The sequence below is a fragment of the Ovis canadensis genome, chromosome 11 (assembly GCF_042477335.2).
Source record: "Ovis canadensis isolate MfBH-ARS-UI-01 breed Bighorn chromosome 11, ARS-UI_OviCan_v2, whole genome shotgun sequence".
Classification (NCBI taxonomy): domain Eukaryota; kingdom Metazoa; phylum Chordata; class Mammalia; order Artiodactyla; family Bovidae; genus Ovis; species Ovis canadensis.
In genome coordinates this window covers 13352422-13424510 of record NC_091255.1, presented here as the reverse complement: position 1 = coordinate 13424510, position 72089 = coordinate 13352422, and the positions used below count along the sequence as shown (strand labels likewise).

General features: G+C 39.6%; 1 long non-coding RNA gene across 1 annotated transcript; it reads left to right on the top strand.

Moving 5' to 3' along the window:
* The first annotated feature begins 36559 nt into the window (after nucleotides 1–36559).
* LOC138447126 (uncharacterized) lies at nucleotides 36560–66462 on the top strand. Its single transcript, XR_011259679.1, has 3 exons — nucleotides 36560–36731; nucleotides 63841–63992; nucleotides 64635–66462. It is a non-coding gene; the product is annotated as an uncharacterized lncRNA (long non-coding RNA).
* The last annotated feature ends 5627 nt before the right edge of the window (nucleotides 66463–72089 follow it).

Genomic DNA, 72089 nt, shown 5'->3' with positions numbered 1-72089 from the left:
TTGGCTTTGTCTGGTTTTGGTATCAGGGTGATAGTGGCCTCTTAGAATGAGTTTGGAAGTGTTCCTTCCTCTGCAATTTTATAAAAGAGTTTTCAAAGGATAGGCATTAGCTCTTCTCTAAGTGTTTGATAGAATTCTCCTGTGAAGCCATCTGGTCCTGGACTTTTGTTTTTTGGGAGATTTTTGATCACAGCTTCAATTTTAGTGCTTGTAATTGGGTTGTTCATGATTTCTGCTTCTTCCTGGTCCAGTCTTGTAAGATTGAACTTTTCTAAGAATCTCTTCATTTCTTCCACGTAATCCATTTTATTGTCATATAATTGTTCATAATAGTCTCTTATAATCCTTTGTATCTGCATTGTCTGTTGTAACCTCTCCTTTTTCATTTCTAATTTTTTGATTTGATTCTTCTTTCATTTTTTCTTGATGAGTCTGGCTAAAGGTTTGTCAATTTTGTTTATCTTCTCAAAGAACCAGCTTTTAGTTTGATTAATCTTTACTATTGTTTCTTTCATTTCTTTTCATTTATTTCTGCTCAGATCTTTATGATTTCTTTCCTTCTACTAAGTTTTTTTTTTCTTTTTCCAGTTGCTTTAGGTGTAAAGTAAGGTTGTCCATTTGATGTTTTTCTTGGTTTTTGAGGTAGGATTGTATTGCTATAAACTTCCCTCTCTGCTTTTACTGCCTCTCATAGGTTTTGTGTTGTCGTGTTTTCATTGTCATTTGTTTCTAGAATTTTTTTGATTTTCCTTTTGATTTCTTCAGTAACCTGTTGATTATTTAGAATCATGTTGTTTAATCTCCAGATGTCTGTGTTTCTTACAATTTTTTTCCTTGTAATTGATATCTAGTTTCATAGCGTTATGGTTGGAGAAGATGCTTGGAATTATTTCAGTTTCTTTAAATTTACTGTGATTTGTGACCCAAGATGTGGTCTATCCTGGACAATGTTCCATGTGCATTTGAGAAGAAGGTGTATTCTTCTGCATTTGGATGGAATGTCTTGAAGATATCAATGAGATCCATCTCATCTAATGTATCATTTAAGACTTGTGTTTCCTTATTTTACATTTTGATAATCTACCATCAGTGTGAATGGGGTGTTAAAATCTCCTACTATTATTGTGTTACTGTCAATTTCTCCCTTTATGTTTGTTGGTGTTTGTCTTATGTATTGAGGTACTCCTATGTTTGGTGCATAGATATTTACAATTGTTGTGACTTCCTCCTGGACTGATCCCTTGATCATTACGTAGTGTCCTTCTTTGTCTCTTGTAATCTTTATTTTAAGGTCTATTTTGTCTGATATGAGGATTGCTACTCCAGCTTTCTTTTGCTTCCCATTTTCATGGAATATATTTTTCCATCCTCTCACCTTCAGTCTATATGTGTCTTTAGGTCTGAAGTGGGTTTCTTGTAGATAGCATATATATGGGTCTTGTTTTCATATCCATTCAGCCAGTCTGTGTCTTTTGGTTGGAGCATTTAACCTATTTACATTTAAAGTAATTATTGATATATATGTTCCTATTGCCATTTTCTTAATTGTTTAGGGGTTGATTTTGTAAATCTTTTTTCTCCTCTTGTATTTCTTGACTATATAAGTCCCTTTAACATTTGTTGTAAAGCTGGTTTGGTGATACTGAATTCTCTCAACTTTTGCTTGTCTGAAAAGCTTTTTATTTCTCCATCAACTTAGTGAGATTCTTGCCAGGTACAGTAATCTTGGTTGTAGATTTTTCCCTTTCAGAACGTTAAATATATCCTGCCATTACCTTCTGGCCTGCAGAGTTTCTGCTGAAAGGTCAGCTGTTAAGGATATGGGTTTTCCCTTGTATGTTACTTGTTATTTCTCTCTTGCTATTTTTAATATTCCTTCTTTGTGTTTAGTCTTTGTTAGTTTGATTAGTGTGATTCTTGGCCTGTTTCTCCTTGGGAGAATCTTACTCTATATGGGACTCTTTGTGCCTCTTGGACTTGACTGGGGACTTGGACTTTCCACTGGGGAATAGTTCAACTACAATCTCTTCAAACGTTTTCTCATACTCTTTCTTTTTCTCTTCTTCTTCTGAGACCCCTATAATTTGAATGTTGGTGTGTTTGATATTGTCCCAGATGTCTCTGAGACTATCCTCATTTCTTTTCATTCTTTTTATTTTATTCTGCTCTTCAGAAGTTATTTCCACCATTTTATCTTCCAGCTCACTGATTCATTCTTCTGCTTCAGATATTCTGCTATTGATTCCTTTTAGAGTATTTTTAATTTCAATAATTGTGTTTTGTCTCTGTATGTCTAGTCTTTAATTCTTCTAGGTCTTTGTTAATTGATTCTTGCATTTTCTCAATTTTTTTTTCAAGGTTTTTGATCATCTTTTCTATCATTATTCTGAATTCTTTTGCAGGTAATTTTTCTGTTTCCTCCTCACTTATTTGGATTTCTGTGTTTTTAGTTTGTTCCTTCATTTGTGTAGTAGTTCTCTGCCTTTTCATTATTTTTTTAATTTATTGGGTTTGAGGTCTCCTTTTCCCAGGCTTCAAGACTGAATTCTTTCTTCCTTTTGGTTTCTGTCCTCTTAAGGTTGGTCCAGTGGTTTGTGTAACCTTCATATAGGCTGAGATTTTTGCTGAGTTTTTGTTTGTTTGGTTTTCCTCTGATGGGCAAGGTTGAGTGAGGTGGTAATCCTATCTTCTAATGACTGGGTTTGTATTTTTGTTTACTTTGTTGTTTAGATGAGGCATCCTACACAGGGTGCTACTGGTGGTTGGGTGATGCTGGGTCTTGTATTCAAGTGGTTTCCTTTGTGTGAGTTCTCACTATTTGATACTCCATAGGGTTAGTTCTCTGGTAGTCTAGGGTTTTGGAGTCAGTGCTCCCACTCCAAAGGCCCAGAGCTTGATTTCTGGTCAGGAACGAAGTTGCCACAAGTAGTTTGTTATGGCGTTAAGTGAGATTAAAATAAATAACCAAAAACTAGAAACCAAAGATGAGCCCCAGACAAATGGCAGTTAAAAAATCAGGCAAATCATAATTAAAATAATGGAATACACACACGTATATATACACTCATGAGCAAAGTCAAAACAGTCCAACAAAGATAAAGTACAGTGGATTGACCCAGTGAACAAAGGAACTCAGAAATCATATTTACCAGTTAAGAACAAAACTAACTAAAGCACAGACTGGAAAACAAAACTAAAGCAAGGTGCCAACTGGGGAATAAAACAATGAAAATGAAACTAACAAATATGTTGAGAGAAAAGGAAAGAAAGAAAAGAAAGAAAGAATATATATGCAAAGTTAAACAGAAGTAGATAAAGAAGATTTATATACATTAAAGATTAACTGCAATGGGAAAAGAACAGTAGGGAAAGCAAACAATGGAGTAAGTGTAGAAAAAACAATAATATGTTTAAAAAATTAAAATTAAAAAAGTAAAAATTAAAAAAAAAAAAGGAAAATTCCCCAGAATTGCCAAAGCCCAACGTAGAGGCAGAGGTTTATCAACAATAAAAAATGTGACTGAGAGAAAAAAAGAAAAAACTCAAAAGCTTAATTACATTTCATAGCGCCAATAAAATGGACAACTCCAACAGAGGAGGGAAAAGGGGAAAGAAAAGGAAAAAAAAGAATTTACAGAACAAGTCAAAACATAAGAATAATTAGTGTTTTTCTTGAGTCACTGCTCTCAGAGTCCTTTCCCTCTCTGGGAGTCACAGTCCACCTCACCTCCCTAGGATGCCCTCCAACACTGTGATGATCTCTGGACCTGCTGTGGGGGCAGCTCAGATTCTAAACTGGTCCTCCTCCTGTGTGTTCTTGCTTCAATGTCCACAGCTACCAGAATGAGAGCATTTTCTTTTGTGGGAGCTTTCAGTGACTTTTTATATATTCCATAGACACAGAGTCTGCTTAGTTGATCATATGGATTTAATCTGCAGCTTGTACAGCTGGTGGGAAGGTTTGGGGTCTTCTTCCTTAGTCACACTGCCCCTAGGCTTCAACTGCGGTTTTATTTCCACCTCTGCACCGGGGTCGTCCACTGGGGTTTGCTCCTGAGGCTGCCCTGGAGGACTTGGGTCTGCCCCTGCGAGGGCCAGATGTGGAGAAGGTGCAGCTGCTTGGGCTGCAGGGGTTCTGGCAGCACCAGGTACTCAGGGGGGTTGACGGCTAGGGCAGAAGGGAACATGGAGCTCTAGAAGGGTGTGGCAACCAATACTGGCCAATATGCTCCAGTATTCTTGCCTGGAGAACCCCCCCTGACAGAGAAGCCTGGCAGATCACAGTCTACAGGGTTGCAAAGAGCCACCGAAGAGACACCACCAAAGCGACTCTGTACGCAGGCACAATTTTTTTTTTTTGCCTGTGACAGCTCTGCCCCAGTGAGAGCTGAGTGTGAAGGTCATGCAGCTGCTTGGCTTGCTGGGACCCTGGTGGTGTCCAGTGTGCAGGGACATGGATTGCCTCTGCTGCAGGGGTTATGGCCCTACTTGAATCTTTTATCAAGCCTCTTGTAGCTGGCGATCAGAAGGCCTCTATGGCCAGTCTTCCTCTGTAGCTCTGCCCATTCAGGCTCTTAGAGAGCTTCCTTTCCTGGGGTCCTTCTCTGTTGTTTGAGGCATCAGGCACATAGAGGGACACCCCTGGGTGGGCTCCCACTCTGTGGACCGGTGTGTCATGCACTTAAAGGGGCACCCTGAGTGTGGTCCTACTCTGTAGTTCAGTGCATCAGGCATTTGATGGGCCAGTCTCTCTATTGTTCAGCTCCCATAGCTGGCGTGTGGGGAGAGAGTCTGTGGTGATGGCACCACCCCCTATGCATGACTCAGCAGTATCGCCTTGCTTCCACAGCTTCCTGGTTTCCTCCACAGGCATTTCCCATCACAGTCTCCTCCCTTACATCCCCTCGATCTGTCTCTCCGCAGTCAACAGCAGTCCTCACCCTGGGATTGCCTCACAGTTCCCAAACTCCAGCTCCGAGCCACTGCACCTTCCAGGGGATCTGTGTCCCTGTCCAGTGTATGTATGGCTGTGGCAAGGACTGTTCGATTCTCATTCCATTTAGACTGCCACAGATCAGTTGTTTCATTCTCAGCCTTAAATGTTCCTCCCCTGACTCAGACAATTGCCTTGATAAGCAGACCCCTGCTTCAGTTCCCCACCTGCCAAGAGCAGATCCAGTCCTCCTAACACTCCAGTTTCCCCCCCAGTTCCTTCATCCTACCGAGTTTTGCTTGGGTCTATGGAAAAGACTTTGATGCTGGGAGGGATTAGGGGCAGGAGGAGAAGGGGACGACAGAGGATGAGATGGCTGGATGGCATCACTGACTCGATGGACGTGAGTCTGAGTGAACTCCAGGAGTTGGTGATGGACAGGGAGGCCTGGTGTGCTGCGATTCATGGGGTCGCAAAGAGTCGGACATGACTGAGTGACTGAACTGAACTGAACTGATACACTCTTTCCCACTGTTCGGGGACTCCTGTCTGTTCTTAGCTGGTGTTCCTCATGCCCCTCTGTGTCTGAAGGTATATTCCTGATGTATCCATGGAGCGAGATGTACTCCACATTCACCTACTCCTCTGCCATCTTGTTTCAGTGATCAGATTTATAATCTGTTTTTACTTAATATTATGCTATCATTATTACTTTCTACAATGGTCTGTAGTGCTCACATTATCTTAATAACAGTATATTACATTATTTCACCAACTTAATGTACCATCACTTACATGACCATTTAGATATTTTTCAAATATTTGCTGTTACAGATATTAGGGCACTATCTTCATAGATTTAGCTTTTTGTTATTATTTTGTTCCGTTATTTCTTTAGGATCCATCTTCTATGCTGTGCTGTGCTAAGTCGCTTCAGTTGTATCCAACTCTTTGTGACGCTAGGGATTGTAACCCACCAAGCTCCTCTGTCCATGGTATTCTCCAGGCAAGAACGCTGGAGTGGGTTGCCGTGCCCTCCTCCAGGGGATTTTCCTGACCCAGGGATCAAACTCATGTCTCTTATATCTCTTGCATTGGTAGGTGCATTCTTTATCACTAGTGCCACATGGGAAGCCCCAGGATCCATCTTCTAGGAGACTCAAAAAATTATTGTACAGCCTTACACATAGGAATATACCAGGGTCAATAGAATATTCCCACTTTTTTATAGTATTTAAAACTTTTGAATAGTTTGAATTATTTATTAAACATTTTTTTCCAAGCAAAAAAAAAAAAAAACAAAAAAAGTTTAATTTCATTCAGTACAGTGTAGCCACAGAATTTTGTTTTTCAGAGTCCAGCACATCTTGGCATTAGTGAATGACATGCCTGCTGGAGCTTCGAGGTCTGTCACTGCTCAGGTCGTCACTTTGGACTGGCTGCTCTTGTCGTATCCAGGGGAGGGCTGACGTCCTGTTGAATAATTTAATAAGTATAGTTATCTCAAGATTGGCTTTACATTTTTATTAACAGTGAGGTTGAACATTTTCCATATATTTTTTTATTAGAATTTCCTTTTATGTGACTAAATTGCTTCTATCAGTTGCCCAGAGGCTTGAGATATATTTTTGTAATATATATTAACAACCTGCTGTAAACATTTTTTCAACTTTTGCTTTCCTTTTTAACTTGTTTTATTTTTTACTGTAAATGCCTTTTAATTTTAGATGGTCAAGCAAGTCTTCTATTCTCTTTATGGTTTTTTAGATTACTTCAAATAGAGGAAATAATCATTTCCCCAAGGATCTGACAGATAGTATTTTAACTTTTTTTTCTATTTTCCTACACTAAAAACCTGAGATTTAACTCTTAATCCTTGAATTTGTTTTGAAAAGTTGGTAATTATATACATCAAATTTGCAGATTTAATAAAACACTATGCCGACAGGTTTCTGTGCACAAATATGGAGAAAGAGAGATAAAGTTGATAAATAAGAATTTAGGAGAATAAAAAAAAAATCCAAGGACAGAGAATTATTGCAAACTGACCAATGTGTAACTATATCTTATTTCTTCACATAACCATATTGAAAAACTGATAAACATTTGAAAAAATTTTACCTGATAAAATTCTCATTTTTCTGTTTTATGCTTTTATGAATTTTGAAATTATATATTTCTTGGAAGTTTGCTGGAAATATTCTGCAGTATTACCCGAGTGTAGACTTTTTGTGAAAATTTAAAGATAGTTATGAAACTGTCTACATCTCCCTGACTGTTTTTGATATTATTATTTTTTGCTAGTATATTTTAACTTCATTTCATTTTTAAAATGTTTGACATACAGTTTTTCTTAGTACTTTCTTAGCATTTTAAAAAATCTTTAATGTAAGTGCAGTTATTTCTCTCTTTGTTCACATTTTAGTTTGTTTCTTCTCTGTCTCTTTTTCTGAATTAATTTTCCAGAGAATTAGTTAGTTTATCTCTTTAAAGTGTTGAATTTGTCTTTGGTGATGCTCTGTAATGACTTTGTTCTGCATTTCATTTATTTTCACTTTTAACTTAATTACTTTTTCTAATTTTATTATGCTTCACTTGCTAATTTCAACTTTTTAATTTTCTAATATAAGTTTATTTTAAGGCTAATAATTTCCTCTAAAAACCACTTTAGCTATATTCCACAGATTTTGGTACACAATAGTTTCTTCTAAGTATTTTATTCTTTCTGTTATGATTTCCCTTTAAACTTTTCAGTTATTTAAAAGAGATATTTAAAAATTTCCATATCTTTTGAAATTATTAACTTTTTATTATTGATATTGAATTTAATTGCATTGCAGAAAGAGAATATAATCTGTATAACGTTAGTTCTTTGAAGTCTTTTGAGACTTGATTTATGGTCTGTAAATGCTAATTTCTTAAATGTCCCTTGTATGCATGGAAAGAATATATGTTTTAAAATCAATAGGTGCTCTGTGGACACCTTATCTTTGACAAAGGAGGCAAAAACATGCGACGGAGAAAAGATAATCTCTTTAACAAGTGGTGCTGGGAAAACTGGTCAACCACCTGTAAAAGAATGAAACCAGAACACTTTCTAACACTGTACACTAAAATAAACTGAAATGGATTAAAGATCTAAATATAAGACCAGAAGCTATAAAACTCTTAGAGGAAAACATAGGTAAAACACTCTCTGACATAAATCACAGGAAGATCCTCTATGACTCACCTCCCAGAGTAATGGAAATAAAAACAAAAATAAACAAATGGGATCTAATTAAACTTGATAGCTTTTGCACAATGAAGGAAACTATAAGCAAGGTAAAAAGGCAGCCTTCAGAATGGGAGAAAATAATAGCAAACGAAGCAACTGACAAAGAATTAATCTCCAAAATATACAAGCAGTTCATGCAGCTCAATACCAGAAAAAAAGAAAAAGACCCAATCAAAAAATAGGCCAAAGAACTAAACAGACATTTCTCCAAAGAAGACATATAAATGGCTAACAAGTTCAACATCACTCATTATGAGAGAAAAGCAAATCAAAACCACAATAAGGTACCATCTCACGCTGGTCAGAATGGCTGCCACCAAAAAGTCTACAAACAATAAACGCTGGAGAGGGTGTGGAGAAAAGGGAACCCTCTTACACTGTTGGTGGAAATGCAAACTAGTACAGCCACTGTAAGATTGAAGATTGAAGGTGGAAGGAGAAGGGAACAACAGAGGATGAGATGGGTGGATGGCATCACTAACTCTACGGACATGAGCTTGAGTAAGCTCTGGGAGTTGGTGATGGACAGGGAAGCCTGGCACGCTGCAGTCCATGGGGTCACAGAGTCAGACATGACTGAGGGACTTCACTTTCTTTCTTTCTTTTCTTTCGCATCTTGTCATGGGCTTTCCATAATCTCAGAGTGGCATGCAAATGAATCTTTCCTGCCCTTTTGATACAGGAGAAACAGGTTGGAAGCAAATTGTTCCTGGAAGCTTTGGGTGCAGTGAAACCACAGGTGTCATTTTTGACCACTGAAATCCTGTCTCCATAGGATGGTGACACATATCAGTGGAAGTGACATCCAAGTTGTCACAGCATGCCGAGTCCCCAAATGCTGTCAATCTGTGGATTTCTCCTTTGGGAGAGATGACCTTTTTTTTTTTTTCTGAAATGTTTATTAGAAAGCTCAAAAAGTAAGCTTGACTTCCAAGCACCATTTATAGCTTTTGTAAGTGTAAAGGCAAAGACTGTCTTACACAGTATTCTAGAAAATGTTCATAATTTTGGAAGAAGGGAACAGATAATATTAGTCAATAAATCTCACTATCTGAGAGCAAGATTTGTGTGCCCTCATTTACATTCCAGACTAGGAAATGGTCTTTCATTGGATGATAAGAAAAAGATAGAAGCTCATTCATGACTCTTCTATTAAAAGCAAATTTATGAGTGAAAAAGATATAATGACTGAAAATTTTCAAGAATTATGAGGGAAGAATTGAGCAGTGTGTTCTATAGCTTTTGCTCTTGCTCTCTCTAATAAATCTGTGCTGCCCAATTGTTGCTCTTATCCCAGGGAGCTGAATGATGATGAAAATCTCTCTTCCACATTAGCAATCTGAACTGTGTAACAAAATGTCACTTTGCTGAAGATTAGATGGCAGCAGGGGGGTCAAAAATGCAAATACACGAGTCAATTGCACAGAAATTCCCAGCTGAAGGAAACTTGCTATTAGGGTTGAAATTTGTGTAACCCACCTCAGGCAGGATTTGATTTTTGTCATCAGTTTTTTTTTTTTTTAAGTCACAGTAAGGAAAGCTGAACAATTTTGTGGTGCTCAGCTGTCAAAACTCTTTTCCATAAGGCTACTGGCACAGAGGTCGACAGAATGATCAGTGAAAAGGCAAGATGACCCAGACCCTCAAATATGTAAACACTTACTATACAGTTAAAACTTCATCTCACATCATATAGCCAAAAAAACTGCTAGATTTTAATATAATGAACTACACAAGCATTATAGGAAACCGTCAGTGATTACTTCCCTGATCTCTGCATGGGAATGAAGTTTGTAGGATAGATGCAGGCAATATACAATGCTGTGATTAAAAGCATGGCTCAGCAGTCAACAAGCTGCAATTTAATTTTAGCTAGCAACTTACTAGCTTTTTCACTTAGGCAAATTGCCTAATCTTTCTAAATTTACAATTCTGTAGTCTGTAAAATGGGAGTGACAGTAAAAACTATCTTGGGTAAATTACGTTTCATCATCTCAAATAGTGTTAAAATAATAAAGATTGCCACAGTATATAGCAAGTGGGTAACAATAAAACCTAGTTTTTTTTTTTTTTTTTGGCCAGGACAAAATAAAATAGTAGATAAAGTTATAGCATAATATTTGTCTCATAATCACATCTTTTATCACTGTCAGTTTATACGTTGGAACAAAGAAGGGAAAGATATGTCTATGTAAAACACTACAACTATATAAAACAAACAAAGGGAACCATCAAGCAAAAATATTTTTAAAAATGTCTAATATGTAAACTTTCTTTAGATTTTTTTTTTTTTTTGGTGGAATAGATTCACTAAATAACTTTTAGTGAGTCTATTGGCAATGCATTCTCTTTACTTCCTTTTTTCTTTTTCCTGAAAGCATCTTTATTTTATCTTCATTTTCGAGGGGTATTTTCATAAGATATAGAACTCCAGGCTGACTTTACATACATTATTCTATTATTTTGTGGCCTTAATTGTTTTTACCATGAAGTCAACTGTCGTTTTGTCATTATTCCCCTGCATGTAATGTTTTTTTTCCCCTTGGTTATTTTTAATATCTTTATTAGAAAAAAGTTTGGTTTCAGATATTGTATTATTTAGTTTTTAAATTCGTAGTTGCCCCTTGAACAACATGGATTTGAACTGTGCAGGTCTTCTCATACATGGTGGATATTTTTCAGTAAATACATATTACAGTCCTAGAGGGCCTCCCAGGTGGCGCTAGTGGTAAAGAATCTTCCTGCTCGTGCAAAAGAGGTAATGAGACAGGAGTTCAGTCCTTGGGTCAGGAAGATCCCCTGGAGGAGGGCATGGTAATCCACTACAGTACTCTTGCCTGGAGAATCCCTTGGACAGTGGAGCCTGGTGGACTACAGAACATAGGGTCACAAAGAGTCAGACGTGACTAAGGTGACTTAGCACACACGCACACAGAGTCCTACATGACCCATAGTTGGATAAATCCATGGATGCAGAACTGTGGATACAGGGGGCCAAATGTAAAGGTATATGAGGATTTCCAACTGTGTGGGGTCAGTGTCCCTAACCCCTGTGTTGTTCAGGGATCAACTGTATTATTTTTTGTTATACTGTGGAAATCCCTTATTAAATTCTCAATATATTCACTTATATCTTTGTCTTTTTATATAAACTGTATATTGTTTTTACCTTAGTTATTTTAAAATCATATCTGAAAATAGCAAATCTGATTTGTTGTGAGTATATTTTTCTTGAATGACATTTTCCCCAACTTTACATGTTCTGGTTCTTCCCCTGTGCTACCCCTCTCCCCTACCAAATCCGATAAATTTTCATTGACTAGCGGATATTTTAAATGACACTTTATAGAGACTGGATTCTGTTATCTTCCACTAAAGAATGTTGAATTTTGCTTTATTAGGCAGTTAAATTACTGATTGCTCATCTTGTACCTGTGAAGGCTTAGTTTTTTAATCTACAAGACCAGGTCTCTTTCTTGCTGTAATTTCCCTAGTGCTAATTCTTTAGTTCTGAAATGTTTCCTTTACTCCTTAAGTGGTTAGTCTTGTTTCCAGAAAAAGCTTGAGGCATTTTTCAACTTCCTCCAATTTTAAGATAAAGAATTACACATTTCCCCTTATTTGGAGAAGGCAATGGCAATCCACTCCAGTACTCTTGCTTGGAAAGTCCCAGGAACGGGGAGTCTGGTAGACTGCCCTCATGAGGTCGCACAGAGTCAGACATGACTGAAGCGACAGCAGCAGCAGCAGCAGCCCCTTATTCAGCTCTTCTAGGTTTCTAGCTGCTGTTTTCACTCTGTTATCCTTGGCATCTCTCTCTCATGTATGTGCAGTTCAGGGATTAGCCAAGCATTTGAGGAAAATCTCACATGCAAATTTCTGAAGATCTGGATATCTTTTTTATCTGCAATTTACCCCTTTAATTTCCAACCTTTCTTGCAATTCCAAATGCCCTTTCTTGATTCCTTAGGTCAAAACCAAATTAAAACAAAATAATCTATGCCTTGCTTCGAAAATTGTAGCCACTCCATGCCTGCAGCTATGGAGAATAAACATATATTTCACTTAATATGGTGAGACTTCCAAGAGTCAAATGCCTTCCATGTTCTATTTGATTTTGGTTGCTTTACTGTGATTTCAGTGATTTAAAAAATTTCAGTCATTCAGTCATTTAAAAAAATCTTTTGTCCAGAGTTTGCAAGTGTTATTTGCAAGAGGAATAGTCTGATATGAAAGCTCTTTCATTAGTAACTCTGTGTGTGTGTGTGTGGTCAGTCATGTCCAACTCTTTGCAACCCCATGGACTATAGCCCACCAGGCTCCTCTGTCTGTGGGATTTTCCACTCAAGAATACTGGAGTGTTGCCATTTCCTTCTCCAGAAGATTTTCCTGAACCAGGGATTGAGCCCACATCTCTTGTGTCTCCTGCATTGTCAGGTGGATTCTTTACCACTGGGCCACTTGGGAAGCCGCTGGCAGAATTTACTGGAGACTCAGACTCCAGGAGGATACGGAACACAAATAGCATTTTAGGGAAACAGTGCAAAACTGCATGGTTGCCAAAATTATGTTGATCTTATAGTGAAAGATGAAACTCTCTCACATGATTATGCCATTCAGAGAGGCGGTGCCACGTCTTCAGACTACAGTATAGAGAAAACCCAAGAAAATAGTTTTGTTAAGAGTCCAGATTTATAAGAAATGTTCAAAGTTTTATCATTTTAGAGGCCAGCATCAGTCAGAGTATCCTTTGCTTGTTTTTTGGTTTGTTGTTTGTTTTTTATCTCAGAATGAAAGTGTTGATAATTTTTATTTTCTTCTTGAATGATAGTTATTGAGATGTAGAGATTTGATCATTTGGGAGATAGAGATTTTATGAGTTTGTCTCATGTCTCATTATGCCATATGTAATATTCCCTGGTGGCTCAGCAGTAAAAAATCTGGCTGCAATACAGAAGATGCAGGTTTGATCTGTGGGTCAGGGATATCTCCTGGAGAAGGAAATGGCAACCCACTCCAGTATTCTTGCTTGGGAAATCACATAGACAGAGGAGCCTGGCAGGCTACAGTCCCTGTGGTTGCAAGTGTTGGATATGACTTTAGTGACTAAACCACTACCAATATTCTTTTTTGGGAGCTGAAAATATGCATCAAGTTCCTAAAAGCTGTTCATATTGTTTTGTCAATAATTCTAATATACAAAAAGAAAGTGAAGTAGTTCAATCGTGTCTGACTCTTTATGACCCCATGGACTGTAGCCTACCAGGCTCCTCCCTCCATGGGATTCTCCAGGCAAGAGTACTGGAGTGGGGTGCCATTTCCTTCTTCAGGGGATCTTCCTGACCCAGGAACAGAACCTGGGTCTCCCGCATTGCAGGCAGATGCTTTAACGTCTGAGCCACCAGGGAAGCCCATAAAGCTCACACAAATTGATGAGAAAACCACTATAATTTGAATGGGATACTAGGCATATGCCTGAATTAGAAAATTGACAGAGGGATATGTAAATGAAAAAGATGGGAAAATGCTTCATATCATTAAAAAATCAAACAAATTCAAAGTATAAAAACAAATACAATTTTTATGGTATTACATTAGTGAAGACTATAATACTTAATATTCACAAGGATATAATTAAATGGATATTTTCATGTACTACTGGTCGAAATATAACTTGACAAAACTCTTTTGAAAACCATTTGTTTACATGTTTGAAAGCCTTAAATGTTCTTAAATTTTGATCCAGTTATTGTCTTTCCAAAATGTTATTTTAAGAAAACAATCAATAATTTAGAAAAGATATATTTATATGTAGGTTAATTAAGAAAGTTTTACTCAGTGCTAGTTAATTAAATATATGCTAAAATGTTTAGAGGTGAGGCTTACAGTTAATTCCAAAATGCATCAAAATGTATTGAAGGATATATAGAGGAAGAATAAGTGGATGGATATATTCTCAGCTAAATATAATCAAACATTAATTAGTTAATGTTTAATTGATAGTAAACCTAGGAGTTTGGTGTGCTATTCACAGAATGATTCTTTCCACTTTTCAATGTATTTGAAGTTTTTAAGTTAAAATATTGGGACTAAAAAAAGAAAATAATAATTAACAACCACAAATATTTGAAAATAGTCTAATGTACAATAAGTTTGTTATAGTGCATACAAATTATAGATTAATGAAATAGTCAAATAGTGTTTTAAATGAGTTTTTAACAAAATTTGTTTAATGAGCTTACTATTAGGAGAGAATTAGAGAATTCAGTGTACCCTTAATTAAAAAAAAAAGAAAATTATATGTATTGTCAGTTAAAAAAAGCTAACCAGAAAGAAAGGAATCTACATTTTACTATTTTTAAAAAGTTCTGGATTCTAGTGTTATAGATGCCTGTCTTCTTTGTGCTTTTTTCCCATATTCCGGATGCTCTGTAGATCACGTGTGTTAGTTTTTATTGTTGGTAAATGTAGTACTGCAAAGGTAAAACATCAGCCTGAAACAATATCCATTTGTTATGTTTCAGTTATCTTAGAGTTGTAGATTGTAGACTCTAAATCTGATGCGGGTCACTATGGCCTAAAATGACTGGACCATGTCCTTTTTTAGGAGACTCAAGGGGAGAATTTATTATTCTGTCTTATCCAGCTTCTGCAGGCCACCCTTAAAACTTGGCAAGTGCCTCCTCCCTTCAGTAAGGTCGCATCTTTCTGACTTTTCTGCCCTAGTCACATCTTTAGGTTTCATTATTCTGCCTACCACAGCATATATTACTCCTGTAAGCAAAACACGTATGTATTTAAAGTTAAAAACCACCTTAAATCATTTCTAAAGTAGTTCACTTACAAATCTCTATCTTAAAAAATGATAATATAATTTCTTAAGCTATAACAAATATAATCCTTGGTTTATATAGAAGATTATTCATTGCATTTTTAATGATAATTGTGAAAAATTACAAGTAATAATCATTCCCCCAAAACAAATGAATATAAAATATTTTTATAGAGTATGTATGTATTATCCTATACAGTCATTAAAAATGTTTATGACCATTTTTATCTTCTTGGGAAATTCTCAGTTAAAATGTTGTGCATAAAAGCAGAATAAAAAGTCTATGTACCGCTTGATTCCTATGGATGTATGTATAATCTTACTCTCTTTTATGTGTAAATGTATGTGCTGTGCTGTGCTTAGTCACTCAGTCGTGTCCGACTCTTTGTGACCCCATGGACTGTAGCCCACCAGGCTCCTCTGTCCATGGAATTCTCTAGGCAAGAATGCTAGAGAGTTGCCATGCCCTCCTCCAGGGGATCTTCCCAACCCAGGGATGGAACCCAGGTCTCCCGCACTGCAGGCAGATTCTTCACCATCTGTGCCACCAGGGAAGCTCATGTTTATATACGTTTATGTATATATGTATATGTATAATGACAGAGATGAAAGGTAGCACTATACAGCAAAATGTCAAGAAAGTGGTGTCTTTCTTGGTGGTGGCATTGCAGGTGATTAAGATAATTTTCTTCTTAGTTTGTGTACCAGAAAATAAATTACTTTAAAAACATATGCATGAGTGTGTGTGTGTATATATGCATATACAGTTGACTCTTGAAAAACACAAGTCTGAACTGTGCATGTCCACTTATATCCCCATATAAGTATTTTTTTCCAAAGTACCTCACAATCTGCAGTTGGCTGAATCCAAGGATGCAAAGGGCTGAGTATAAGTTATACACAAATTTCTGACTACATGGAGCATTAACATCCCTAACCCTTACCTTGTTCAAGGGTAAAGTGTCTGTATATATGTACACACACACACACACACACACACACACACACACCAAATAATATATCAAATATTTAAGGTGGGATCCTCACTGTTCACTTTCTAATCAGGTATTTAGTTTTCCAATAGAGAAAGCTAGTACTTCCTGTTTTCTACTTAAGAATACTGTGATTTGTCATCTGCTTATTTTATATTTATCGAGTGCCCATTATGCAAACAGCATTGTGAGGAGCCTGTGGAGCTGTTAGATTTGTCTTTGCCAATTTGTTTTTGATGAGTGAAGAAGATTTGTCTATGTCTGTTTCTTCTCTCTGCTCTCTCTTTTTTTTTAATACTAAAGATACTTTTTAAAACATTGATATATTTCTAAACAGAAAGCAACTTTCACACTTCTCAAAATAGCTTTCTACTATCACTTGAAATTCAGGTGTTTATTGGAATTTTCATATGATGATCCCCTTAACAACTTCTGCAAAACTATCTATTTTTCAAATGCTTTCTAATGCAAGCCATAATGGTAAGAGGATATTTCAGAACTCATTTCTAAAAGAGCTCTTTCCCCACTAGAATGAAACATTGTATAACACTTAAAGATGATGTTTAACATCATCGAATTTATTTTTTGAAGACAGTATAAAGAGAAAGAAGACAGAAATTCAGGTGCAAACAGGAAATCAAGACAAAAAACCCCTGATACACATGAAATATTTAGATACTCTGATAATATTTTATTAATATTAATATTATTAACTACAAATGGCTCATTTTTGGTGATGTAGCTTCATCTTGTTAAGGTTAGAAAGAGGAGATGAGGCTGGGGTGTGTGAGAGAAATCCTTTTGATTTATCATCGCTCAATGGACTTTTTTAATCCCTTAATGAGGCTGTGGGAATCTCTGAGTTCACATTGACTTCTTTCCCATATGTCTCTACTGCTTGTTTCCCTATATACACTTTAAATTGTTCCAATTTTCTATTGAAAATATAAAATTCCAAGTGGCCGGTTAATAAGATTCCAACAGTTTTTAGAGGAGCATTTCTTTAGTAATATGTGAACCATGAACATCCAGATGTTCAAGCTGGTTTTGGAGAAGTCAGAGGAACCAGAGATCAAATTGCCAACATCTGATGGATCATCGAAAAAGCAAGAGAGTTCCAGAAAAACAACTATTTCTGCTTTATTGACTATGCCAAAGCCTTTGACTGTGTGGATCACAATAAACTGCGGAAAATTCTGAAAGAGATGGGAATATCATACCACCTGACTTGCCTCTTGAGAAATCTGTATGCAGGTCAGGAAGCAACAGTTAGAACTGGACATGGAACAACAGACTGGTTCCAAATAGGAAAAGGAGTACGTCAAGGCTGTATATTGTCACCCTGCTTATTTACCTTATGTGCAGAGTACATCATGAGAAACACTGGGCTGGAAGAAGCACAAGCTGGAATCAAGATTGCTGGGAAAAATATCAATAACCTCAGAAATGCAGATGACACCACCCTTATGGAGAATGTGAAGAAGAATTAAAGAGCCTCTTGATGAAAGTGAAAGAGGAGAGTGAAAAAGTTGGCTTAAAGCCCAACATTCAGAAAACAAAGATCATGGCCTCTGATCTTTGTTCCCATCACTCCATGGGAAATAGATAGGGAAACAGTGGAAACAGTGTCAGACTTTATTTTTTGGGGCTCCAAAATCACTGCAGATGGTGACTGCAGCCATGAAATTAAAAGACGCTTGCTCCTTGGAAGGAAAGTTATGACCAACCTAGACAGCATATTGAAAAGCAGAGACATTAATTTGCCAACAACAGTCAGTTTAGTCAAGGCTATGGTTTTTCCAGTGGTCATGTATAGATGTGAGAGTTGGACTGTGAAGAAGGCTGAGTGCCAAAGAATTGATGCGTTTGAACTGTGGTGTTAGAGAATACTCTTGAAAGTCCCTTGGACTGCAAGGAGACCCATCCAGTCCATCCTAAATGAGATCAGTCCTGGGTGTTCATTGGAAGGACTGATGTTGAAGCTGGAACTCCAATACTTTGGCCACCTGATGCGAAGAGCTGACTCTCTGGAAAAGACCCTGATGCTGGGAAAGATTGAAGGCAGGAGAAGAAGGGGACAACAGAGGATAAGATGGTTGAATGGCATCACTGACTCAATGGACATGGGTTTGGGTGGACTCAGGGAGCTGGTGATGGACAGGGAGGCCTGGCGTGCTATGCTTCATGGGGTCGCAAAGAGTTGGACACGACTGAGCAACTGAACTGAACTGAATTTGAGAAGTAGGTTTTGGTATCTGAGAAATCTTTATTCAGATCCAGTCTCTGCTATTCTGTGAACACAGTTCAAACTTAAATTCCTTCATCAGTAACAATAAGGTTAAAATTACAAAGTAATTCACTATTTTCTTGTGAAATGAAATAACAGGGGGCAGTAAGAAAAATGTTAAAGTAAATGAATTTTCAAAAGTCTTAGAGTTCATTTACCTACTAGGTTCTGAGCTTTTACTGAGAAACCAACTTTATATGGCATGCAAGTTTATTTCTTAGGAAAGATAGATATGGGGAGTGAAGCTGTTTATAAAAATGATATACATGTGATTTGTTTCCAAGGCCAACCATTCAATATCACAGTAATCCAAGTGTATGTATGCCCAACCACTGATGCCAAAGAAGTTGAAGTTGAACAGTTCTATGAAGACCTACAAGACCTTCTAAAACTAACACCAAAAAAGATGTCCTTTTAATCATAGGGGACTGGAATGCAAAAGTAGGAAGTCAAGAGATACCTGGAGTAACAGGCAAGTTTGGTCTTGGAGTACAAAATGAAGCAGGGCAAAGGCTAACAGAATTTTGCCAAGAGAACACACTGGTCATAGCAAACAAACCAACAAACCAAGAGACGACTTACAGATGGACATCACCAAATGGTCAATACCAAAATCAGATTGATTACATTCTTTGCATCCAAAGATGGAGAAACTCTATACAGTTGGCAAAAACAAGATCTGGAGCTGACTGTGGCTCAGATCATCAGTTCCTTATAGGAAAAATCAGATTTAAATGAAAGAAAGTCAGGAAAACAACTAGTTCATTCTGGTATGACCTACATAAAATCCCTTATGATTATACAGTAGAGGTGATGAATAGATTCAGAGGATTAGATCTGGTAGCTAGGCTGCATGAAGCACTACAGACAGAGGTTCATAACAGAATACAGGAAGCAGTGACTAAAGCCATCTCAATGAAAAAGAAATGCAAGAAGGCAAAGTGGCTGTCTGAGGAGGCCTTACAAATAGCTGAGGAAAGAAGAGAAGTGAAAAGCAAGGGGGAAAGAGAAAGATATACCCACTAAACGCAGAGTTCCAGAGAATAGCAAGGAGAGATAGGAAGGCCTTCTTAAGGGAACAATGCAAAGAAATAGAGAAAAACAATAAAATGGGAATGATTAGAGATCTCTTAAGGAAAATTAGAGCTATCAGAGGAACATTTCATGCAAAAATGGGCATGGGCATTTAAGGATAGAAATGGTAAGAACTGAACAAAGGCAGAAGAAATTAGAGGAAGGGGCTAGAATACACAGAACTGTACAAAGAAAGGGCTTAATGACCCAGATAACCATGATCTTGTGGTCACTCACCTAAAGCTAGACATCCTGGAGTGTGAAGTCTAGTGGGCCTTAGGGAGCATTACTACAAACAAAGCTAGTGGAGGGGATGGAATTCCAGTTGAGCTGTTTCAAATCCTGGAAGATGATGCTGTGAAAGTGCTGCAGTCAATATACCAGCACATTTGGAAAACTCAGCAGTGGCCACAGGACTGGAAAAGATCAGTTTTCATTCCAATCCCAAAGAAAGGCAATGCCAAAGAATGCTCAAACTACCGCACAATTGCACCCATCTCACATACTAGTAAAGTAATGCTCAAAATCCTCCAAGCCAGGCTTCAGCAATACATGAACTGTGAACTTCCAGATGTTCAAGCTGGTTTTAGAAAAGGCAGAGGAGCCAGAAATCAAATTGCCAACATGCGCTGGATCATCAACAAAGCAAGAGCATTCCAGAAAAACATCTATTTCTGCATATTAAAAACAGAGACATCACTTTGCCAACAAAGTTCTGTATTGTCAAAGTTATATATTTTTTTTCAGCAGTTGTGTATGGATGTGAAAGTTGGACCATAAAGAAGGCTGAGCACTGAAGAACTGTGGTGCTGGAGAAGACTCCTGAGAGTCCCTTAGAAGGACTGATGCTGAAACTGAAGCTCTAATACTTTGCCCATGTGATGTGAACCCCTGACTCATTGGAAAAGACCCTGATGCTGAGAAAGATTGAAGGCAAAAGGAGAAGAGGGCAGCAGAGGATGAGATGTTTGGATGGCATCATCGATCCAATGGACATAAACTTGAGCAAACTCTAGGAGATAGTGAGGAACAGAGAAGCCTGGTGTGCTGCAGTCCGTGAGGTCACAAAGAGTCAGACACAACTTAGCGGCTGAACAACAATAAATGTAGTCACAGAATTAATGGTACTACTGATTACTGATTATCTATGGGCTTCCCTGGTGACTCAGAAGGTAAAGCGCCTGCCTGCAATGCAGAAGACCCGGGTTCGATCCCTGGGTCGGGAAGTTCCCCTGGAGAAGGAAATGGCAACCCACTCCAGTATTGTTGCCTGGAGAATACCACGGATGGAGGAGCCTGGTAGGCTACAGTCCATGGTGTCGCAAAGAGTTGGACACGACTGAGCAAGCTCACTTCACTTCACTTCACTTCACTGATTATCTACAAAGATACTCAACCATTTCCAACTGAATGTCCTTGGACTCCACACCTTGCCTGTTTGACTGCTTTCTGTCTCCCTGTGCTCTCTGAGTTTTTTGTTCATTTGCTCAATCATGTCCAACTCTTTGGGACCCCATGTTCCCTGTCCTTCACTATCTCTCTAAGTCTATTACACCTAATTCCTTTTTGTAAGTTTATACTCACTCCATCTAACACCAGAGGAAATTTGATCTGAGGCAGAAGGAACAGACTGGCTCTCACCCACCTCCTCCCCCCAATCTCAGCATAATTTCTTCTAGGTATTGATACAGAGGGCTGAGACTGTGTTTCTATCTTTATTTCCTTTTTTAAAAAAATCATTTTCCTATAAGCCATCAATGACAAGGAGCCTTACTTGTCATAGTAAGTTTGACCTTCCTGGTGCTCCTGTAAAACGGAGTCCTTATGAAACTTTATCCAATCACTATAGCTCTTCTAATTCTACCTACCTGCTTGGACCTGACAGTATCGCCTGCCTTGGATCTTTCCTGTTTGGTACTGTTCACTTGTGGGCAAGCTCACACATGATACTAATTTTTGACCAAAGTTAATATTGTGGCATGTACTAAAGAATGTTTTTTAGCCACACCAATGGTCCAGACCCGGAGCACCAATAACACTGCCTGTGCAATTCTGTTTTGAATTCTTTGAACAAATATTTATTGAATTTCCTCTGTATGCCAGGATCCCAGAATATAGAGTTGATCACTACTGAGAAATTCTAATGTATAGCACTGACTACTCATAGCAAGAACAAAAGAACTGTTAAGACTTGAATGGAGGAAGGGAGTCTCCAAGGGAATGATTGTGTTTTTGTGTGTGTGTGTGTGTGTGTGCATATGTGTATATGGTGTGTGTGTGTGAGAGAGAGTGAAGGTAATATTTACTATGACTGACCAATGGAAGCCTCAGCAAAATAGCAAGTGTTGGCCGATGGCTAACATCTCATTTACTTTCCCTGTGAAAGCACACCCCCTTTCTTCCTAGGCTGCCACAGTGACTTTCTGAGGTCAGCTCATGAGCCCAGTATTGGGAAATAGCATTTAGCATAGCTGGTGTGTCCCTGAGGTAACAGTTACCTACTGAGAGCAACAGCGAAGGCAAATTGCTTCTCAATTTTATGCAACACTGACTTGTCAACCCAGAGGATGCATTTCATTATCTGGGACTTTGTTGGGGCTTAGTCTGGGTGGTGTATTGAGGCAAATCTGCCTATCAAAGCAATACTTGATGGTTTTATTTAAGTTTTTTCCTTTTATCATAAAGATAATTAAAAGCGGGTGAAAAAGAAAAAGTACAATTAAAAATGCTGGCAAAAATAGAAGAAAAAAAGAGAAAATACAAGTTGTCAGGCAGCCCATTTTCTAGGCATCTAGACAAACTGCAGCAGTCACTGTGCCCCAGGAAGGGGTTCCTGGGTTGTAAAATGATGAGCTGCCCTGTTCTCTTCCCTTCCATTTCCCTCTTACTATGACTATGAAGGAAGGACATTTCTGTGACCCCATTTCACCATTTTAAGATGTCAGGGTTTCTGAATTCTATACCAGTTTGGCCCCACTGCCTTAGGATTCTGTCACACAAGCTCAAGGATCTGAACCCTTATAGAACCCTCCTTTATCATTAATCCAAGTACCCAAGGAAAAATATATTCTTATCCACTCATGCGACAGAAAAAAAGGTTTTGAAAACTACTTCAAAAAAGTTTTGAGAACACTCTAAGTAATAGTGGTTTTCAACTTTTTCTTAGCTCTGAAGCCCTTTGTTAAAAATCAAAGCTTTCAAAAATGTGGTGGAAATGGATGGCGACCTAATATCTCACATACGACACTCCAGTCTGGGCCCTTCAAGTAGCTCCTTGAACCAGTGTCTTAAAGCCATCTGAGTATGTTAAATGTAACTCATGCTTATGATGGAAAACATGAAATGTTCAAAAAAAGGAAAAGAGAAGGAAATCATATCACACAATAGCTGCCTTTAAACATATGTGCTTGCATATATGTATTTGCTTTTAAAGTTTTGAAAACACATAATTTTATGTCCCACCTTTTATTTGGAATTTTAATACGAATAATATCTATTATTTGAAAATGCTTAGTGCTGTTTTATGTGGCTCTGCCCTTTTCCTATTGCTACATATATAGTTTTTTTCCCCCAAATTTTGTCTATTATTATGACTAGTATTATGACACATGGCTTTGTATATGTCCCAAAGATAAATCACAGAAGTAAAAAAATTTATGGTAGAAACATTTTATGAGAGAGAAAGAGTAAACAAAGCCTCATGAGTGTCTGTATGTCCAATGTTCCATGAAAGGAAACTCAGCTAGTCCCCTGATTGAATACAGTCTTGATTGTTAAACCCACCAGGGTAATACAAACAGAAGTGAACTGGTTGAGCAGGAAGAAAGTGCTCCTGATTATTAGTTTGCTTCCCAGGCATTCTGGTAAATGCCTAAGGCTAATATTTCAGGCTTTTGAAGGTTAGATGATATTTTTAACCACTATTCAGTTCTACTGTTATAGATTCAAAGTAGACATAGATAAGATGTAAGCAAATGGACATGTTTTCATTTAAAGCTGTATTCACATAAAACTTTATTTATAAGGACAAACAGGAGGTGGACTGGATATGACCTGCAGTCTATAGTTTGCTCACTCATGACTTCAAGCCCAAAGTACTGATTAGAGGTTCACTGCAGTTCAGTTCAATTCAGTCACTCAGTCATACCTGACAGTTTGCGACCCCATAGACTGCAGCACTTCAGACTTCCCTGTCCATCACCAACTCCTGGAGATTGCTCACACTCATGTCCGTCGAGTTGATGATATCATCCAACCATCTCATCCTCTGTCATCCGCTTCTCCTGCCTTCAATCTTTCCTAGCATCAGGGTCTTTTCTAAGGAGTCAGTTCTTCCCATCAGGTGGCCAAAGTTGGAGTTTTAGCTTCATTATCAGTCCTTCCAATGAATATTTAGGACTGATATCCTTTAGGATTGACTGGTTGGATCTCCTTGCAGTCCAAGGGACTCTCGAGTCTCCTCTAACACCACAGTTCAAAAGCCTCAATTTTTGGCACTCAGCTTTCTTTATAGTCCAACTCTCACATCCACACATGACCACTGGAAAAACCATAGCTTTGACTAGATGGACCTTTTTTGGTAAAGTAAGTCTCTGCTTTTTAATATGCTCTCGAAGGTAAACATAGCTTTTCTTCCAAGGAGCAAGCATGTTTTAATTTCATGTCTGCACTCACCATCTGCAGTGATTTTGGAGCCCAAGAAAATAAAGTCTGCCACTGCTTCTACTGTTTCCCCATGAGTGATGGGACTGGATGCCATGATCTTCGTTTTCTGAATGTTGAGTTTTAAGCCAACTTTTTCACTCTCCTCTTTCACTTTCATCAAGAGGCTCTTTAGTTCTTCTTCACTTTCTGCCATGAGAGTGGTGTCATCTGCATATCCGAGGTTATTGATATCTCTCCTGGCAATCTTGATTCCAGCTTGTACTTCCTTGAGCCCAGTGTTCCTCATGATGTACTCTGCATAGAAGTTAAATAAGCAGGGTGACAATATACAGCTTTAGCATACTCCTTTCCCAATTTGGAACCAGTCCATTGTTTCATGTCCAGTTCTAACTGTTGCTTCTTGACCTGCATACAGATTTCTCAGGAGGCAGGTCAGGTGGTCTGGTATTCCCATCTTCTTAAGAATTTTCCACTATTTGTTGTGAACCACACAGTCAAAGGCTTTGGCAGAGTCAATAAAGCAGAAGCAGATGTTTTTCTGGAACTCTCTTGCTTTTTCAATGATCCAGCAGATGTTGGCAATTTGATCTCTGGTTCCTCTTCCTTTTCTAAATCCAGCTTGAACATCTGGAATTTCTTGATTCACATACTAAAGAAGCCTGGCTGGGAGAATAATGAGCATTACTTTGCTAGTGTGTGAGATGAGTGCAATTGTAGAGTAGTTTGAACATTCTTTGACATTCCTTTTCTTTGAGATTGGAATGAAAGCTGACCTTTTCCAGTCCTGTGATCACTGTTGAGTTTTCCAAATTTGCTGGCATATTGAGTGCCGCACTTTAGCAGCAGCATCTTTCAGGATTTGAAATAGCTCAGTTGGAATTCCATCACTTTCACTAGCTTTGTTCATAGTGATTCTTCCTAAGGCCCTCTTGGCTTCACATTCCAGGATATCTGGTTCTAGGTGAGTGATCACAAGATCATGGTTATCTGGGTCATTAAGATCTTTTTTGTATAGGTTTCTGTGTTTTCTTGCCACTTTTAAAAATCTCTTTTGCTTCTGTTGGTCTATACTGTTTCTTTCCTTTATTGTGACCATCTTTGCATGAAATATTCCCTTGGTATCTCTAATTTTCTTAAAGAGATCTCTAGTCTTTCCCATTCTATTGTTTTCCTCTATTTCTTTGCACTGATCACTAGGAAGGATTTCTTATCTCTCCTTGCTCTTCTTTGGAACTCTGCATTCAGATGAGTATATCTTTCCTTTCCTCCTTTGCCTTTTGCTTCTCTTCTTTTCTCAGCTATTTGTAAGCCCTCCTCAGACAATCATTTTACTTTTTTGCATTTCTTTTTCTTGGGAATAGTCTTGATCAGTGCCTCCTGTACAATGTCAAGAAGCTCCGTCCATAGTTCATCAGGCACTCTATCTATCAGATCTAGTCCCTTGAATCTATTTCTCACTTCCACTGTATAATTGTTAGGGATTTGATTTAGGTCTTATCTGAATGGTCTAGTGGTTTTCCCTACTTTCTTCAATTTAAGTCTGAATTTGGCAATAAGGAGTTCATGATCTGAGCCACAGTCAAGTCCCAGCCTTGTTTTTGCTGACTGTATAGAGCTTCTCCATCTTTGGATGCAAAGAATATAATGAGTCTGATTTTGGTATTGATCATCTGGTGATGTCCATATGTGGAGTCATCACTTGTGTTGTTGGAAGAGGGTGTTTGCTATGACCAGTGCCTTCTTTTGGCAGAACTCTCTTAGCCTTTTCCCTGAATCATTTTGTACTCCAAGGCCAAACTTGCCTGTTACTCCAGGTATCTCTTGACTTCTTACTTTGTATTCCAGTCCCATATGATGAAAAGGATGTCTTTTTTGAGTGTTGGTTCTAGAAGATCTTGAGGTCATCATAGAACCACTCATCTTCAGCTTCTTCAGCATTACTTGTTGGGGGCATAGACTTGGATTACTGTGATATTGAATGGTTTGCCTTGGAAATGAACAGAGATCTTTCTGTCATTTTTGAGATTGTACCCAAGTACTGCATTTTGGATTTTTTGTTGACTATGAGGGCTACTCCATTTCTTGTAAGGGATTCTTGCCCACAGTAGTAGATATAATGGTCATCTGAATTAAATTCACCCACTCCAGTCCATTTTAGTTTGCTGATTCCTAAAATATTGATGTTCACTCTTTCCATCTCTTGTTTGACCACTTGCAATTTGTCTTGATTCATAGAACTAACATTCCAGGTTCCTATGCAATATTGTTCTTTACAGCATCAGACTTTACCTCCATCACCAGTCACATCCACAACTGACTGTTGTTTTTGCTTTGGTTCTGTCTCTTCATTCTTTTGGAGTTATTTCTCCACTCTTCTCCAGTAGCATAGATAGAGACCCCTGCCTCTACAGCAGACACTCCAATACTCAAAGGCAGGTCTGGCTCAGTCTCTGTGGGGTCTCTGGGTCCTGGTGCTCTCAAGCTTCTGAGCCCTCTGAGCATTTCTGGCATATATGGGGTTTGATTCTAAACCTGATTTCACCCCTCCTACCATCTTGCTGGGGCTTCTCCTTTGTCCTTGGATGTGGAGTATCTTTTTTTGGTGGGATCCAGCATTCTCCTGTCAATGGTTGTTCCACAGCAAGGTGCAATTTTGGAGTTCTTGCAAGAGAAGATGAATGCATGTCCTTGTAGCCCTCTGTCTTGCCTGGTTCTTCCTTGTGGACAGCGTCACTGTAGATATGAGTCTAGGTTACTCAGTCTGGTTACCACTTCTCCAGGTCTTGCAGCTAGTAACTGAGGAGGGCCAGCCAACAGAGTTGGCCGTCTTCCTTTTTCTTTTCTTCCTGAATACTGGTCATTGTGCTGGATCCAAAGGTGGTGAAAGTTGGATCCAGGCTTGCATGTGATAAGCTGGTGGCCCTCCACAGGCCTTAAAGCTAAGCTGCAAGACTTTCCTGGTGGTCTCGTGGTTAAGAATCTATCTGCCAATGCAGGGGACACATATTTGATTCCACGTACTATGGGGCTACTAAGCTCATGTGCCACAACTACTGAGCCCATTGCCACCACTATGGAAGTCCCCAGGTCCTGGAACTTGCGCTCTGCACCGAGAGAAGCCTCCACATGTGAAGCCCACACAAGTAGGATAGCCTCCACTTGCCAAAACTATAGAGAGCCTGCACGCAGCAACAAAGACCCAGTGCAGCCAACAATAAAAATAAATATATAAATAAATAAAATTATTTTAAAAAGTTGAGTTTCATGAAAGTAACAGTTAAACTTGCTCAGTCATGTCTGACTCTGCCACCCCATGGGTTATCAGTCCATGGAATTCTCCAGGCCAGAATACTGGAGTCAGTAGCCTTTCCCTTCTCCAGGGAATCTTCCCAACCCAGGAATGGAACCAGTGTCTCCTGCATTGCAGGCAGATTCTTTACCGACTGAGGTATCAGGAAAGCCTCCAAACTGCTTGATATAACCCAATATTGTCAGCAGTTTTCTTTAAGGAGTATTTGGAAAAGTTCAGCTAAAAACAGAGAATTTATGAATCATTTGCTGTAATTTCTTCTGTGTTAAGCTCCTTTGGAAATCTTGCTTAGTAAGAGGGTAATAGGGCATGATTTGAGAATTCTTGGGACCCCTAATTAGATACCATCAACATTTCACCCCATAATTTTCATGGAAGCAATAGCTTTTCCTCGTGCACTGTTAACAGGACCTTTTAGCACAATGGACTGTATTTTCTTCCCTGGCTAAAACCAAAAAATGTCACTGGAGTGTCCATCTGCATGTGACTGTTGTTCAGAGGACAGCATTTAGAGATGGCAGGAGGCCAGATGGACTAAAGTGATTGCAAGGAGGGCAGGGACTTCTGACCTGTCCCATAGGATCTTCTGTGAGGAAATTCTAATGAAAAATAGATTAGATTTTTACCAAGTGGAGCTTCAGATGTCAAATGCCTAAGTTGCACCATTTCCCATCCTCATTACAATTACTGTCATAAGAATTGATTCACATCATGCCTTTTTTTTTTTTTTTGTCCTTGTTGCAGTTTTATCAGAAAAAAAAAAAAAAAAGATCTAGGAGTGCATTATCTGCATGGCCATGGGAACCACTGGTCCCTGTAATTGTGAGGTTTATTTTCTTGCTCAGGCAATCTGTATGTGGAGGTGCTTTGTGAAAACTCATGTTCTCAGCTAGGAAAAACATTCCGTGAGATGTGGAAGAGGGAGAATTTGTTTAAAGGAGCAGAAATGACTGTCAGTAGCAGAAACTGGTGGTATAGTTTATATATGCCACATGATAGAGGGAGTGTGCTGGTGAAGAATTTAAAAGGAAATAAGGATAACAACTAATAATAATAACCGAGGAGCAAAAAGCCAAATGGCAAAGGCTTCTGTAGTTAACTTTTTAAGATCAAGGTATTGAAATCATGCTGCCTCCAAGGGAATGCTTTTAAAAGATGAACATTGAGAGCGATATGGAGACTTTCTAGTCCGTTTCTGCATTGTGCAGACGGGGACAGAGTCCTAGACCTCAGTAATGATCAGAATGTGAGCCTGTCCACAGATCTCTGACTCTCAAACCTTTGAATTCCTTTAACCCATAATTATCTATTTTGAGGAGCAAATGGTTTTGGACTCATTTCTCATTCAGACTTGGGCTCTGCATTGCTTTTCCTTTAGTGGAGATGGGTCAGCATTTTATGAGGTGTATTTTAAGAGTTCTAGTCTTGAGAGATGATTCATGTTGGGGAGGGGGAGTGGATGGGGGAAGTTTCTTGGTTAAACACATTTTGGAGATAGCTGGAGAAGCTACTCCCTGTATCCCTCGCTTGGATGGAAAGACTCAGTTTAAAGTCTATTTAACTTTATTTAACCCAGAGAATCTGGAAAGTATTTTGTTCTGGAGCCCATTTTTGATGTGTGTTAATAAGGCATTATAGAATAAAATTTGGGAAACTGATTTGGACAGGACTGTTCGCACACTCTTGTCCTATGACGGACTTGGCCTCACTGAGGGTGCTAGTTGTAGCAGTGATTTCAATTACTGTTCCAGAAAGAAGAGTGAACTAGTAATTTTCATTGAAATTCCATGATGTGACTTGCAATGCTCTTTATTTTATAATCATGGTTCCCTTTTTGTCCTTTCATAGTCCCATGCCATAGATTTTATTTTCCTCACTTTGTACAAGGAACTTGAGATTCTAAGGGACAAGGTGGTGTTTCCAAAATATATCATAAATTACTTGTACAAAGGAGATCAGCAACCTTATCTAAGCAGGTTATTTTTCTGCAAAAACTGGGCTCTTTGAAATAGACCGTAGAAGGCAAAGGCAGGTAATTGTTTCCTGGAAGAGTGAGAGACATCCTAGACTCTCAGTGCTAAAATTGGGAGAGTCTCAGGGAGCCTGAGATGAGTCGGTCACCTCACATTTCTTCCTCTTAGTGGCAGAATAAACAGGTGAGACATCCTGGCACTCCTTTCTGCTGAGGCTGCCCATTGCCTCAGAATCTTACTTGACACTGTGCTCCAGATGGCCTCCACCAGTCACCCGAAACTTGGTGTGTGTGTGAGTGGGAGGAGGGTTGAGGAGAGGGTATTTTTCATCTCTACTCTATGTTATGTTGGCTCATGTGAAACCTCTTGCCTATCAGATAGCCTGAGTGCTGGGGAGGGTGGCTCCTCTTGGAGATTCTGCTGCTGTATTTCAGATTCTAAGCCTTATCCCTTATGGAATAACTGATTGGTTCAAGATCAAGAAAGGTGCATGACAGGGCTGACTGCTATCACACTATTTGTTTAACCGGTATGCTGAGCACATCATGAGAAATGCCCGGTTGGATGAGTTATATGCTGAAATAGGTGAGAGAAACATCAACAACCTCAGATATGCAGATGATACCACTCTAATGGCAGAAATTGAAGAGGAACTAAAGAGCTTCTTGATGAGGGTGAGGGAGCAGACTGAAAGACTCAGCTTAAGACTAAATACTGAAAAAACTAAGATCATGGCATCCAGCTCCATTGCTTCATGGCAAATAGAAGGGGCAAAGGTGGAAGCAGAGACAGATTTCCTCTTCTCGGGCTCCAAAATCACTGCGGATGGTGACTGCAGCCATGAAATCAGAAGACCATTGCTTCCTGGCAGAGAAGCCGTGCTAAACCTAGACAGTGTGTTAAAGAGCAGAGACACTTCTCTGCCAACAAAGTTCTGTATAGCCAAGGCTATGGTTTTCCCAGTGATCAGGCACAGTTGTGAGAGCTGGACTGTAAAGAAGGCAGAACACCAAAGAATTGAATTTTTCCAACTATGGTGCTAGAGAAGACTCCTGAAAGTCCCTTGAAAAGTCCCAAGGAAATCAAACCAGTTAATCTTCAGGGAAATCAATCTTGAATATTCACTGGCAGGACTGATGCTGAAGCTCCAGTATTTTGGTCATCTGATGCAAACAGATGACTCATTGGAAAAGTCCCTGATGCTGGGAAAGATTGAGGGCAGAAGGAGAAAAGGGCATCGGAGGATGAGATGGCTGGATAGTATCATCAATGCAAGCATGAACTTCGGAAAACTCTGAGAGATGGTGAGGTCTGGGAGGCCTGGCGTCTCAGAGTTGGACATGACTGGGTGACTGAACAATAACAACAACAAGCCTTATCCACCAGGGAATGAGCTGACATTTAGTGATTCTGACTTCCCTTTGGCAGATAGCTTTCATTTGTGACTGAAATCCAACCTTCCCAATTCCCAACCCATTAAATCTAGACCAGTTGTATTTTATTTTAGTCTCAGCTCTTGGTCCTCAGAACATGCTAGTGATCTACTCAGTATTGAAGAGGGTGATTCTACCTATTTGAAATTAGAGTCCCTTTACTGCAGCTTTTTTTTCTTTTTTTGTGCAGTAGAAATATGTTTCTTCTCTCTTTGATCAACATAACATTTTAATTAATCATGTCATAGATCAAGGTACATATTAAAATGTGTATTCCAGAGTAAATAATGAAGTCCTTCAAATCTCAGGTTATATGTTACCTTAGAGAACATTTTCTGATATCCAGAGCTGAAAAGCAGCCTTAATCCTCAGTCCCACACAATTTTTAAGTAAGCTTCTAAACTAGAGCATACAATGACATAAAGAAACAAATCATAAATATACAGCTTGCTGCATTTTACAAAGTGAATATTCTTGTAATCACTACCCAGATTAAGAAATAGAATATTAACAGCATTGTGGAAGTCCTCCTCCTGCTCAAAGCCTCTGCCCTCCTCCAAAAATCAGCCACCTTCCTGATCTGAATCACCGCAGAATAGATTTACCTGTTTTTGAGCTTTATATTAAGGGAATCTTTTGTGTCTGGCTTCTTTCATTTGCTATTATGCTGTCACAGGCATTCAGCTTGTTGTGTGTAGCAATATTTCATCTTTTCTTATTACCACATAGTATCTATTATTCGTCCCAATGCATTTATGCATTCTACTGTTGAGAGATGAGATAAACAGAGGATGAGATGGTCGGATGGCATCACTGACTCAATGGACGATGAGTTTGAGCAAACTCCAGGAGATGGTCAAGGACATGGAAGGCTAGTATGCTGCAGTCCATGGGGTTGCAAAGAGTTAGACATGACTGAGAGACTGAATGACTGTTGAGAGGCATTTGTTTACCTTCCAGTTTTGACTAGTATAAACAGTGTTGTGATGAACTTTCCCACATGACTTTTTAGCGTGTACATATAGCATTTCTATTGGGCATGTAGCTAGGAGTAGAATTGCTGAGTCATAGTGGTGGATCCATATGTTCAGCTGGATCCATATGTTCAACTGGATCCATACGTTCAGCTTCCCAGGTGGCTCAGTAGTAAAAGTATCTGCCTGCCAATGCAGAAAATTCTGATTCAATCCCTGGGTTGGGAAGATCCCTTGGAGAATGAAATGGTAACCCACTCCAGAATTCTTGCCTGGGAAATCTCATGGACAGAGGAGCCTGGGGGTTTACAGTCCATGGGGTCACAAAGACTCAGACACAACTGAGCACACACTTACAAACACACACAGTGGTGGATCCATAAGTTCAGCCTTAGTAGGTAATATCAACCAATTTTCTAAAGCAGTTGTATTCATTTACACTCCTAGCAGCAATTAGAAGTGTTCTTGGGCTTTCTTTGTGACTCAGCTAGTTAAGAATCTGCCTGCAATGCAAGAGACCTGGGTTCAATCCCTGGGTTGGGAAGATCCCCTGGAGAATGGAAAGGCTACCCACTCCAGTATTCTGGCCTGGAGAATTCCAGGGACTGTACAGTCCATGGAGTCACAGAGTCAGACATAACTGAGCGACTTTCACTTTCACTTTCCTAAGCACTCCACAGCTTCATCAGTAACTAGGATTTATTATAGTAAAGGAAGTATTTTTCTTAGGAAAATTTTTTGTGGAAGTTGATCCCCTTATTGATGCCTCTTGCTCTCCTGCCTATTGCCTTTCCAGAAAATTCTCTAATTCTTTAACCCCTCTACCTTTCTCATTCTACATTTTCTTTTAGAGTCTTTATTAGAAACATGAGTATCTGCATTTGTGAAGAGAGCAAAGGCAATGGTAACAAGAAAAATGAATCTTTGGAATTTTAGGCATCAGTATTGTGTGTGTCTTTTTTAAAGATTTAAACTTTTAGAGCAGTTTTAGGTTCATAGAAAGCTGAGAGAAAGATATGAGAGATCCCATGTATCCCCTACCCCCACATATGTATAGCCTCCCATTATCAACATTCCTCACAGAGGACTGACTACATGTATTACAACTGATAAACCTACATCTTTGTCATCCAAAGTACATAGTTTACGTGAGAGTTCACATTTGGTGTTGGACATTCTATGTATAAAAATAATATGTGTCCACCATTATGGTATTATACACAGTAATTTTACTACCCTAAAAATCCTCTATGTTCCATCTATTCATCATTCCCTCTCTCCAACCCCTGGCAACCATTGATCTTTTTACTCTTTTCATAGTTTTCATAATTTTCTAGAATATTATAAACACACACATACACATACAGTCATACAATATGTAGCCCTTTCAGATCGGCTTCTTTCATTTAGTAATATGCATTTTAGTTTCCTCCATGTCTTTTCATGGCTTGTTAATCCATTTCCTTCCTGTGTTGAATAGTATCCCATTGTCTGGATATACACCAGTTTATCCATTCACTTACTGAAGGACATCTTGATTGCGTCCAAGTTCTGGCAGCTATGAATAAAGTTTCTGTGAACATTTCTGTGCAGGTGTGTTGTGCAGACTCCAGTTTCCAACTCTGAATATGAAGGAGCACAATTGCTAGACCCCAGGTAAGAGTATCTGCAAGAATTGTGACTGTTCTATCCGTGGCCTGCTCCAGTCATTTCCTGCCCCCCCACCGACCCACCCACCTCTATGTCAGATATTTCCACTCAGATACTCTTCAAATCCTTTAAACTCAACAAATCTAACATTAAAATCATTATCTGGCCTGCCAAACCAGCTTAACTCCTGAATTCTTCCTTTTGTTAGTAACCTCCCTTCACCCATGGGTGCCTGGCTTAGCAATGGCGCATCACCTTTCAGCCTCTCCCTTCCCTCCGTATACAGTTAGTAACCAAGTTTCCCAATTCTTTCATTACAAGTTCTCCTTTGTTAGAGCCTCCGCTTTCCACTGCTACTATCTTAGTTCAGTATCTCATTTTTACTCAAGCTGTTAAAATATCTTCCTCCTTGTTTCTAACATCACCGACTTAATGGACATGAATTTAAGCAAACTTCAGGAGATAGAGAAGGACAGGGGAGCCTGGCATGCTGCAGTCCGTGGGGCTGCAAAGCATCAGACATGACTTAGCGAGTGAACAACAACAACTTCCTTGTTTCCAAACTTCCAATTATTTGATTAATCCATTTTGTAAAATCCTGTTTGCCAAGCAATTTTTCATAAAGGATACTTTGACTGTATTGAAAAATCATCAGTTATTTCCTAGTACCCGGTGATTAAAGTCAAAGCTCACTCATCACCTTGTCAGTCAAGACCCTCCATCTTCTGCTTTATGCAAGAGCCCGTTTCTTCTGGCTGCTAATCCTCCCTCTTGACTGACTTTTCTCTCTCCCCTGACACACTTTGTGACTTCACGCCTTTGTGCTTAGCTCAACTTGTTCTATTTTCAAAGGTTCCCCACACCTCCATTTATCTCTCTGTTGTTCCTCAAAACCAAATGAATAACTATGATTTTCCTAATTGTGTACTGATCATTCTATGCATAAATTGTCTCACTCACCAACTAAACTACAATCTCTCTAATTAGAGCTCTCTCAAATTTGACTAATTATGAGTCATCTAAAGTTTGTATATGTCTACAGATTCTTAGGTATATCACAAGTATGTTGCATCTTAAGTCCTATGGGACTATGGGATTTCTATGGTAGATGTGTGAAGCATCATCTAATCATATAAAAGACACCAGTGTTTCTTCTTACGTGTTGCCTATGATGCCTTAATATTCTTTGTGTATAATGTGACATTTCTACTAGGTTACAAGACTGCTTAGGGCTCAGGACAAATCTTTGTCTCTATATGCCTTCCATTTCTCAGCACAGTTATTTGCACATACTAGATGCTTAATAGGGCTTCCCTGATAGCTCAGTTGGTAAAGAAATGCTTGCAATGCAGGAGACCCTGGTTCAGTTCCTGGGTGAGGAAGATCTGCTGGAGAAGCGATAGCCTACCCACTCCAGTATTCTTGGGCTTCCCTTGTGGATCATCTGGTAAAGTATCCACTTGCAATGTGGGAGACCTGGGTTCAATCCCTGGGTTGGGAAGATTCCCTGGAGAAGGGAAAGGCTTAATGAGTGTAGATAGAATATGTATAGATTGAATAGTATAGATGCTTAAGGAGTATAGATTGAATAAGTAAATAATATAGTTCCCAGGATTGACAGTAATTATTCAAAAAAAATTATCAGAAACATTCTAGCCAAACCTAATCCGTTCTTGACTTTACCATCTTTTTCTAAAAATGTCTTATCTTACTCTGATCTCTCTTTTTGGCTGACAAAACCTATATTTCCAGGTTTAATCTCAGGTTACAATTAACCCTGTGTCAATATCTTTTATTTCTGGGAAACCCTATGCCTGAATCAATACAGGTACACAATGTTTGATGGAGGAAGGAGAATATTATTCAGTCTAAAAGAACTGTGAGCCTAGAGTATGGTATGAAAATCATGACTATAAAATTATCTTCCCCGTATATGTGAAGACAGAAGATATCAAAAAGCCCTGTGTAGTTTGTTCTTACAATTGCTCACGGTGATTTAGTCTACTTCAAATCCCTTCTAAGTTTTTCTGAAGAAAGATAAGGCCAAATTACCTGCTGGTGCCTAATCTTTTAGTATGATTACTCAAGAGAACACTTTGGGGCAGTTTTGTGCTTTGATGATATTATGGTGCATTCACCATTTAACAATGGTGAGATGATTGTCATTTACAGGACCCATCCTCCCTACACAATGGTTTCTGATTAGGATCAGACTGAAATTGGTGCCGATTAGAGTAACACACTGTGGTTGGCTGTTCGTGCTCCATATCTCCTTCTAAAAAGGTGGCACCTGTAAAAATCAATAATGCATGAGTTGAGAAGCTGAGATGACATTTCTGTTAAGTCCAGAAGCAATGACAGAAGAAAACTTTCTCAGCCTCCAAGTTTCTCATTTTATTCATATCAGAGGGTTTATATGGAGCACCCGTGCTCTGCCTTTCACTCCACCAGCTGTTGTGCGTTAGACAAGAGAAATGTAAGTCATTATTCCTACCCTCAAGTGGTTTATGATTTTATTGGGTGAGACAAGACATTTAAGCATAGGCAATTAAAAGGTAATGTGAGGCAGTATGTGGGTAAGTTGAAAAGCATGTTATGTAAGGAGAGAATGGGATCAGATTTATAAGAGAAAGAAGTAAATGGGGCATCTATCCTTAAGGGGGGTTGGATTTAAGAATGGTCCTGATTTTGCGTGAGAGTAAAATGAAATAAGTAAATAAGGAATGAGACCACTGATAGAGCTGCTTGTGTTGTTTGTCTTTTAGGCAGGGGGTTGAATACTGAGTAGAAAATCTAAGAATTTTTAAGTGGACAACTTGGGTAATACTTAATATCTTGTATTCATTACCCCTGAAGGTGCCAGAACATAAACAACCTTTTTCTAGTGGGGGTATCTCATTTTGCATTTTAAAGTGATTTGATTTACAACTGGGCTATTCATTATCTTCATCAGTGGCAGCCTTCGAGCCATTCATTTGCAGTCTTTGCATTCTGCTATTTTCCTGCTGTTTCTCTTTGTGAGTGCACTTCTCTCTCTGCAGTGATCTATGGTGCTCAAGAAAGGATTTTTAAATTGACAGGCTGAAAGATATCAGCACTGGGAGAGTTTATTAAACCCACAGCCAATGAACTTGCTTCAGCCAATGTCTTTAAAAGAATGAGTGTCTGAAAAGCTGCAGGGCCCTGTATCGTTTTAGCACTGAAAAATGAGACAGAGATTTTGAACAGTGTGAAATGGACATTCTGTTCTGCAGTTGAAAGTGTGTGAGAGAGGAAAGAGACTGTACCAGAAGAAGAACGAAGAAGAAAGTCTGAACAGGGACAGATTTATGTAAGTGTCCATTTTCCAGGGACTCTTGGGAGTCTGTTTTCTCAAGGGTCAGAGCTAGGGAGAAGCATTTTTCTGGATAGATACCAGAAGTTCTACAAGGGTGATCTTTGCGGCTTCTTTATTTTCCTGTTTTAAGGGTGCAGGGCGGCGGGGGTGGGGGGGTGAGAAATGAAGCTTTAAATGAAACAGAAAATGCCATGGGTTATTTAGATACCTATTTACTTTTCTGTAGGCATATGTTGGACCAGATGGTCCTGGAGAGTTTGTCCAGTCCTTGATTTTGAGAGTCTCTGTTTACTGAGAGAGCAGTTTGTATTTAATTTAAACATAAAATATAAACTCTGTTGAACATTTTGCAACATTGGCCAATCAGCACAAATAATGCAGTGAATTTTGTTAAATGTACATTTTCTAGTATGTTACCTGGACTATAGATTCCAGTTCCTACATTCATCTGTCTGTTCAGCCTCACTTATTGAGCACGTATAAGTGACAGCTCCTTCATGAATCACAGCCTCCCCTCTATGGATCACAGGCTTGTCATAGCAAAAGGGCTTGCATAATGAAGCACATAACTTAATGAGCCATGTCCTGCAGGGTCACCCAAGATGGATGGGTCAAAATGGGGAGTTCTGACAAAATGTGGTTCACTGGAGAAGGAAATGGCAACCCGTTCCAGTATTTTTCTTGGAGAACCCCATGGGCAGTACGAAAAGGCAAAAAGATATGACACCAGAAGATGAGGCCTCCCAGGTTGGAAGGTGTCCAATATGCTACTGGGGAAGAGCAGAGGGCAATTACTAATAGCTCTGGAATGAATGAAGTAGCTGGGCCAAAACAGAAATGACACTCAGTTGTGGATGTGTCTGGTAGTGAAAATAAAGTCCAATGCTGTAAAGAACAATATTGCATAGGAACCTGGAATGTTAGGTCCATGAATAAAGGTAAATTGGATGTGATTAAGCAAGAGATGGCAAGACTGAACATCGATATCTTAGGAATCAGTGAACTAACATGGATGGGAGTGGGCAAATTTACTACTGTGGGCAAGAAACCCTTAGAAGAAATGGAGTAGCCCTCATAGTCAACAAAAGAGTCTAGAATGCACTCCTCGGTGCAGTCTCAAAAATGATAGAATGCTTTTGGTTCATTTCCAAGGCAAACCATTCAACATCACAGTAATCCAAGAACATGCCTCTACCACTAATGCCAAAGAAGCTGACTTTGAACAGTTCTGTGAAGACCTACCATACTTTCTAAAACTGACACACACAAAAAAAAAAACCAAAAAAAACCCAACAGTTTATTATAGGGGATTGGAATGTGAAAGTAGGAATTCAAGGGATATCCGAAGTTACAAGCAAGTACGGCCTTGGAGTACAAAATGAACCAAGGCAAAGGTTAACAGAGTTTTGTCAAGAGAACATGTTGCTCAGAGAATATATCCTTCTCCAACAAACCAACAGAAAACTCTCCACATGGCCATCACTAGATAGACAGTGCCGAAATCAGATTGATTATGTTCTTTGCAGCCAAAAATGGAGAAGCTCTATACAGTTAGTAAAAACAAGACCTGGAGCTGACTGTGACTCAGGTCATGAGCTCATTATTACAAAATTAAGACTTAAATTGAAAAGTAGGGAAAACCATTAGTCCTTTCAGGTTCCATCTAAATCAGATTCTTTATGATTTAGAATTTATACAGTGGATTTATACAGTGGAGAGGATAATTAGATTCAAGAGATTAGATCTTGTAAACAGAGTGCTTGAAGAATTATGCACGGAGGTTCATAACATTGTCAGTTCAGTCAGTTCATTCTCTCAGTCGTGTCCGACTCTTTGCGATCCCATGAACTGCAGCACGCCAGGCCTCCCTGTCCATCACCATCTCTCGGACTTCACTCAAACTCATGTCCATCGAGTCAGTGATGCCATCCAGCCATCTCATCCTCTGTCATCCCCTTTTCCTCCTGCCCCCAATCCCTCCCAGCATTAGAGTCTTCTCTAATGAGTCAACTCTTTACATGAGGTGGCCAAAGTACTGGAGTTTCAGCTTCAGCATCATCCCTTCCAAAGAACACCCAGGGCTGATCTCCTTTAGAATGGACTGGGTGGATCTCCTAGCAGTCCAAGGGACTCTCAAGAGTCTTCTCCAACACCACAGTTCAAAAGCATTAATTCTTTGATGCTCAGCCTTCTTCACAGTCCAACTCTCACATCCATACATGACCACTGGGAAAACCATAGCCTTGACTAGACAGACCTTTGTTGGAAAAGTAATATCTCTGCTTTTGAATATGCTATCTAGGTTGGTCATAGCTTTTCTTCCAAGGAGTAAGCGTCTTTTAATTTCATGGCTGCAGTCACCATCTGCAGTGATTTTGGAGCCCAGAAAAATAAAGTCTGACACTGTTTCCACTGTTTCCCCATCTATTTGCCATGAAGTGATGGGACCAGATGCCATGATCTTCGTTTTCAGAATGTTGAGCTTTAAGCCAACTTTTCACTCTCCTCTTTCACTTTCATCAAGAGGCTTTATAGTTCCTCTTCACTTTCTGCCATAAGGGTGGTATCATCTGCATATATGAGGTTACTGATATTTCTCCTGGCAATCTGGATTCCAGCTTGTGCTTCTTCCAGCCCAGTGTTTCTCATGATGTACTCTGCGTATAAGTTAAATAAGCAGGGTGACAATATATAGCCTTAACATACTCCTTTTCCTATTTGGAACCAGTCTGTTGTTCCATGTCCAGTTCTAACTGTTGCTTCCTGACCTGCATACAAATTTCTCAAGAGGCAGGTCAGGTGGTCTGGTATTCCTGTCTCTTTCAGAATTTTCCACAGTTTATTGTGATCCACACAATCAAAGACTTTGGCATAGTCAATAAAGCAAAAATAGATGTTTTTCTGGAACTCATAACATTGTATACGAGGCAATGACCAAAACCATCTCAAAAAAAAAAAAAAGAAAGAAAGAAAAAGAAATGCAAGGAGGTAAAGTAGTTATCTTAAAAGGCCTTACAAATAGCTGAGAAAAGAAGAGAAGTAAAAGGTAAGGGAGAAAGGGAAAGATACACCAATTAAATGCAGAGTTCTAGAGAATAACAAGGTGAGATTAGAAAGCCTTCTTCAATGAATAATGCAAAGAAATAGAGGAAAACAATAGAATGGGAAAGACTTTGATTTCTCAAGAAAATTGGAGATATCCAAGGAATATTTCATGCAAGAACAGGCACGACAAAGGACAGAAATGGTAAGTACCTAGCAGAAGCAGAAGAGATTAAGAAGAGGTAGCAAGAATACACAGAGAAATTATAGGAGAAAGGCCTTAATGACCCAGATAAACATGATGGTATGGTCACTCACCTAGAGTTGGACATCCTGGAATATAAGTCAAGCGAAGCTTAGGAAGCATAACTACAAACAAAACTAGTGGAGCTGATGGAATTCCAGCTGAGCTATTTAAAATCTTAAAAAAAAAAAGATGCTGTTAAAATACTCACTTAATATATCAGCAAATTTGGAAATCTCAGCAGTGGCCACAGGCCTGGAAAAAGGTCAGTTTTCACTCGAATCTCAAAGAAGGACAATGCCAAAGAATGTTCAAAGTACCATACACTTGTGCTCATTTCGTATGCTAACAAGGTTATGCTCAAAATCTTCCACGCTAGGTTTCAGCAGTATATGAACTGAGAACTTTCAGATGTACGAGCTGGGTTTAGAAAAGGCAGAGGGTTTTATAGTTTTCTATATATAGGTCTTTAGTTTCTTTAGGTAGATATATTCCTAAGTATTTTATTCTTTTCGTTGCAATGGTGAATGGAATTGTTTCCTTAATTTCTTTTTCTACTTTCTCATTATTCGTGTATAGGAATGCAAGGGATTTCTGTGTGTTGATTTTATATCCTGCAACTTTACTATATTCATTGATTAGCTCTAGTAATTTTCTGGTGGAGTCTTTAGGGTTTTCCATGTAGAGGATCATGTCATCTGCAAACAGTGAGAGTTTTACTTCTTCTTTTCCAATTTGGATTCCTTTTATTTCTTTTTCTGCTCTGATTGCTGTGGCCAAAACTTCCAGAACTATGTTGAATAGTAGCGGTGAAAGTGGACACCCTTGTCTTGTTCCTGACTTTAGGGGAAATGCAAGAAATCAAAGAGGACACTAATAGATGGAGAAATATACCATGTTCATGGATCGGAAGAATCAATATAGTGAAAATGAGTATACTACCCAAAGCAATTTACAAATTCAATGCAATCCCTATCAAGCTACCAGCCACATTTTTCACAGAACTAGAACAAATAATTTCAAGATTTGTATGGAAATACAAAAAACCTCGAATAGCCAAAGCAATCTTGAGAAAGAAGAATGGAACTGGAGGAATCAACTTGCCTGACTTCAGGCTCTACTACAAAGCCACAGTCATCAAGACAGTATGGTACTGGCACAAAGACAGACATATAGATCAATGGAACAAAATAGAAAGCCCAGAGATAAATCCACACACATATGGACACCTTATCTTTGACAAAGGAGGCAAGAATATACAATGGAGTAAAGACAATCTCTTTAACAAGTGGTGCTGGGAAAACTGGTCAAACACTTGTAAAAGAATGAAACTAGATCACTTTCTAACACCACACACAAAAATAAACTCAAAATGGATTAAAGATCTAAATGTAAGACCAGACACTATAAAACTCCTAGAGGAGAACATAGGCAAAACACTCTCAGACATAAATCACAGCAGAATCCTCTATGATCCACCTCCCAGAATTCTGGAAATAAAAGCAAAAATAAACAAATGGGATCTAATTAAAATTAAAAGCTTCTGCACAACAAAGGAAAATATAAGCAAGGTGAAAAGACAGCCTTCTGAATGGGAGAAAATAATAGCAAATGAAGCAACTGACAAACAACTAATCTCAAAAATATACAAGCAACTTATGCAGCTCAATTCCAGAAAAATAAACGACCCAATCAAAAAATGGGCCAAAGAACTAAATAGACATTTCTCCAAAGAAGACATACGGATGGCTAACAAACACATGAAAAGATGCTCAACATCACTCATTATTAGAGAAATGCAAATCAAAACCACAATGAGGTACCACTTCACACCAGTCAGAATGGCTGTGATCCAAAAATCTGCAAGCAATAAATGCTGGAGAGGGTGTGGAGAAAAGGGAACCCTCCTACACTGTTGGTGGGAATGCAAACTAGTACAGCCACTATGGAGAACAGTGTGGAGATTCCTTAAAAAATTGCAAATAGAACTACCTTATGACCCAGCAATCCCACTTCTGGGCATACACACCGAGGAAACCAGAATTGAAAGAGACACATGTACCCCAATGTTCATCGCAGCACTGTTTATAATAGCCAGGACATGGAAACAACCTAGATGTCCATCAGCAGATGAATAGATAAGAAAGCTGTGGTACATATACACAATGGAGTATTACTCAGCCGTTAAAAAGAATTCATTTGAATCAGTTCTGATGAGATGGATGAAACTGGAGCCGATTATACAGAGTGAAGTAAGCCAGAAAGAAAAACACCAATACAGTATACCAACACATATATATGGAATTTAGGAAGATGGCAATGACGACCCTGTATGCAAGACAGGGAAAGAGACACAGATGTGTATAACGGACTTTTGGACTCAGAGGGAGAGGGAGAGGGTGGGATGATTTGGGAGAATGACATTCTAACATGTATACTATCATGTGAATTGAATCGCCAGTCTGTGTCTGACGCGGGATGCAGCATGCTTGGGGCTGGTGCATGGGGATGACCCAGAAAGATGTTCTGGGGAGGGAGGTGGGAGGGGGGTTCATGTTTGGGAATGCATGTAAGAATTAAAGATTTTAAAATTTAAAAAATAAAAAACTAAAATTTTAAAAAAAAAAAAAAAAAAAGAAAAGGCAGAGGGACCAGAGATCAAATTCACTGGATCACTGAGAAAACAAGGGCATTCCGATAAACACCTACTTCTGCTTCACTGACTACCCCAAAATCTTTGACTGGTGTGGATGTTCCACAACAAACTGTGGAAAATTCTTAAAGAGGCAGAAGTACTAGACCACTTTGCCTGTCTCCTGAGAAACCTGTATGTGGGTGAAGAAGCAACAGTTAGAATCAGACATGTGACAAAAGAATAGTTTAAATTTGGGAAAGGAGTATGACAAGGCTGTATATTGTCACCCTGCTTAACTTAACTTCTATACAGAGTACATCATGTGAAATGCTGGGCTGGATGAACTATAAGCTGGAATCAAGATTTCCAGGAGAAATATCAACAACCTCAGATATGCAGGTAACACCATTCTAATGCCAGAAAGTGAGGAGAAACTAAAGAGCCCTTGATGAGGGTGAAAGGTGAGAGTGAAAAAGCTGGCTTGAAACTCAACATTAAAAAACTAAGATTATGACCGCCTTGTCCCATCACTTCATGGCAAATAGAAGGAGAAAAAGTGGAAGCAATGACAGATTTTATTTTCTTGGTCTCCAAAATTACTGGAGATGTTGATGGCAGCAATGAAATTAAAAGGTGCTTGCTCCTTGGAAGGAAAACTATGACATACCTAGATACCATATTAAAAAGCAAAGACATCACTTTGCTGACAAAGGTCCATATAGTCAAAGCTATGGTTTTTCCATTAGTCATGTATGGATGTGAGAGCTGCATCATGAGGAAAGCTGAGAGCCAAAGAATTAATGCTTCTGAATTGTGGTGCTGAGAAGACTCCTGAGAGCCCCTTGGATTTCAAGGAGATCCAACCAGTCCATCCTAAAGGAAACCAACCTTGAATATTCTTTGGAAGGACTGTTGCTGAAACTCTAATACTTTGGCCACCTGATGGGAAGAGTTGACTCACCGGAAAAGACCTTGATGTTGGGAAAGATTGACGGCAAAAGGAGGTGGGAGAGGCAGAGGATGAGATGGTTATATAGCATCACTGGCTCAATGGATATGAATCTGAGCAAACTCTGGGAGATAGTGGAAGACTGAGGAGCCTAGAGTGCTGCAGTCCATGGCATCACAAAGAGTCAGACATGACTTAGTGGCTGAACAACAACAACAAGTGATTGGAGATAAGGATACAATGAGAAAGAAGGCCTCAACCTCAGGGAAGTTTCAACCCAGTGGAAAAATTACCATATGTAATTTGTGATGGAAACATAGACTTGGAAGTCGGAAAATGATTACAGGATTGAGGTGAGTTATCATATCTTTTAAGAGCTGACTAAGCAAATGTGGAAATGCCAACAGATTATGTATCACAAGGCTTTATTAGAGAGTTAAGTTCATATGATTTTGGAATATGTTTTCTTTTTAAATTGTACTTGACTGTAATGCATTGAAGAATTGATGCTTTTGAATTGTGCTGTTGGAGAAGACTCTTGAGAGTCCCTTGGACTGCAAGGAGATCCAAGCAGTCAATCTGAAAGGAAATCAGTCTTGAATATTCATTGGAAGGAGTGGTGCTGAAGCTGAAACTCCAATACTTTGGCCACCTGATGCAAAGAACCGACTCATTGGAAAAGACCCTGATGCTGTGAAAGATTGAAGGTGGGAGGAGAAGGGGATGACAGGATGAGATGGTTGGATGGCATCAGCGACATGATGGACATGAGCTTGAGTAAACTCCAGGAGCTGGTGATGGACAGGGAGGCCTGGCGTGCTGCAGTCTATGGGGTAGCAAAGAGTTGGACACAACTGAGTGACTGAACTGAACTGTAATGGCTATCCAAGTGTAATGTTACATATATAATGTATATAATTGTAGTTATTACAAAAAACTGAAAGAAGAAAATGCCTAAAGGATAAAGGATTCTTTTATCCATGTATAGTTTGGTTGTGTCATGTAGATTCAAAACAGTTTTATCTATAATAAGCTAGACTCTGACAGAAAGGACAGTATATTACATTGTCTTGGCCACAACTTGTAAGAGACTCAGGAAGGTTTCATACTAGCTCTACTGATATATATGTTCTTGAGTGTTTGGCTATTTCCTCTGGTTGCCTTTGATGTGCGGAATAGAGCTACTTGAATTAGTAAGTTACAGTGGTCATCTGAAACAGGCCTATGAGAAGAAATCATATATTTTGTGGAATTTTAATTTCTGGTGGCTTCAAACGAAAAACAGATTTCCTAATGTGTGACTTTGGTCACAACCATTAATGTACCCCATCCATCTATATAATTGGGGGAAAAAACATCCTTTCTTCTTTATAGGGTTGCAGTGAGGATGGAAGCCACGTGCGTAAAGGTCCTTCATAGACTAAAAGCTTGCCACATTCTGTCTGGGGGTCAGGAATACCAAATTAATCCCTTTCTGGAAAATCCTGACCTTTCAAAATATTCTATATTGCTCTTGATTTTCAGTTTTCCATCTCCTTATTTTATATGTAAAATAATAATTCTAGAATTCACTGTGTAGGTATGCAAACATACAAAAGGGCTGGGCTTAGTTATACATTCACAGAATGTTTTTATTTTTCTGTTACCATCTTCTTATCAAGCTACGTTTCATATAAAATTAAATGACCATTTAAAATTAACTGTTCAGGCCTAGCAGGCTGCTTTCTCTTCTGAGACTGCTTCCCCATAAATTGGTGCTCTGAGATCTCTCTCACTGTCACATCATTAATTGCAGAGCTTAATTTTTTTTGCTCCCTTGCTCAGGTGTATTATCATTAAAGACTCACTGTGATTTGTTGGAGAGTCTGAGAGCTGAATTGCTATAGGGAAAAGATCGGTAAGTGTGAAACCTGCAGGAGGTGCTGCTGCGGCTGCTAAGTCACTTCAGTCGTGTCCGACCTGTGCGACCCCATAGACGGCAGCCTACCAGGCTTCCCCATCCCTGGGATTCTCCAGGCAAGAACACTGGAGTGGGTTGCCATTTCCTTCTCCAATGCATGAAAGTGAAAAGTGAAAGTGAAGTCACTCAGTCGTCGGACTCTTCGTGACCCCATGGACTGCAGCCTACCAGGCTCCTCTGCTCATGGGATTTTCCAGGCAAGAGTACTGGAGAGGGGTGCCATTTGCTTCTCAGTGCATGAGTTGAGAGTCATTCAAACTCAGACCTGAGAACACATCAGGAAAATAAAAGATCCAATTCTAGTTCAGTGACCTTCATGGGAATCATGATATTTTTAAGCCCCGAAAGGATCTTAGGGAAAACCTATTTCTGCCATATCTCGTCCTCTTATTGTGGAAATGATGCTAAAATGAACGAAATGATTTGGCCCAGGTTTTGCTTCAAGCACCAGAGCTCAAGTCTCTCAGCTTAGGGCTCTTTCTATGACATTCTTCTCCTTCCCCTTCTTGGTATTGTAAATTTCAGGGCCCTGGTACTTCACAGTCCATTGTAGGATTTGTCAGGACTATATAGTGAGAGTGTTGCTTTTGGATTATATTACTCAATTTCATGTTTCATCCTAGTAGGCAGGAAAATGGATTTTAATTTAATCTTTCAGTATCATAATATTAAAAATTGTTTAAATGAAAACATTTAGCTCTTAATGTGGCATGTTTGGCTCTATTGACATAAATTAATGTAGCTTATAATTTTAAGTACAAATATGTGCTGTAGGATTTAGAAAACCTGCATTCCATTTCTCCTCTCTCTACCATTTGGCTGTGAGATTATCAGCATTTCAATGTTTCAGAATTTTAATTTACTTTTCTGCAAAATGAGAAGATAACTACTACATAAGATTGCCATCTGGCTTAAAATAATTTGTGAATGTGAAAGCTCATGCTGTCTATAAGACATAACGCATATACACTGATCTTATTACTTAACTGTGTGCTTCAGAGCCCCATAAGGACCCTTTGCTGCCTCCTGTATGTGGTTGAATCAAGTCACATACAATCCCAGCATTTCCTAGGTGGCTCCTCTGTAGGAAGAATCAAAGGGGAGTCTTCTTTAAAGCTTTTCGATTCTTATCATAGATCACCTTCCTTGCTGAATTTTAGTCAGATGTGAATTGTAATCATTAAGAGTTTTGACTCTGGCAATGAGCAATATCAGGGAAAAGTCCTTTACATTAAGAAATCCCTGGGTTGGGAAGATGCCCTGGAGATGGGAAAGGCTACCCCCTCCAGCATTCTGGCCTGGAGAATTCCATGGACTGTATAGTCCATGGGTTGCAAAGAGTCGGACATGACTGAGTGAATTTCACTCGCATTAAGAAATCACAAATTAGGAGAGGTAACAAGGAAACTGAGACAATAGAACAATAGAAGGCTTAAAGGAAACTATAGTTTACTTTGAATGTTCATTTTGAAGCAGAATTTTTGTGACTTTCTCCCATGCTCCATGTCCATGCTAATGTTAACAGATGTCCCACCTTCCAAAACAGAGAGGCAAGCTTGGCAGCTCTTCCCAGCGACAAATTTAATTATGACTGCAAATGTGATAATGGAGCAACCTTTCCAAGTTTTAATTGGATCTGCATTTGGCACAAGCCACCTTCGTTTTTACACCATATGGGTAACGGCGGAGCAAGGTACTGTCTTGTGCCCTTGCTGTGAATTAGTCAACTCTTGATTATCTGCAGAGGATTCAACCATATAATGGTTCGGTCATGGCTCTTTTGTAACCCCAGCCAGTTCTCCCTGAACCTAACAGGTGAATGGACTGCCTACCCACAGTGCCACTTGGTTTAGTCTTCAGAACTATAAATTTCTTTTAACATTTATTAGGCAGAGACTATTAATTCTATGTCAACTTATTCATCACTCCTTGCTATCAAATTCCATTCCAAATGTAATACTCACATGATCTTAGACATGTACCCTGTTTTTTGATTTGCAAAATACAGTAGAAATTGTGCCATCCAGACACTAGTCCTATGGCTAGGAAAGGTAAGTGTTGCAAGTAAAGAAACTGAGTTTCAGAACAGTTGAGTGACTCATCCAGGGTCATCTTGCAGGTAGGAAGTATGATTTCAGTCATATGTTCCTACAGTTAGGGCTCTTGCTTCTGTATGACACATTCTGCCGAAGGACAAGGGGGTAATTTAGATTATCTGCTCGTTGGGACCATGTACACTATGTGTGTGTCAGTCGTGTCTAACTCCTTGAGACCCCGTGGACTGTAGCCCACCAGCCTCCTCTGTCCATGGAATTCTCAGGCAAGAATACTGGAGTGGGTAGCCGTTCCCTTCTCCAGGGGATCTTCCTGACGCAAGGATCAAACCCAGGTCTCCTGAATTGCAGGCAGATTCTTTACTTTCTGAGTCACCATGTATACTAGAGATTTTCTTCATTAGTGCAGATAATGGAGAATTTGAGCTTGAATAAACATGAGAAAAGATGGGGTGTGTAGGTAAAGAGGCAGGGAAATGTGATATGGATATGATATTCATTATCTTCCTATCCATTCTTCTCTGTCTCCCTTTATTATCCTCTCACAGTTTCAGGCAGGCCGTGGTTTTTCACACACATGAGGTATAAGTGAAGAAGAAATACGATATTTAGTATAAAGCATTGCCCAAAAGTATTAAAATAGTTGTCGTGAACATGTGAAATTTTAAGCCAACCACATACATACTGAGTAACTATTGGGTGCTTGCCTAGATTTTGGGAATAAAAAGATAACTAAAATCTACTGTCTTTAAGGCACTTATTGGCTAGAGGGAAAGGAAGACATAAATGACTCTGACACCTAGTAAATGCAAGAATACACAGAAGAACTGTACAGAAAAGATCTTCACGACCCAGATAATCAAGATGGTGTGATCACTCACCTAGAGCCAGACATCCTGGAATGTGAAGTCAAGTGGGCCTTAGAAAGCATCACTACGAACAAAGCTAGTGGAGGTGGTGGAATTCCAGTTGAGCTATTTCAAATCCTGAAAGATGATGCTGTAAAGTGCTGCACTCAATATGTCAGCAAATTTGGAGAACTCAGCAGTGGCCACAGGACTGGAAAAGTTAGTTTTCATTCCAATCCCAAAGAAAGGCAATGGCAAAGAATGCTCAAACTACTGCACAGCTGCACTCATCTCACACGCTAGTAAAATAATGCTCAAAATTCTCCAAGCCAGGCTTCAGCAATACAGTGAACTGTGAACTTCCAGATGCTCAAGCTGGTTTTAGAAAAGGCAGAGGAACCAGAGATCAAATTGCCAACATCCGCTGGATCATGAAAACAGCAAGAGAGTTCCAGAAAAACATCTATTTCTGCTTTATTGACCATGCCAAAGCCTTTGACTGTGTGGATCACAATAAACTGTAGAAAATTCTGAAAGAGATGGGAATACCAGACCACCTGACCTGCCTCCGGAGAAACCTGTATGCAAGTCAGGAAGCAACAGTTAGAACCTGGACATGGAACAACAGACTGGTTCCAAATAGGAAAGCGAGTACGTCAAGGCTGTATATTGTCACCCTGCTTATTTAACTTCTATGCAGAGTACATCATGAGAAACGCTGGGCTGGAAGAAGCACAAGTTGGAATCAAGATTGCCAGGAGAAATATCAATAACCTCAGATATGCAGATGACACCGCCCTTATGGAGAAAGTGCAGAGGAACTAAAAAGGCTCTTGATGAAAGTGAAAGAGGAGAGTGAAAAAGTTGGCTTAAAGCTCAACATTCAGAAAACGAAGATCATGGCCTCTGGTCCCAACACTTCATGACAAATAGATGGGGAAACAGTGGAAACAGTGTCAGACTTTATTTTTGGGGGGCTCCCAAATCACTGCAGATGGTGATTGCAGCCATGAAATTAAAAGACCCTTACTCCTTGGAAGAAAAGTCATGACCAACCTAGATAGCATATTCAAAAGCAGAGACATTACTTTGCCGACTAAGGTCCGTCTAGTCAAGGCTATGGTTTTCCCAGTGGTCATGTATGGATGTGAGAGTTGGACTGTTTAGAAAGCTGAGTGTCAAAAAATTGATGCTTTTGAACTGTGGTGTTGGAGAAGACTCTTGAGAGTCCCTTGGACTGTAAGGAGATCCAACCAGTCCATTCTGAAGATCAGCCCTGGGTTTTCTTTGGAAGGAATGATGCTGAAGCTGAAACTCCAGTACTTTGGCCACCTCATGCAAAGAGTTGACTCATTGGAAAAGCCTCTGATGCTGGGAGGGATTGGTGGTAGGAGAAGAAGGGGATGAGATGAGATGGCTGGATGGCATCACTGACTCGATGGATGTGAGTTTGAGTGAACTCCAAGAGATGGTGATGGACAGGGAGGCCTGGTGTGCTGCAATTCATGGGGTTGCAAAGAGTTGGACGTGACTGATCAACTGAACTGAACTGAACTGAACTGAAATGCAGAGTTAAAAGGAAGTTTGAAGTGCTGTGAGAACCCAGAGTGGAGAAAAACTCATTCAGTATGGTGGTGAATTGCAACCCTTCTTGGCTTAATCTGGCACACATGGGAGGGCTGAAGCCTTTAATAATCATGAAACTTTTAAAAATCTCTGGAGTCAAATGAAGCTATAATTCCAAATTAAGGCTGAGTGTATAGAAATACTTAACCTTTTAATGTTAAGGCTAAACCTTTTAGAGATCAACTGTTTGGAGCCGTATCCAAAAGAAGTCTTTTCACTCCTAGAATGTATAGTCAGCATAAAAGCGTGATGCTGAATAAAGCAGAGAAAGTGCTTTCAGCAGCACAGCAGCATAGATCATTAGGAGGTAGGCAAATCCAAATAATGGAAGGACTTCAATTTAAAAATCTTGCTTTGGTCACGGCAAACATCCGGAGTGATTCCAAAGCATGTTGAAATAGTAAGGTTCCAGGCATCACATCGTTCCAAGGAGGGCTCTGAACAATGTTGTCTGGGCTGGGCTCATGGTTGGAAGGAAGGAAGGTGCCTCACAAAATGCCCCATGCTGTCTAAATGCAGAGCAAAGGGGTGGGTTCTCTAATTTGTCAAAAACTCATTTTCAGGCCTCTAGGTCTCCTAGCAGCAAAATGGTTTCTGGAGCCTGCCTTCTCTTTTTCTGTGCCAAAATAGGAGTATTTACCCAGATGCAAAAGATGAAAAATAATGACATTAAAAAGATTGGAGTGCTTAAAAAATATGGATTTGATTAAGCATTTATACCATTTGGGGATAGAAGGATTCTGATTCGGAGGCACATGTAAGATGCAGCTTCTAGCTTTTCACCACTTCTGGAATCATGATCCTAATGTGCCTCACTCCTTGGCCTTTCTCTTGGTCAAGTGGGTGGTTAACATGGAAATGATCCTCTGCTTTTTTGCTAAACATTAGTTGGTTAAATTAGATGGGGAAACAGTGGAAACAGTGACAGACTTTATTTTGGGGGGCTCCCAAATCACTGCAGATGGTGACTGCAGCCATGAAATTAAAAGACACTTACTCCTTGGAAGGAAAGTTATAACCAACCTAGATACCATATTCAAAAGCAGAGACATTATTTTGTCAACAAAGGTCCATCTAATCAAGGCTATGGTTTTTCCAGTGGTCATGTATGGATGTGAGAGTTCGTCTATAAAGAAGGCTGAGCGCCGAAGAATTGATGCTTTTGAACTGTGGTGTTGGAGAAGAGTCTTGAGAGTCCCCTTGGATTGCAAGGAGATCCAACCAGTCCATCCTAAAGGATATCAGTCCTGAATATTCATTGGAAGGACTGATGTTGAAGCTGAAATTCCAGTACTTTGGCCACCTGATGGGAAGAACTGACTCCTTAGGAAAGACCCTGATGCTGGGAAAGATTGATGGCAGGAGGAGAAGGGGACAGCAGAGGATGAGATGGCTGGATGGCATCACCAACTCGATGGACATGAATTTGAGTAGTCTCCAGGAGTTGGTGATGGACAGGGAAGCCTGGAGTGCTGCAGTCCATGGGGTTGCAAAGAGTCGGACACGACTGAGCGACTGAAGTGAGCTGAACTGAACTGAACTGAACTGAGTTGGTTTGAGCATTCTTCCTCTGGTACAAAAAATAAGTGACGTGTGTGTGTGTGTGTGTGTGTGTGTGTGTGTGTGCACGGGTGCATGAGCAGAATGCAGCACAAATAGTGGATGCTGCAGTAATTCAGTTTAGAGTGATACGCAGGCCTCCAATTCCATTTTTTATTTTTCTGTCATTTCTTTCCCCATAAGTAGCCATTATGCCGATGTGGCCACAATATGAAGTAAGCTGGCAGAATGATAATCTGGAAAAGGTCTGGCTCCTAGGGCAGAGAGGTGCATTCAGATCCACTTGTGAGCCTTCCTGGGTGGTGAAATGGTTTGCTGCTGATGATGCTGTGTTCTCCCCTGTGAAGGCAGACCGTCAGTTCCCATTTTACAGAATCACAGTCTCTTTCAAAGCCTTTCCTAGGTCCCTCTGGGAGTCCTCAGATGTGGGGTATCTGCACACACGTGCGCAGCAACAAGCTGGAGTGGGTTGCTCTGCTCTGCTCTCTGGTCGCGCTTTCGATGCGCTTGTCAGCACCCTGCCCCCAACTCTCAGGCAGGGGGCTTTGGGGGTTCGCTGTCGTCCAGGGTGGGGGCGATTGAAAGTGTGTCGGGTGTGCAGCAGTGGAACACGGGCTTGGGGATGGGCTAGGTGTGATAAAAGCGGTTCTCACTCTGATTCTGTCTCACTTCATAACATGTCCTGAAGAAGCAAAATTTGTCCCCAGAATCTCACATATCCCTTATCAGACGTTAACTTATTGTTTCTGGCCTTATTTTCTCTCTCTGTAGGACTTTGAATCCTGTCCTTCTGGCCAGCAGGGAGACAGATGTCTAGCAATTCCCTCCCAAATCTAATTCTCCCCTCTATCTTTGACTCAAGGCTCCCTGTATGAAATTCTTCCCCCGTACATCAACCCTGCACCATAAAATCATATAAACAGATACCCAACAGTGTCACCAGCCTGTCAGATCCACAAACAGCTCAGTTCTGAATCTCAGATTTGAATCTGTGCAACCCAAAGACGCAGCAAAGAAAGCAGCAAAGCTCTGCTGGTAACTAGAAGGTTTCACGAGCTAGTATCTTACAGAAATAATTCAGAAAAGTAGTAATTCTGATACTTACAGACCCATTTCAATGACAGAACAATGTAATATACTTGGTCAGTGCAAACTGAGTTTTGATAAGTATATGCTGGATTCATCCTAGTTATAAGAAGAGAACAACAGAATTATAATTTGGCAAATAGTAATGCTTATTTACCAGCTGAGCCACCAGGGAAGCCCGAGAATACTGGACTGGGTAGCCTATCCCTTCTCCAGTGTATCTCCCTAACCCAGGAATTGAACTGGGGTCTCCTGCATTGCAGGCTGTGCTATCAGGAAAACCCTGTAAACATACAATGTCTTAAAACACTTCCAGAACCATCTTGCTTTTAGGAACTATTTCTAAATGTTTATTTGAAATACACTTTGATTCAAGCATATCACTTCCCTATCTTTATTGTACTTTATGATAAAGTAACAATAAAATAATTAATAATAATAGATAACATTTGTTAGAAATTTACTGCAATCAAGCACAGTTCTAAACATTTTATGTATATTAACACATTTAATCCTCTTTACAACCCTATGACATAGCTATTTATGCTTGAATGATCAAATAGCAAAATTAGTCAATTTATAAAACTCCTGGATCTGTAGCTTACTAAATTATTCACTTACTCACTCACTCACTCGCCCATCACATTTATAATTAGTGCTTACTATGTACCAAGTTCTGGTTTAGTCATGGACGTCTCTGGGTTTGAAAAAGAAGAGTAGAAAGCCCTATGTTTTGGAATAACTTTTCTGACGAGGCAACAATTTCTTGGCAGCAATGTGACATTGTGGGAGGTGTTTAAGAAACCATGGCTGATTTGGGATGTGAATCATGTACCTGACTAGTTTTATCAATTTAACTAGCATATTTTGAGCACCCACTATATTTAAGCATTGTGAGAATAAAGTGACAAAAAGTTCCTGCACTCAAGTAACTTACAGTGTGCTTAATTAGGTTTTACGGAGGGGCTTTCCAGGTGGCACAGTGGTGAAAAAAAATTTGCCTTCCAACACAAGAAACTCAAGAGATACAAGTTTGATTCCTGGATCAGGAAGATCCCTTGGAGAAGGAAATGGCAACGTGCTTCAATATGTTTGCCTAGAAAATTCTACAGACAGAGGATCCTAGTGAAGCTACAGTCCATGGCATCACAAAGAGACAGACATGATTGAACAACTGAGGGCACACACACACACACACACACACCAGAAGCTGTGGGAGTCCATAGATGGGGAGGATCTTTTCATTTAATATGAACTGAAGTAATGCATAAATTCATTATGCCTTGGCTGAGTGTCTGTGTCTCATGCTCCCAACAATTCATGTCCTGTTCATCCTGCTGGGTACCAAAGCTCACCATTTCCAGACCACTTTTGTAGTTAGCTATGGCAATGTAATTGGGTTCTACACAACAGTGTGAGTAGAAGTGTTACATACCTGCTCATAAAATTCTCTCAACACTGTCCCTACTCTGTTTCTTCATTTGCTGGTAGAAAAGAGAGGGCTCTAGGAACCTAGGGTTGGGTGGACCCATGACATACAAGAAGCTGGGATGAAAAATCACCTGCTGGTGCATGATGGGAGGTGGTATGAATGAGCAGGTGGGATAGGCCACGATATGCCAGTGTGATTTGGGGTCTGTGGCTTGCAGCAGTTAGCCTACTTTAATTATGCAGCCCCAGAGCTCTACTTACACACTGCCAGATTCTAAAAGCCAGGACACTAAGTCCAGACATAAGGAGGGGCAAAAATAAAACTTGTAATCACGAACTGTGTTCACATTTACAAAGCGCTTTCATGTACCAGTAGTTAATTTTGTCACTGGGTCTTATAATAACTCCAGGGAAATAGCGCAAGGAGCACGATGTCCATTTTTCCCATGGGGAAACTGGGCTCTTTGTGTTAGTTAGGCTACTTGGAAATATGGGACTATCAGACTTTAGTTCAGTTAGGAAGCAACTGTTCCTGGGGACTATCTCCGAACTAGGGCTTTTTCCTAAGACAAAGTTTTACTCAAAAGTCTTTCCCAGCCTCTGCCTCCCTGCTTTAACCAGATCCATGAGTGTGGGATGAGGAAGAGCATGAGAGAGGTGGGATCACCCTCTGGGGGCCCCGCTGACTCTCCTGGGGTTGCTGTGGACTCCAAGAGCACAAACTAGCCTCCGCCTCATGGCAGAACTGGGCCTCCTCCCTGCCTGGATTACTATAATAGTTTGAGGGCATCTGGGTTCTGTAACTGTAACTTCTGAGTGGATACTTTTTTTCTTTTCACTCCTTATCCAGTACAGGCAATTCTTCTCTCCCCAGAGCATCAGAATGCCTGCAGCCCTTGGCATAACTTTTCTCAACTTTTGTGATATAATTGTGCATTTTATTCTTTCTTATAAAAGGAGATTTTTCTCATTCAGCATTTTTACATAGCTTACAGGGACTCTGTACTGGCAACAACTCACTTCAAATCTTCTTACCCCAGTGATTTTTTCTAATTCAATTTAACCTCATCATTTTGTGCAACTAGTATGCTTAACATATTTTACTAGGGATTGGGCATATAAAAATACTAGTGTATACAGATGTATAGAACAGTCTTTTGGACTCTGTGGGAGAAGGTGAGGGTGGGATGATTTGAGAGAATAGCACTGAAACATGTATATTATCATATGTGAAATAGATTGCCAGTCCAGGTTTGAAGCATGAGACAGGGTGCTCGGGGCTGGTGCACTGGGATGACCCAGAGGGATAGGATGTGGAAGGAGGTGGGAGAGGTCTTCAGGATGGGGAACACATGTATATCCATGGCTGATTCATGTCAGTGTATGGCAAAAACCAGTACAATATTGTAAAGTAATTAGCCTCCAATTAAAATGAATAAATTAAAAAATACTAGTGTATGATTCCCCCTGTTAAATGGGTGTTTTTCATGGAATAGTTTATAAAAATATTTAAACCAATCAAAGAGGCTTGAAACTCAACATTCAGAAAACTAAGATTCATGATTCCATCACTTCACGGCAAATTGTTCCACAGAGCAAGGGAAGCAGTGACAGATTTTATTTTCTTGGGCTCCAAAATCACTGTGGGTGGTGATCACAGCCATGAAATTAAAAGACGTTTGCTCTTGGAAGGAAAGCTATGACAAACTTAAACAACATATTAAAAATCAGAGACATTATTTTGCTGACAAAAGCATGTATGGTCAAAGCTGTGGTTTTGACAGTAGTCATGTACAGATGTGAGAGTCAGACCATAAAGAAAGGTGAGAGCCAAACAATTGGTGCTTTTGAACTGTGGTGTTGGAGAAGACTCTTGAGAGTCCCTTGGACTGCAAGGAGATCAAACCAATCAATCTTGAATCAACCCTGAATATTCATTGGAAGGACTGTTGCTGAAGCTGAAGCTCCAAACCTTTGGCCACCTGATGCAAAGAATTGACTCCTTAGGAAAGACCCTGATGCTGGGAAAGACTGAAGGCAAAAGGAGAAGGAGGCAGCAAAGGATGAGACGGTTAGGTAGCATCACTGACCCCAAGGACATAAGTCTGAGCAAGCTCCAGGAGATAGTGAAGGACAAGGAAGCCTGGCATTATATAGTCCATGGAGTTACAAAGAGTTGGACACAACTTAGCAACTGAACAATAACACAGCAACAAACTAATTGATATTTATATTCATTTGGAATGACCTTATATACTTATAAAGTTACCTCCAATGAACACCTGATTATAAGGCATTGTTTTGTGAGAATAGAACATATGAGACTCATCAGCAAAGAACTCTGAGGATGAGAGAGCAGATTTTACAGGCTTGTCTATGTCTGCAAGACTAGATAAGCCTAGTTGTGGGGCAGGAACTGTGTTAGTCTAGACTCTTTTGGTAGCAAGTTATAGAAAATGCAATTCAAATCGGTATTTGAGCCAAGGAGAATTTATTGGCTCCTATGTGTGAAGCATCTAGGCCATATATCTGTGTATCAGTGGGATTAGAAACAAATCTTCTAATTTCAAAGGTGGGAATTAGAAAGATTCTTATAGATAAAACAAAAGCAAGCTTTAAGGCAACTACTTCTCTGTCTTAGATACAGTAAAAAACACACTAAAGCATTTCAGCAAGGGTTAACAGGTTCTCATCAATATGGCCAAGGAGGTGGCATAAATGCCCTGATAGCCTATGGTCCTCCGTCTTCAAAAAAGTTGGGTCATTTTTTTATCCTTATAAGATGAGAAAACATTTGTCTAGTCAGAGGCTCCCAGCAAGCGTAGTAGCAGGACAGGCTGGTGTGTGTCTTTTATCTTGGGCTCCCAGCAGAGATGGCCCTCTTTTCTTTAGCATCATCTGTGTATGAGTGAAGTAACTTCAGCACACCAAGTTTTGCCAAGAAGTTTAGACAATGGTGCATGCTGAATGCAAAAATTTACAAATCTTTTAAATATATAATTAAAAACTTCCTGCATACTATCATTAGAAACATAACAGTTGTACCTAAATTCAAATTGCAGTGGTATTGTCAAGTTTTTGTCAAGTTGGGCTAATCATCTTTTTATCAGTGGCCAAAAGTTTTTAACGATGCTGTTGAACTATTTACATATTAAAGATATTCTTTTTACAAAAAAATTTAAAGGGCTTCAAGGCCCAAGTTCTTAAACAAAGGGTCATTTTCTTCAATTCTCTGCTGTCCTTTCCTCTGTGTTGATTCTTTCTCAGGCAGATTCTCTGTTTAATAAGCTAAGACTGCTGCTCCAGTGTTACATTTCATCCCCTCATTGGCCAACAGAGAAAGTCTTTCTTCCCTCAAATTGAAACAAAGTTTCTACAGTTGAGTTACTGAATCCTCTTAGGTCATGAGCCTATCCTGAATTAATCAGGTCCAATCAGGTCCAATGAGTCTCTAGGTTTTGATGATTCAGTTGGCCAGCGTGGGTCACATACCACCCATACCACATGGACTGGGATAGCCAGGGATTGTTGAATCAGTTGCTGTGTATTATACTATAGGCTTCCCAGCTCCAGACCAATTTAGACCCTACTTTAGACCAATTCTTCACTTCAGGAATTTTTACTTGTACCAGTCTCCTTCCTAAGACCTATTTCTTTTTGATTCAAAGTTCTGTTTACAAGACACAGAAAGCAAGGTGTCTTTCTAAGGCCACACATAAAAAACACAACAAACCCTTAAAAAACACAACAAACCCACAGACAATTCCTGGAAGGATCACTGGGTGTTTCATAGGATCAAAAGATGAGTCCAGTGTACCTCTGCAAAAACAAGGAGAAAAAAAGTCCCTAGTATCTCAGATGCAGGATTGTGTGGTATTTTCTCTTCAACAGTGGTACCAATGTCACTATATTCCAAAGTCTTTGAGTCTCTCTCTCTCTCAGTTAAAAATATCCAGATTCTCAGAACAGAGCATTGATTAGCCCATCTTGTGTCAAATGTAAACCTCTGGATCATTTAGCCATTGCTGGGAGGCTGAGACACATAATACAATGTGAAAAAAAATACTGTCATCTCTTTTTAAAGGTGGAAAATTATGTTTATGGAAATAAAATTTTCCAGTGCTGCATAGCTAATAATAGCAAAACCAGTTTCAGTTCAGTTCAGTTCAGTCGCTCAGTCGTGTACGGCTCTTTGCGACCCCATGAACTGCAGCACGCCAGGCCTCCCTGTCCACCACCAACTCCCGGAGTCCACCCAAACCCATGTCCATCGAGTTGGTGATGCCATCCAACCATCTCATCCTCTGTCATCCCCTTCTCCTTCTGCCCTCAATCTTTCCCAGCATCAGGGTCTTTTCTAATTAGCTCTTCGCATCAGGTGGCCAAAGTATTGGAATTTCAGCTTCGACATCAGTCCTTCCAGTGAACACCCAGGACTGATCTCCTTTAGGACTGGGTGGATCTCCTTGCAGTCCAAGGGACTCTCAAGAGTCTTCTCCAACACCACAGTTCAAAAGCCAGTTCAGTTCTGATTAAATGTTTTTATTAATACTCTGTATATAGTATCATGCCTGTTAAATCAGCTATAATGGGATTCTAAGCCTATTCATTGTTGAATGTGATGATTCCATTTTTACATTTCAGTGCCCTCTTTGTTGGTGTTTTATTAATTCCTTTATTTTAATCAGGCCACATTTAAAAATTCTAGTCTTTCTCAACAAGGCAATGTCTTCAGGGAATGCGTATAGCTGGTGTCAGGATTAAAAATGGGATGTGCTCATCAGAGGCCAACTCACCCTTGGACAGTTATCCCTTCTCTTTCTGTGAGTGTTTCTGAGAGCTCTTTCCTTCTCACTTGTAGAATTTTGAGTTTAGTTTAGTTTTTTTTTTTTTTAAGAAAAAATTCTCTTATTACACCACCCTACCCCCATGAACATCCATGATTTGAAAATCCAAATTCTAATAGTTTCTACTCACAATATGTGGAAAGACGAGTCAGAAGCACATTTCACAGTAAGAATGAAACGTGGCAGAACTAGATAGAAAGCAGCTGATGGTGACACAGTTCTTGAGAGCGACGGGGCTGCTTCCTTTGCCTGTTCTGGACACCAGACATTTGACTATCAGCGGCTTTTGACTTCATACTGCTATTTCTAGTTGATGTTACAGGTCAGGTCATTTTCTAAATACTTTTTGGAAGTTATAAAATATATATTCAATCAGCAAAACTTATTTTAGAAGCATACCTATATATCTATGAAACAAACTAAATTTTATACAATGTCGTTTTGTATATTTATTTTTTAAGACGTGATTCTAAGTTTAGCTTCTTAGCTTCTTTACTGAAGAAGAGTTAAAGTGCTTATGGTGGCCCTATCTGACTTTTCTTCTTTCACTGTTCTTTTTTATGGATGGGTTTCTCCTGATTTCAGGCAGCTCTCATCCCACACAGTTCATGCTGGGTTAGTCACGTCTTACTGTTAGGGAATATTACAGTCCATAAGATTCAGGGCCTCTCAGCTGGCAGTTGTTCATAGTTCACTATTAAGGCCAGAGTCCTTATCTTTATCTAAACATTCTGGGACCTTCCCATTGCCATTGCTGTTTCTGTTTTCTGCTTGGTCCCTTTGATCTGTATAACTGAATAAAACCATTTCCAAGCATGGGATAGCTTAAGAAAAGCCTCATTTCTACAGAAATAAAACAACTCTGGCATCAGTTCAGTTCAGTTGCTCTGGCAAAGTATCATCTGATATTCCCTTTAACTCCTTGATTCCCTTCTTTCGCCCTGTTTCCTCCCTCCCACTCCCCCGGCTCTATGGACAAGTGGAGCCTTGTTGCTTGAAGCTTCTCAGGTCAGCATCAGTGTAGGTTACAAAAGCATATGTTGATGTGGCCTTCAGAGAGTACTGGGAGCCAAGAAACTTACCAGAAGATGTTGTGATACACCCCTCTAATGTTTGACCCTATCGCAGGCAATCTGGCTCAAAGGAGAGTACGGCCATGTGCAAGAGATAATTTTCCTTTTCTGTACTGGAAAGTCATCAAGAAAATTATAACAGATTAGCATCTGACAGTCTGCAGAGCATTTCTACATGCATTATCTCCTTTAATCCTCACAACTCTGAGGTGTTATTATGATCCCCCTTTTCAGAGGAGGCTCAGAGTTAAATACTCAGAGCCAGCATTGTGTCTGGATCGAGATCACTTAGCTCAGGATTCTCGTCTCTTTCCCTGATGCTTCATAGCTGTACCAGAAAAGGGTGCAGTTTTTGTGCCTTTCTAACACAGAAACATACCTTGCATTGCCTTTGTGTGAGTATCCTGAGGAACAGGTCTGCTAAACAATTCCCTTAAAGAGAGACCTGACAGGCAAGAAGGGGATTCACCTATAGGGCAAATGCAAGGAAACTTGCTTTAGATAAAGGATTGAAAATAAACTGTAGATGAAGATCCAATGAAGCTTCCCAGGTGGTGCTAGTGGTAAAGAATCTGCCTGCCAATGCAGGAGATGCCAGAGATACAGTTTGGAGCCCTGGGCTGGGAAGACCAAGTGATCAGAAATGAGACAAAGAAGTGATTTTTTTTCTGTTTCTTCTATAATCAATGAATCCACACAACTTGTACTTTCTCTAACAAATAGCGGCAAACAAATTACATTCTTTTGCATGAGAATATTCAGTTTATTCAAAAATCATAAGAATCAATATTTTAAAAAGAGTTGAAATATTACATGTGTTGAAAAAAATCTTGAAATTCTCTGGAATAAGTCAGCTAGCCGAGGCTATGACTGGCAAAGTTAAAACAGAAAGGAAGGCTTTTCTTGCTAAGAGAAACTGCTGCAGCGTGCCTCATGAAAGGAAGCCCGGTCTGTGCTTGTCTTAGGTGATGAAGAAGGAAACTGGCTAAGGCTTTTTCTCCCTTTAAGGTTTTTGATTCTATAGAGGCGAAATGCATTCTGGACATTTGAAGACAAGCCTAAAATATGGAAAGCAGCCAGGGCTCCTTTTCTCCGTGTGACAATGTTGCTGACACACAGCTGGAGACTGATTTATAAGGAAAGTCTTTAACAAACTACAACACATATGGACATTAGGTAGCTCCTTTCCCCTGCATAAAACAGTGATGAATGGTGTGTGAATTTTAAAGACATAATTTCTCCAATAAAAACTCTAAAACATGGGAGTTAAAATATCTAGTGATTCTCTCATTTCAAATTTACAAGGTGACTCATGGAAGAGGATTGAAAAAACTTAGTAGAAGTCTATTAGTCTCTTATTTAATGCTAGTCTTACATCACCATTTCCGTGCCCCACATTTATGAAATGCACTGTGATTTTCCTTAGAAGACTGAGGTGGGTTGGATTTATCACCAGGCTACCCGCTCTGCATGCCTATGATATCCAATTTTTATTGTTCACAATTAAATTAAGATGATTTAAAGCAGACCAAATCAGAAGCAGATCCTTAATCTATAAATCTTTGAAATTTATGGAGGAAAGTCAAGAAGACCAAATCAAGAGAAAGGTCGAGGAATACACCAAAGTTTTATATGGCACCTGTCAACAAGACAGCTAAGGTAACCCAACTACCTCCAGCTCACACAATTCTTCTTTGGACATTTCAGTTTGAAATTTTATCCCCTTGGGAGTCTAAGCAGCCAGCCTGGCATCAAGGTCTAGACCAAGGATTGGTATAACCAAAATCAGCCCACTGTCTGCTTTTATGAATAAAGTTTTATTGGCACACAGCCAAGCCCATTTGTATCGTTTATGGCTGTTCTCACACCAGAATTGTAGAATTGAGTAGTTGTGACAGTCTGACCTGAAAATGTTTACTGATTGGCCCAGGTCTAGTCCCATTTATGCAAGTGTCATAAGGCTCTAAAAGGGACTTTTCCCTTCCTATTCTTTGATTTACAGCAGTTTTTTTTTTTTTTTCAATTGCATATCTGTTATTTGGAAACTCATCAGATCTGGCTGTGGAGCAGATTCTGTTCTTTACATTCAAATGACCATGAGACTTGGCAGACATTTCTCAGTCTGTGATTTCTCTATTTTACCATTTAAAAGTACTTTCAATAGAAAGATTAAAAAGTCATTTCTTGGACTTCCCTGTCCAAGTCATTTCCTGCACTTCCCTGGTGGCACAGGGGATAAGAATCCACCTGCCAATGCAGAGGACACAGGTTCAATCCCTGCTCTGGGACAACCCCACATGGCATGGAACAACTCAAACCACGCACCACAACGACTGAACCTGCTCTCTAGAGCCCGGGAACCACATGGACCTGTAGCCCTACTCACTGCAACTAGAGAAAGCCCGAGCACAGTAACAAAGGCCCAGCCCAGCCCCAAATAAATAAATCAATAAAAAGCTTCAAAAGGCATTTCTCGGGCACTTAGCTAGCTTTACAAATCGCTGTACAACCTGATAATATCCACAGAAATCTCCAAGTGATTTTTTCAATGACATTAGATCACTAAGTGTCCATGGCTCTCCTCTCACTCCCCACCCCCACTCTCATCATGCCTCCAATGGTCAGAGTATATGGTCCTGGACAAAAATATGCAGGAGACACATAGCGCCCTTTCAGGTAAAGCAGCTTTAATTTTCATGGTTTTCCTTATTGCAGGAATTGAGATTCCTGTAAGGAAATAACACTGTTTGAGTTGAAATCCTAAAACTATAAAGCTTCCTGCAAACAGTCTGCTCATAAATCCTTTTAAGCATGCAGCCCTTAACACAAGTCCCTACTAAATTAAATATCAAGCAGAGCTAGGAAAGGACTGGTAGGTACACTTGATTATTTTATAAGGTTGAGGGAGAGAAAGTGGGGCAGGAGTTTGAAACTATGATTGCTGCTTCTCTCTTGTCGTTTTCCTCATCTCCTGAAGAATCATAAGAAACTCCATTCCCCTGGCCATTCGTGTTCACTGTTTTCCTCGACTCTGACCCCAAGTGCCAAAAGTACTTACCCAGAGGACCAGGGGAAGTCAGGGTAGTTTTCCTTTTTATTGTTGAGATTCTTCCTTTAAACAAGGAATAGGTATCTTTGGGGCACTTCACCGCATCACCTGAAGCAATAAAGCAATTCACTAGTGACTCAACAACTTGTAAATTTCTCTCCTCTATATCTCAAATCTCAATAACTTTGCAAGTCAGAAGTGAAATTCTCCAAATACCCCCTCCTCCTAACATGACAAAGGAAAATAAAAATCATATTATCAAAAGAGAACTAGAAGCATGAGTATATTTCACAGCACAAGGGAGGCACTTGGGTTTTTTGGACAGTGTGCAATCATTGAGTTCTAATCCTTGAGCTGTCTTTGCCAAGTTATATGTCCTGAAGGAGCCCTTTCATACCAATAGGTTTGTAAATGTAAAAAAGGAGAGAGATCAGGACTTGATTTTTAAAGTCAATCTGGCATGTATATTCAGATTATACTCAGATTCTGAACTGTGAGAGCTGTCAACCTCAGAAACAGGTTTTTAGCGAATGGCAGTCTTGGAAAATTTATTGTCCTATGTCATCTTCCCTCTGGTCCTAAATAAGCCCATTTAGAACTTGCAGTGAGAAAGTACAAATCCTTGAATACCCTTGATAAGATAAATGGTCCTTCTGTTAGAAAGGTTGTGCTTCTTGACCCAATGTGTATCTTTGGCAGGTACCCAAGTAGAATGATGAGAAAAAGAGGAAGTTGCTGCCTTTCCCACCAGAGCAGCTGAAACCACCATGACCCTTGGAGATGGCTTTCGCATACTAAAGGGGATTTCAGCATTTTACATATTGTCTCATCTAGAGCCAAGGGAACAGACAGTAAGTTAAGTAGCTTCCTACCTAGGCCTATAATTTTATGATTTTCTTAAGTCTACAATTGAAACCTTGATAAGCACACCTTTTTATTGAGATGAATCTTGCCTTAAGAGCTGCAGGTGGGACATGGTTTATTAGGAGACTGTCTATTAAGAAACATGTAATCCTCCCTTAGTTTTTATACAAAAAATTCTCGACAGTGACACTGTAGTATTTGACCTTAATAACTGCACCTGGAATCATTCACTAAGAACACCAGAGGAATTGTGCCAACAAATTTAGCTCTGCACATTAACAAAAAATGATTCTGAAATCACATTCATCTGCACTTTTTAGGAGGTTCTAAAGCAGCTCAGTTAGCCTTGATGAATTAGTTCTTTCTCTGAAATGGGAAATCATATAACTTATTATTAGCACATTTTATGGAAATGACACTAATCCAAATTGTTAGTAATTTAAGATGCATATTTCAGAAGTGCATGATTTAATTCAGTGAAATGGATGAGATTAAGAGTAAATTTCCTCCCACTTCTTATCATGAAATACAGTACATGGAGGTGTTATAATGCATGGGAGGTAGATTTGGTAATACAGCACACTTAGTGATTTAAATTAAAGGATGACTTTCTCTGGTGTTCCACACAGGGGTCCTATGTAGAAGGAGACTGCTGCCTGCCTATGGAAACCGGTGATTCTGCTGCAGTCTTTCTAAGTCTACAAGCACTTGGAATGCATCAACCTTGAGACTGTTCAGGAAAGAAATATCTGTTGAGAAACAGGAAGAAAAAGAAAGAAAGCTACATTGTCCAAGCCCCCCCAAAATTGCATAAACCTTTTCTTCTTACACCTTGAACCCCAACATATGAGTAAGAGATTTAAAGTCAATCTTTTAAGAGGTTGAAATCAGAGTTTCAGCCTGGCTACTTCACCTGGGAGAAGGTTGTTCATCTTCACTGCTCTGCCCTAGGTCAGGACCCTTGACATTTTGGCCTGGAAAAGTATTGCAATGGCCCTGTAACTGATTCCTTTGCAACCAGTTCTGCCTCTGGCCCACCTGCTTTCCACATTGTTCACAGAGTCATCTTGTTGACATAGAATTTAGATCCAGTCACTCCCATGCTTAAAAATCCTTCAGTGTCTCCCATAATCCATAACCATCACGATGAAATCCAGATTAGTCAATGGTGGACCCAGGCTCCTTCCGGGTGATCTGGTCTCCCAGAGGGATGCTCGGCTCTGGTCCAGTCAATCTATGTGCAGTCTCCCAGATGGTTCCCGTTCTCATGCCCTTGACTTTCTGTACATTCCCCTCACTTCTTGTTTGAGCTGAAACTGCAAGGATGAGAAATGACAGCCAACTTTGCTGGGCACTTAATTATGAGCCAGATAGAATTCCGAGGGGCTTGCATCTATTAAGGCATTCAGTACACTCAGCAACAGCACGAGTAGGTACTCTTATTATCCTTACTTTATAAAGGAGGGACAAGGAGCATAGAGCAATTAAATAACTCGCCTGAGGTTACACAGGGAGGAAGAGTCAGATCTGGGACTCCTCACCACATGCTTAGGACCACAGTGGTCTGCTGCCTCTGGGTTGCAGGAAGCATTTATTCATACCTCACCTTTCAGATCAGGGATATTTTGCTGGGACGCTCCCATTATATCCCCGATCTGAAGACAGTATTGTGTATCTGTGCTTTGTATCCCATCTCCCAACAAGTCACATAACTTGCTAAATTCCAGGAGAGGCAGGCATCTTGACAGTGTCTTCTGCCTTTTTATACTTAGTGCTTCATAAGTATTTGTGGGATGGAGGAAAAGTCATTGTTTCCTCTCTAAAATTATTTCCTTTTAAGAAGGAATTATTTCCTTTCTATATTTCATGGGCTTTCCAGGAGGTGCAGTGGTAAAGAATCCACCTGCCAATGCTGGAGATGCAAGAGACATGGGTTTGATCCCTGGGCCGGGAAGTAGGAAATGGCCACCGACTCCAGTATTTTTACCTGGAAAATCCCATGGACAGAGAAGCCTGGTGGGCTACAGTCTGTGGTGGTGTGAAGAGTCAGACACAACTGAGCACCCACATACACATATTTCTAGTGAATAAATTAGCCTTTAGCAGCCAGGAGGTATTCAGTAAATGTCGGGTGATGAAAGAACAAATGAGTTCATGGCCTATTTCTTGGTGCCCATAGGAAGTAGGAGATCAGCTTCCATAAAAAATGCCATAAAAAAGTTCTCTTAATTTTATCACTTTTTGGGCCACTCCCTTAATTATAAATACCGCTACTCCATGCAACTATGAACTGTAAAGAAAAACTTTTATGATGTAGAAACAAGAAACTTCTCTTGTGTTACCTTTGACTTATAGAGTACAGCACATTGACTTTTAACACAAAAATAAAAAATTACAACAGAATGCTTTCAAGATTACTATTTGCTATAGCAATAAAAGTGAAGGGAATACCTACTATATGCCGGGTCCCAGTGTAATCATTTTATATGATTTTATTTAGTCCTAGCACTTTTAGGATAAACATTACTTCCCTTTTAGAGATGAGAAAGTTGAGGTTGAGAGTGATTAAATATCTTAGCAGAAGTGACACTAAGAGTAATCTGCAGAATAAAAATCCAAATCCAGATCTGTCTGACTCCAAAGTATCTATCTGATTTAAGATCTGTTCAACGGCTTGGTGTCTGAGGCCAAGGTACCTATGTAACTGGCCACTCCTTGAGATTACACATTCTACTCAGCTTACCTCTTTGGCAAGCCTATCTCCTTCATTCTGCAGGGGCAGGCTCTGTACTGAGTTGACAGTGTAGTAGGAAGAAGACATCATTTGCTAGCAATAAAGAGAACAACTCCTGGGGCTAGACTGGTGGTTTGAATCCCTGTTTGCTTACTATGTGTCTTTGGGTGAGTGGCTGAACTCCTCTGCACCCAGTTTCTCCACCTGAAAAAAAGGAATAACAGTAAATGAACCAGTTTACCATAATAAGACCTATCTTATGGGGCTGTGGGACTCTGACTCCTTATCTCTGATCTGAGTTCCAGCTTCCCTACTAGCATCCCAGTGCTGGAAACACTGCGGTCTCCAGGCCTCTTAGTTCAGTGCTTCTGGAGTCTGCTTGTTCTGACGCCAGTATGCTGTTCCTCAGTCCAGGCTCTGCCGCAGGATGGAGGCATGTGGTCGTGAATGCCAACAATCCTTTTGCTAATGTATTCTTTCCCCAAGAAAGGATGGAAGTTTCTCGCTTCAGCTCTGTCACGCAGTTTATGTATACACCCTGAAATATACATTGAAGTCAATTACTTAAGGTTAGCAATTGCAGTTCCCAGTAGCAGTAAAGAAGCTAGCCATTTGTAAGTCATTTGTAGTAATCTTTAGTAACTGACAATTAGCCACTAATTAGCTCATTTGCTTGTGTTGTTTTTACTTAGTAAGACATTTAATGAGTTAATCACAAGCAAAAGAATTGAAGGGTAATTAAATGACAATTAAAGGGTTTTATATGTAAGCAAAGTACATTGTTTTAAATAATAATGTTTAAAACTAAAACAATGGACTAAATGATTTTAGGTAATGTGATAATAATTGTTCTATCCCTTACAACCAATTTTCATGGTGCATTAGTCTTGCTTGATGTGCAAAAGACTAAGGAAACCTTAGGTTATCAGAGTTTTTCAACCTCAACACTATTGACATTTAGAGCCAGATAATTCTTTGTCGTGGGGGCTGTCTTATGCATCACTGAATGTTCAGCAGCACCTCAGTCCTCTACCCACTAGGTGCCAGTAGTACTCTCCCATTTGTGACAACAAAAATATCTCCCATCATTGCCAAATGTTCCCTGCTGCTGCTGCTGCTAAGTCGCTTCAGTCGTGTCCGACTCTGTGTGACCCCATAGATGGCAGCCCGCCAGGCTCCCCCGTCCCTGGGATTCTCCTGGCAAGAACACTGGAGTGGGTTGCCATTTCCTTCTCCAGTGAGAGAAAGTGAAAAGTGAAAGTGAAGTCGCTCAGTCGTGTCCGACTCTTAGTCACCCCATGGACTGCAGCGCACCAGGCTCCTTCATCCATGGGATTTTCCAGGCAAGAGTACTGGAGCAGGGTGCCATTGCCTTCTCCGAAATGTTCCCTGGGTGAGGGGGGGACGGGGCAAAACTGCCCTACTTGAGAAGCACTGGGTTATATTATATGGGTTATATTATATGGGTTATATTTATGGGTTATATTATATGGGTTATATTATATGGGCTTCCCTGGTGTCTCAGAGGGTAAAGCGTCTGCCTACAATGCAGGAGACCTGGGTTCGATCCCTGGGTTGGGAAGATCCCCTGGAGAAGGAAATGGCAACTCAACTCCAGTACTCTTGCCTGAAAAATCCCATGGACGGAGAAGCCTGGTAGGCTACAGTCCATGGGGTTGCAGAGTCGGACATGATGAGCAACTTCACTATAATTTCACTATATTATATACCCTATTCCTATTTTTACTTTTCCTCAAAGGTATTTTATTTGCACCACTTACCTGAAGCTGGTTTTTTTAATGCTCACTCTACTGCCTTGACTGAAGCAACTTAGCTCAACTGATACAGGGACAAAAGCACTGAATTTGGTACCTGAAGCCTGACCCCTAGTAAGTCTCCTACTTACAGCGTGAGTAATAGAGTGTTTTAAAATCTTAGTTCCCTCATCTTTTTAACAAGGGTAAGAGAATGATTTCTAGTTTTTGAATAGGGTCCTAAGACTTTGAAGGCAAAGAATGCTTTGCAATATGACCTTTAACCTTTGGTCACAAGGATCATCTAAACCTTCCCTGATCCATTGTCTATTTGTTTCTTTTATTGAAAAATATTTATTGAGTGTTTTCTATATGCCAGGCACATTTCTAAGTACTGGGGAGACAGCAGTGAACAAAGCAGACACACAACAGTATGTTATATTAGAGTGAGAGAGAGCACAAAGACAATTAAGCAGAGAGTGGGGATGGAGTATTCAGGTTTTAGTAGGGTGATCTGAGAAGCCAGCTTAGAAGGAGCCAAGACTTGAAGAAGAAGGGGAAGCGAACCATGTGGATATCTGAGGGGAGAGTAATCAAGACAGAAGGAAGAGTCAGGACAAAACCTGTTTTTTTTTCTTATACAAAATTTGAAAAGTTTATGAACTTAAATAGACATCTTAACTGATCTTGTTGCTTATAAATTAAAATCAAGCATTTTGTTACAAACATCTGACTTTTTCCTTTTAAAATATATTAATGCATATTTTCAGGATACTTAAAATATGCATAATTATACCTTTTTATTATAATATTGGGATAATTTGAAGAAATGAGGAATATCTTTGTATATTCCAACTAAGGATAGTGAAAGTAAAATTTTATTGAGAGTCAGTTAAAAAAGAGAGAAACACTGCTATGTTACTGTCTTTTAGTAACACTAATAAGTTATTTTTGTCAATTTGAGTCTATTGACAAGAACTCAGCACAACATTAGGAAGTCACACTATGACCTAGGGCTTCCCACGTAGTGCTAGTGGTAAAGAACCCAACTGCCAATGCAGGTTAGACGTAAGAGATGCAGGTTTGATCCCTGGGGTGGGAAGATCCCCTGGAGGAGGCACAGCAACCCACTCCAGTATTTTTGCCTGGAGAATCCCATGGACAGAGGAGCCTGGTGGGCTGCAGTCTACGGGGTCGCACAGGGTCAGGCACGACTGAAGTGACTCAGCACAGCACACGACGACCCATACAATTTGAAAATCTCAGGATACCTATAAAAGCACTTCTCATTTTAATTAGAGATCCTAACAAAGTAGATAAATATTGGCTTTAGAATCTTAATTATACAATACAAATCAGTCATAACTGCAATAAATACCACATGCTTTTGTTGCTAGATTTTCATATTCTTTTCAGGCCACAAAGTTCAAGGGCAGATCATGGGTCTCATTTCATATTTGGTAGCATAAAAGCTGATTTTTTGGAGTGATATTTCCATCAGTGAACACTGTGGTTAATTGTACAATAGACTGACAGTCACAGAGCCATTACCTGAGTCTCACAGACTCTCTGTTCAACAGTTGAACTAGCAGTTCACCAGTCTTTATGTCAGTGTCTCTTGGATCATTTAGAATGTATTACTCGCTAATAATTTCTCAGGAAAGGCACAAAGGAACTGTGTAGTCCTCAAATCCTTGCATGCTCATAATAGTTTATCTGTGGGTTTTATACTTAAAAGTCAGTTTGCTGGTGTGTAAAATTCTTGGCTCAGATTTTCTTTCCCTTAGTAACTTAACATATTATTCCATTGTTATCTGGAATAATGCACCTGTGTAAAAATATGATGACACCTTTATTTTTTTTCCTTATTAGTGAATTGGTTGGTCTGCATGGATATCCAAAGGGTTTTTTTCTTCTTTTTCACAACAGTCCTGTAGCTTTACTAGGATAGATCTCAGTTTGGGTCCTTCTGGGTTGATTTTCCCAGATAGATTGTGTACCCGTACAGAATGTAATGTCCATCAGCAGATGAATGGATAAGAAAGCTGTGGTACATATACACAATGGAGTATTACTCAGTCATTAAAAAGAATACATCTGAATCAGTTCTAATGAGGTGGATGAAACTGGAGCTGATTATACAGAGTAAAGTAAGCCAGAAAGAAAAACACCAATATAGTATACTAACACATATATATGGAATTTAGAAAGATGGCAATGAAGACCCTGAATGCTAGACAGCAAAAGAGACACAGATGTATAGAACGGATTTTTGGACTCTGATGGAGAGGGAGAGGGTGGGATGATTTGGGAGAATGGCACTGAAACATGTATACTATCATGTAAGAAACAAATCGCCAGTCTATGTTTGATACAGGATACAGGATGCTTGGGGCTGGTGCACGGGGATGATCCAGAGAGATGATATGGGGTGGGAGGTGGGAGGGGGGTTCAGGATTGGGAACTCATGTACACCTGTGGTGGATTCATGTCAATGTATGGCAAAACCAATACAGTATTGTAAAGTACAATAAAGTAAAAATAAAAATTATATATATAAAAAAAGGATGTAATGTCAACTCTTTTTTTCTCTCTTTTAGTTAACTTAGAAGAAAGTTTTATTCTGTTAAAATTTGTATGTTTGTTCTGCTCCATTGCTTTGGTTCACTTCCTCAGGGATTCTATTAGAAGTTTTGCATCAGATTGTATTTTTCCAAAGGTGGTCACACACAGGCTTCCTCTACCCTCATGCTCTCCTCACATTATAGCTGACACAGTTCTCATCGAGAGGTGAGTCTCTGCTCCCTCTTCTTGAATCTGGATCGTGCTTTGAAACTACTAATACCAATGGATAAAAAAGAAGTGAAAGTGTATGACCTCTGAGTCTAGGTCATGAGGAGAATACAGCTTCCTTCTGGCTGTTTCTTGGGCTACTTGCCTTTGGGACCCTGCCCTCAGGCTGTGGGTGGCCTAGGCCACCTGGAGAGGCCACATTCCAGTATTCTGGCCAAGAGATCCAGCCAGGCTCTCAAAAATAACCAGCATCGACTGCCAGGAGTATGAGGGAACTAAGGTTTAGATGATTCCAGCCTCGAATCTTCCAGCTGAGGCCTCAGACATCATGGAGCAGAGATAATCTCTTTCACTGATGTTTGACTTTCAGAACCAAGAGGGATATTATATGGCTGTAGGTTTGGGGCGTATTTGATACATAGCAATAGAAAGTTAACACTGGTGTATTGGTTCTTCATTCTCTAAAACAATTTCTTTTAGTTTTTTTTTTTTTTGTTTGTTTTTCACTTTTTTGCTGTTACTTTCTTTTTCTTTTCCAAATTTCATTGCCTTATATTTATTCACTTCTGGGTTCCTTCTAGTTGAGTCAGTCTTCATTTCTAAATGATTTTTAGCATTTTATTTTTAATTTTTCTTGAGCTCTGTCCTCTTGCTTTACCTTTGATGTTGAACTCTGTCTTCTGTCTCATTCACGTGCCTTTTAGCTTACTTGAGGAAGTAGGCCACCATTTTTTATTGTGTTGTGGATATGTCTTCCGGGTGTATTTTCATTATTTGTGGTATTAGCTTGTCCTTGTTTTGCT